The following is a 72,089-nucleotide window of genomic DNA, read 5'->3' as shown; positions in this document are numbered from 1 at the left end:
TGTGTCGTCGATCTGTCGGACAGAATCCAGAACGAGCTGGGGGAGGGTGGGAGGGGGGGAGAGACCACCGCCGCCGCTCCTAGATCTTTCTTTCTCTCTCTCTTTCCCTCCTCCCCTCTCCTCTCCGTTGACTGATCACGCGTGCAACGGTCATGGTGACCTTTCGCACCGATCAGCACACACGCGCGTCAGCTTATCCATGCGTTCGGTATCGCCGTTCGTGATCGCTGCTGCCTTCGGATCGAGAAAAATTCTGTACGTTGAATGACGGAACATTATCCCGCAGATCGATTTAATTTCAATGTCTAGACGTATTTAAAATGTTTATCGGTGACACAAGAAATTTTTCTTTAAAGAAAATCCCGCGCGGTGGAAACGATTTTGGAGTTTTGTGAGATAACAAATCAACCGGTTCATCGCTTTGACGCGTGACGTTCGTCTTGTAATTAGAACGTTACTGTTACGGTATTCCTGCGATACTATTTTTCCTGACGTAAACATTCGAGCTAGCTTATACATATCGAACAAAACATATTTATTCTATCATCCTATGTCGTTGCTAAAAAATAGCGAGGTAAAATTTTTTCCTCTAAAAAGCAAAAATTCGACATCAGTTACAACAGATTGAAAATTATGAATCTCGCTTCAATTTCCGATGCTACAAACATGCGAAAATAAGATCCGTGTTCTTTTCGCAACCACCATCGAAGTAAGATGTATTTCCCTTTAATTTCAGCATCTGAAAATGTCAGAGCTGTCCGAAAATCACCAAATCCCCAATTAGATGAACTAAATCGTCTTGCCATTCTCGTATGATTAATTCGACAGGAACAAACGGCACACGGGCACTGCGAAAACGTATCTATACACACCGCTCAAACATCGTCCGATGAACATGTACCGTACGTATCAGTATAATTGACTGCGTACGTTAATCGCGCCGTCACGGAACAATGCCGGCGAGCCGTTCCTCGAGTCCGCGAGCCGGGAATTATTTTTCAAGCATTACAAGGCGAATCGGCACGGGGAGGAGGGAAAAAGAAACCGGAGCGAACTCGAAGCGGAGCCAAACTAACAAGGTGGAATGCACGCGCGCGCGCAGCGGCGGATGACGCGGGTCACCGTTTTCTTTGCGGTACCGCGAGTAGAAAGGTGGACGCCGCGGCCTTATTTTACAGTGTCGTGCCTCTTCACGGTCACTTGCGATTGTGCGAGCGACCGGCACCCGCGAACGCGCCATGTCCAGCAGTTGAGGAATCCGTCCCTCAGCAGCGCATGAAACGTAGAAATTTTTCAAAATATGTTGCAAGATAGACTGTTACGAGATGTTGCTGTCGATATGCAATAACGGATGTTTCTTATTTCAAACCTGGCAAATCGAAGAATATAAGAAAACAAATAAAACAAAGTTCCTCTTCATGTATATTTCGATATAAGTAAAAGTAGATTTAATAACTAGTGTATTAACTATAATTGATTTTGATATATATAATAATATATTACATTATATAGAAGAATTATCAAGTTTTAGACGTATAATTGGCGATTAATCGTATATAGCGAGAAGAAAGTTGAATCTATCATTAATTTTACATGCTAATTTATAGATACATGTAATAAAACAAAAATTCGATTTGTATTAAATTAATTTTGTAATTACTTTCTTAGATTCAGCGCAAAAGTACATGGAAAAAAATGTAATACTTGACGAGACTTGTATAAAATTTGTAAATTTTTATATACTACGTGTTTGGGATCCGTGCGTCTCTTGATGGTCTCTCTAGAACGGATCGAGATCAGCTTTCTTACCCCAACCGGGCTCCCTCCCCATTGTCTCGCCCTCCCGACTCTTCGCTCGCCCACTCGTTCGAGCTTCCTCTCGCTCCCAACCCTCCTACGATTTCTCTTCGATTCTCCGCAGTACAAGTAGACTCCACCAGCACTGGCTCGCCTTCCTCGCCTGTCCTTTTTCCTTCCATCCTTTAGAGTTTTCCCGACCGATGTTTCTAACCCTGAGATCCCGAAGCCTACCACCCCCATTACAGTCGACTCGTGAAAGGTTTCCCTCTTCCCGTTCCACGCGCTTCGCATTGCTCCCCTCCCACCTGCCCTCTATTCTTCCCCTATCCTTCTTTGTTCTACTCTTGTTCCATCTTTAAAGCCGCGGCTCATTTTTTTCTCTTTTTATGCCATTATTATTTCTTTTTCATCAAGCTTTCTCTTTTTCTCTCTTTCTCTCTCTCTTTCTCTCCCTTCCTTTTTTTCTTTCTTTAAACCGAAAATTACATTACTGTTAAGGCCTTTTGTCTCCGTTTTTCTCTTTTTTGATCGGTGTACAAGATTACAAGAATTATTGGTATAGTCGATAATCTCTTACTTCCCGTCTTGTCTCGATTGCGTTTTCTTTTCTCGCTGACCGAACTACTCTCTTTCTCTCTATTTTACTTCTCATTTCTCGGAAAAGGTAACGCGCTACAAACCTTTCCTTCAGCGTGCTTTTCCATGCTGCGGAGAAGTATACTCACTTTTTATGTTCCCTTGGTCTTTATTCGTTCCTCCCTTCGCAGTTTGCAGGCTCTCCACTTCCCTCTTTCTCTTTTTCTCCATTCGTCCTTCTCTTTTTTTCTCTGGAGCGAACATCCGATGTTTCTCCATTTGCTAGTACAATATGGGACAAGATGATAGCATTCTAATATTCTTGTCCTATTTCTTAAGATTAAGGGAATGTTACAGAACTTGTTTCACGCCAAATGTATTGTATATTATTTTAAAAATAAATATACCGAGAACGTTACTTTCGGGAATTCAAAAAATTTTAAAACAAAATATAAATAGAAACTGAATCTGATGAAACAGGAAAAAATGATATGTTTCATAGAAAGAGAATAAAGTCACAAAAATATAATATATTAGCATTTTCTTTTTGCAAAATATTTCTCAAATTTTGAAAATAATTTATATAATTTTTAAGTATTTTTTGCTTAACTTTATTTTATTTTCAAGAAGTTCAATCTCTTTTAAGTTGCCTCTCGGTTCCGCAAATATCTCTTTTTTATTACAGCCGATTCAAACGGTTTTGATATTTATATTTAGATTTAAAGCTAGCCAGAATGTAAGTTCGTACAAGAATGAAACCACTGCTTAAACTTTCTGTTGCCCTCTCTTGCGACGACTTTGCCTCGCCGTGGCCTGTTGAGTTGCAGGGACAGTTTGTAAATGTGTGTCGAGTGTTTCGAAAGGGCGAGAGATTAGTTCGTACTGTAAATACTTTTTGTAAACACAGGCCTATTTTGTACGCGGTTGCTGAACAGTATAGCATACCTATTATATCACTGGCAACTTGCGACAAGATTTGATCCATTTCAAACGTAAAAATTAAATTAATTTAATTTAATTAATACATAAATATTTTCAAAAATTCTTGTATAGCGTCGCGAGGTCGCTGTTGAAAGAAGCGACGATATTGGCGAGTATGACGTAAAATTGGTGCGTGATGGCGCAATGTAGAATAATGAGCGTTCGCGATTTTGTACCTGCGAGCTCGCCGGTAGGATGGCCACACGCATCTGTGCAAACACTCCGGCACAGACATTATTATCTATATGCCACCCGTTACTCATATGGTAATCAGAGTGTGTTAAGCACTAAATTATCTGCATTAGCGGGGTACTATCGATTTGGCTGCGCGCAGAGCAATCCGATGCAGACAGACTTCACGCATCGAGAGCGAGAGAGAGAGAGAGAGGGGGGGGAGACTATCTGCGTATTTTTATTAAAAATCCCGCCTGCTCGAGTCGTTCGCCGCGATCGTTTTCCGAAATCAAAAACGTGCATTGCCCTCTTAACGAGAACATCAACGATCAAGATCAGTGGGGCGATTATCTTCGTTTCGGTAGATAGGTAGATATTGACATCGATTAGCAAGCATAAAGGAATTCTTCGATTTTATCGTTTTATCGGTGAAAGTATTCGTATATATGCTTACTGGCACAACAATTCCCAGAGATATTTCTCAATATCCCCCTTTCAATTAACATCTTGATCGGCAACGATCGAGAACGCCGCGCGCGCGCGCGGCCCCCACGTGAATCGGCGATATTTCATAATCCATCGCGTTTCCTACTTTGTGTTTTTCACCGCGCCCGAGTAATAATTAGCCGGTACGATTGCTCAAACCGTTGATCGCGCGCGCGTTCTAATATTCAACGTTTTCTCACAAAGAAACCAGTCCTTCGAAAAACGTAACCGTGATTGCCGCGGTTGTCAACGTGGACAATTTATAGCGGTGCGAGTATCACCTTGCGCGTCGTGTGTGGTCTTTGAGAACCCGCAGGTTACTATACGGAGATGAAGCACCAATGCTTTCCGTCAGCGTTATCGATATGAAGCCTTGAGAAAAGGCGAAAAAGACAGTATTGGCGGCATATTTACTATTGACAAAATTACTGGGTGATCTCTCAAAGAGTTATATAAAACAGCATAGATGCGTTCCCGTTATGCTTCTATAAAATTAAAATGTCGCTTACGATAATTGATAAATTTATTGTGTCTCGAGAAAAGAATACGATCAGATTTCGGCGTGTCAAATCAAAGATAATCGACATCGAAAAGACACTGAATATTGCAGTGGTATCGATACTTCGGGTAGAATATCGGTGGCGCACCAGCGCGCAGTTCACATGTTCGGACGATGCCGCGAACGGCGACGGTTCGAACTATTCGCTTTTACGAGTCCGACACTGACCTCTGACACGTCGTAACCGCGGCAGGCGACACCGCGAATGACAACGCGCGTCCGCCCCTTCACCGCCGCGCTTACCTCCGAGGAAACGTAGCTATCTCTCGCCGCCGCCGAAGGTGCATATCCCCGTCGTGCATCGGCATGCGCGTGCGTGCGTGTCCTTCGAAGGTTGGGAAGGCGCGGGTAACCGCGAACACTTCTGCTGCGGTACACGGTACCCGATAATCCAAGGGGAATCAGCTCGGATTAATCAAAGCGGAAAAAAACAAGAAACGCCGATCTTTTCCAATGTCGCATGCGCGCTTAATAAACTCTGAAATCGTTTGTGCCTTCGTGGGTTTATTAAATGTGTCATATCACTCGGCTGCCTTTTGTTTTATTAAAAGAAATTTAATAAATTATTATTATTATTATATAATTCAATTCAAGTGTTATAAGGCCAACGTAAATTAAATTTAATTTGGATTTAACATTCTTTTTATCTTTTTACTTCTAAGAATTAAAAGAAGGTAAAGAGTAAATTAAACCGATAAAGTTAATCTACTAGCAAAAAAAATGGGATTAGATAGTCTATCTTAAATCGAAAGTATGTATTACAAATATAATGTATATTGTGTAATATGTAGATGTATACTATGTGTATCATCTTGTATATATTTTAATATATTATACATACTTGTATTGGTTATAATTAATAGGCACAAATGAAATTGTGATTAACTGTTGATCAATTTCTGTATTTAACCTTGGCACTTCGAAAAGAGAATTCGTGAAAGAGACTTAACTTTTTACTAATCCATTCTATGTAATTCAAACAAAATGATTACACATACAAAAATATGCTTATCTATTTTATCTAGACCACAAGAAAAAACCGCATCACATCCTGTTATTAAAATAAGCAATATGATTACACGTGGTTCGCGGTTACAAGTATTGTTTTTGTAACGATTCGAAGTCTTAAAAATCCGAATTTTGTAAGCTAACATGTAATTGTAAGTTAAAATGTGTAAAATACGTGAAAATGCGTTATATTATTTGTATATATATCTTTTAAAACATATTTATTATATATAAAAAAAATTGCGGAGAAACGGTGAACGCGTACGTGTCTGCCGGTTTATTTCCTTTAAGATTTATGTAACGTGTCAGTCGCGCGTTTCTAATCAACAAGACATATAAAATTGTCAAGTGGGATTGAGTAAAGACGCAAAAAACAATTCCTTGCGATACGCGGTACGTCACCATATAAACGTATCCAATTATATGCGACAGTTAAACTCAATCGTAAAACGGTGGACTTTTCGTATTTTCACTCGAAGGTAATTTTAATAACTTTGACCTTTACACCTCTTTTACTCTCAGATAGACCACATTTAAGTAAAATTCTTCTTTCCAATTGTCGATATAATCACTACGTTTATGTGCGCGGGATACATTCAACGAAATAAATACATGTGGATTGTAACTAATAAGAATATATATTTCAATATATTTAAAAATTAACAATTATGTAGATTTCAAACTAATTTGTAATCAGTGTAGGAGTTACGCGTTAAAAGGAAATATACTTTGTCAAGTAAGGAAATAAAAGTTTTCGTTTGTTTTAGCATATAAATCTTGTTGAAATAAAATGAAGAAGTGTCGTATAAGTCGCGTCGTCCGTATTTCTGTCACCTTGGCCGTTATGCAATTATCGCATAATAGTATTTAATGTTATCTTTATGAATGTTGCACGGACGCTATCGAAACGGCAAACGGGAAAATGGGTAAAGCGATTCGCGTACATGTTGCATACCTGCGCAAATCGGCGTCACGTGATCCACGCCGGCCGACCGATTAGCATTATAAAGCTGCGATAACATTTGTTGCAAATTGAGTTTGCAGGTACGTTTATGCGAGTACGCTTATCAGAGCGCAATAGGAAAATACGCGCACGTTGTCGGCTATCATTTGCGGTTCCATGCTTTTGTAACCCGACGTTTTGTGCAAGCGACGAAAACCACATGCACGCAAATCTTTTTCTTTCTTTTTAATTTGTATTTTGCTTAAAATAAGAGAAATATATTATATAAATAAGTAAGAGAAAAAATAAGAGAACGTATTCGATTAAAGGATTCGTCTTATTAATAAATGATAGTTTAATCAGTTTTAAAAAATTATTAATTGAATTAAATAACTGATTAAATTATTTTTATTATTTTCTAAAGGAGTGCAAGTAAAAGAAATTATATTTAAGAATTATATCTTTGCATCGATAAACCAGAAATATTCCTAAATAGCCTAATTCCTTTATAGCTTTATTTACATAAAGAAGCAAAAATAAAGGGGTCTACGTGTAAAAAAAAAATTGAAAAGATTAAGTCACGATTAAAACTAAAATCAGAGCTAAAGTTAAAAATTAACATTTCAAATAAAAACGAAAAATCGATGTTTTAAACTGCGTTTGAGTGTTAAAGTTAGTTACATACAACTTGAAACATATGATGCGTTTTATCTCGTTAAAAAAAAAGCTAGAACGTGGACAGGTGATAAGGTCCCATCGACAGACAAACGACAATGCTTACATAATTGCTGTTTTTATAGAATACAATAACCAAGACGTTCGAATGCTAGAGAATTTTACGACGTATTCGTCGTAGAATAGACAATTCTTGAGTTGTGTTTTAGAGCTAGAAAATCTGATGAAATATTTAAAAATACATATAATATCATCACGTCTTGATTTATTATCATAATTCACATTATTGACGTTATTTAATAAATATAAAAACATGACTAAAATGCGATTTCGCTAAAATAATTATAATTACGCAGAAAATCTTGAAAGGAAAAAATATTTTGATAGATTTCAGAAGCAGAGTTTCTTGGGTTTTTGAGAAACAATTCGTAATCTTTACTTATACTTGCAAGAAGAACCGTCTATAAAAGGATTCAGAAAATACGTGCTTCGGACACCTCGAAGTCCGAGCTACATATAACACGCGAGGATCGAAAGTGGCATTACTTTATGCGTTTACTTGTGAACTAAAAATGGTCTCTCGGAGAAACCGGCATTTCTTTTATGGACGTAGGAAAACTAAGGAAAATGTATACCGGTGTAACAAGCCTCGAGTATCAAATTGCTGCCAGCGAAGGACCATTTAAGGTCTCGCGACCATAAGCAATAGGCGCGTGGTGATGAAACTCTATCTGCAATCTCGATAGACCGAGACGATTAACGTATTAGAAGGTTTAAAGTCAGCCGGTCGGGACACAATCGCGAGTCGCATTTGCGTTAGTAGGGAAAGATGCCGCATCGCTATATTTGTCATATTACTCGTGACATTTTGAGCTCAGTTAATAACAGAGGAAAAGGACAGAGGGAGAGAGATTTTGAAACATTCGCGATTTTGACCTGTTTAAAATCTATACTGTTAAACAAAACGAATTTTCTTCTGTCGCGTGCGTACGTGACAAGAGGGAAGTTTACGAAGTACATTAAAAAGTTCACTCTGTCGTCATTTCATAAATTCTCATTCGATAAAGCGAATTTACGCGCAAGCGGGTAAACCGCTAACGCGCTCGTGCAGATGCACGTTTCCTTATCTCATATCTCAAATTAGTCGCAATTTGGTCAAATAGTTTTATCGCATAATTGTTGCACTTTCACGACTGCAATGTCGTGTTTTTTTTTGCTGTTATCATTAAGAAAGCAATTTTTATTAATTTTTAACAAAAACGTGTTACCGCATGCACGGGTGATAATCGTATATGTCACTACCAATACAATTAATTTCCAATACAAGTTTCTGTCTCTGCAACGTGCACAGCGACAGTCTCGATTCCTGAAGGAAGCGATACTGAGATTCCGGTGCGCGTGCGTCTTGCGATCAAAGAAATTCTGATTAACCGATCTCGGGATCCTGTAATTTCGTATGCATCAAACGATCGGTTGAATACGCGCGGCCGCGAGATCATCATTACAGTAGTAAGAACTGTATATTTCAATTTGCAAACATCTGATGGACCCTTGATGCGCGTAATTCTTCAATTATTGTATCGATCTCCCTCGTTCGATGCGTACGACCTTGACCATCGCCCAACGGAATTTTACCTGTTTCCTCCTGAGTGGTATTTATGACACGCGATGCGTACCTTATCTCGAATCGTATCATACAGTTTGACAATGACACGTAGTACATGATACTATACCGACAGTTACAATAAAAAAAGAAAATTCGTTGAGAAATTTTGAAAATCTTCGAGAAATAGATTCCACAACTCTGTTTTATGGTTCAGGTAGAAAGAAACATCGAAACCGATAAATTCAAGCGTGCAAAAGTCTTTCTATTTTTTTTGTCCTTTCCGACTTCCGGAAATATTCATCATCAGAGACAGTTGCTTTGTGTTCAGCGAAAATTGTGCATATACACTGTCTTCGGGAAAACCGACGCCGCTACGTTTGAAGGGTTTGTATTTAACTTGAGAATCAAGTAAAATAAAGAAATAACGTATTTTTTTTATAGAAACCTTTCTACTTTCACAGTCGTTCACAGTATCTTTCGGCATCTTCATTGCGTCAACGAAAACTTTGAACATGCCGGTAAAAATTCTTGTTACCGGCGTAACAGCCTCTGAATATCTGCATTTGACGTAATTTATTGGGCCCGACACAGGACAATTGATATATCCGATTCAACGAAATTTTCTTCAAAATTCTTTCTTTCAAGATTCTTGATTCGTGCGCACGATTTATATGCACTGAAGATATACATATCCAACGAGAGTCCAGTTGCGCTGTAAGCATATACAGAGAAGTGATAATCGTGTTAAAAAAAACAGCTATAGATACATTAGATACTAGTTTATAGATGCATGTGTGATAAGTAATAATGCGATATAAAAGGGTCAAGATATCAATATTGAAATCTGTCGATATCCCGTGGTTACGCCATTGTGGTCACCTCGTTGCTCTCGTGAGACCTCGCGCGTGCGTTCGACCTGGGAGCAAGAAGGAACCTTACTTTTCTTTCTCTCTTTCTCTTTTTCCCCTTACCCCCCTCTCTGGTACACAGGTAGAAAAGTGCGAGCGAGAGATACGAAGGGACGAACCTTCTGCGTGTAACAGCGTGAAGGAGAAAGAGAGAAGATAATGACTCGCAGGCACGGATTTAGGCGTGGGACGGAGAAGTGGATGGTAAGGATGAGGGAGACCCTTTCGCTCTCGAGCATGGTGCTTTGAATCAGCGGAGGCTGTGTGTTTGCTTGTAATGGAAAATTTCTGGCCTCTGAATGAGCGCTTCGGGAGCGAAAAGGGGCTGTGTGCGAGGACAGTGTGTTTCTCGGTCAATTCGGACTAATCCAGGGAATACCTTGTTTTCGACGAATATCTTCCAAGGGATATTCATACGAGCAAAAACACGATTTATTTAAACTAAATCACTTAATGCGCTTAGGCGGGTGACAGCATTCATTCGAAATTTATAATCTTTAACACATTTTCGGGACGCAATGATATCGTTGGAGTCTGATCATTATTTTTCAATAACATCCAAATCATTGGCCATCGATTTCATCGATTGACCAATTATTAATTATAATTAATTATTAATTATTAATATAATTATTGATTGTGCTGATAACAAAAATCAATATTTATTTCTTAAGTGTTCTATCTTTATTTCGATCTTAGATTTATCATCGACAGCTACCGATGATTCGCGTTCATGTTGTACGAAGTCTCTCTCTCTCTCTCTCTCTCTTTCTTTTCCTCTCGCGTTCATCACGGTTAATTTTATAAAGCGGATAATGGATACGTTTGTAATCCGCGACGAGGCAACGCCGCGCCACGCTCTTGCTAGGTTGCCGAGGCTGGAAGAAGAGAGACGCTCAAGAGATGAACGTGATTGTCTGAAACGTACACTCTCGTACACGCATACGTACCATTCTAAACATCCGTAACACGTAACGAGGTCTTCGAGGCCTCATATTCATCGGCAAGCATACAGGCGGCTCTCTCGAATGTAACCAGTGTTGTCAGACCTAAGAATTTTCTGTTAGGGGCGCTTGAGCTTTCGTTCGACCTTGAACATCAAATCTCTTCTCGTAAATCCCAAAAATTTAGAGACCTAGTAACGTATTTACGATGTAACATACACTTTCCTTTTCTTATTACGCATTCCGCGTAAATGTAAAATATAAATGATTATTTCTCCATTCCGGTTTATAGCTAGAAATATTTATCTATCTTTTTTTTCAGACGAATTAAAATCTTTAAGAATTATTGACATTTTCCCTATTTGATCCTAATGATCCTTGGCATATAAAAGGGATGAAAGTAATTTCAAGTTGTCTCTTTCTGTTACTTAAATTTAAAAAGTGTTCGGAACTGTCAGAGAGAAACTTGAGATTATCGAATAATTATCGCAGAAAAAATTCTTTCCAATTTCATTTTACCGGCTTCATGAACGTTTCTTACGAGCGTAATCAAGCGTTCTCGCTTAATAGACGCGCACGCGCGGAACATGCGCAGCCTAAACGTGAAATCCCGTTTCGACGTTCTCGATCTACGTCTGCTGGACCGACTGAAAGAGAGAGAGAAAGAGAGAGAGAGAGAGAGAGAGAGAGAGAAAGAGAGAATGCCTTGGGAATATATTAACGGAACGTGCGTGCGCGCCCGTACATGCGGTACATTTTTCTCACTATACGTCAGACAGTATAAATCTGGAATGCCTATTTGTCTCGTCCGCGGTTTTGGCTGCTTCAGGAAAAGCCTCGCGTGTCTATCGTAAAGTGGTGCCAATATGCCGGTTAAAATTAATGATTTTGCAATTGAACGATATATATAAGCGTCTCTAAGCGAAGCGGCTCTATTTTGATGCTTTATGCTAAATTTGTATACGTCGACAGTATTATTGCAGTATTCATTTGATTCAATTATACACGAAATATAAAAGAAATGTGTAAGGAACAAATTATTGTTGCAAAGTCAAAGGTATTATATAGTGAAATATGAAAGAAAAATATGTCGTAAGATTGTTTCAGATTGTATGTTGCAATCTGAAGTGTAAATTAATCTTGACGCTAGACGATTTTGATGATCATAACATTTGCCCTTTTTAAACCAAATAATTTCCTTTCTGATTTTCCGCATTTCTTACACATTTCTTGCACATTTCATTCATGTTTCTTACATTTCTCTCACACATTCTTTACATATTTTTCCGTACCATCTGTAACAGTGGGATATTTTAGAAGGCCATCTCCTGCATATTTTTTATTTATATATATAAAGCTTTTGTGTGTGTGTGTGTGTGTGTGTGTGTGTGTGTGTGTGTGTGTGTGTGTGTGTATCTAATAGAGATAAAATAAGGGTAGTAGTAGACGCAAATTAGAAAGGACCCAAAATTATGTAAAGTTAAAAAGAAATTTCAATTTAATAATTAGTAAAGCTGGTGCGAACTGTTGTTAAAGGACATATTGTCATGATTCGGTAGCTGAACGTAGATTACTGCGAACGCTCCTGTTCGTCTCGGCGTCGTCTGCGACGCGCGAGAAGCCTGTCTCCTACTCGAGACGACGAACCCGCATCTGCATGCCGTACGGGCGATGTGTCATCGGGAGACGACACAGGCCACGCATACCTGCCGGTGCATAAGTTCTCGCCGGCACACGTAGAAACGCTCTGCACGCGGCCAGGGTTTCGGGTAGGGATCCGTGTCCCGGTAGCGACAACACAGGCCGCGGGAGCAGCCGACACAACGGAAGACGGAGGACGAACGCCGTGAGGCGTACAGAAAGAGCGGGCGACGGGATAAAGAAGAACGGATAGCGCGAGGGAGATGCGCGACAGAGACGGGCGACGGACGCCGCCGGTTTTCTCGGATCGAGGCAGCTAGCACGAGGCTGAGAGAGGAGGACAACGGCGCGGCGACGTCGGGTGGATGAGAGGACGAAGAGGAGCGACGGAGAGGGGACCTTTCCCTCTATCGTTGTGGCTCCACCCACACGGCACCATCACCACCACCACCACCACCACCACTACAACTACCATCGGCTACCACGACTACTACCACTACTACTACCACCGTTGGCTGCCGCCGCCGCTACCCCGTCGCCGCTGCCGTCGAGGCGCGCAATCTGGCAACAGTGGCTCGCTATAACCGATATTGTGGCCGTGGATTGAATGGAGGGGAACTAGAGCTCACAGGTCACACACATTCAACGCGCGCACACGTACGCGCACACATACATCGCCCCCACCGGCGGCGACACCCCTCGGTCGCACGGAGGAGAGCGACCCCTCGCTGCTCCAACCCTTGCGCGTCCTGCTCCATCTCGTTCTCGCCGGCGCTCGTCCACCCTTACCACCGCGTCGCGCTCTATCGCTCCTTCCCCTCGTTCGGCGCAGCCGTATCCCCCTCCCACCCCTCTTCCACCCTTTCGTCGCAGATCATGCTTCCCTTCCACCAGATGGCGGCTGAGCGCGCGTCGCCGTGTTCTCCCTTTACCCCTGCGTGTACATGTGTGCGCGCACTCGTGTGTGCACGCGCGCGTGCGTGTATGTGTCAAGCTTCTCCCACCACACCGATATGGGTAAAGCCCATCGCTACACGACGGTACTCATACCGTCCACTCTACCTCTGTCTTCGACAAGGAGTTCACCCACCCAACCAGGGAGAGAAATCGGTGTATATATACGTGTGTCTGTCTGTATGTATGTACATGTACGAGACGCGATCGTGACGGCGAAACGACGCAGAACAAGGACACACGGCCGCGCGCGGCCGCGCGCGACGGAGACAGAGGAGAGCGCGACGGTACGAGCGAGAAGGTGACGCCGGAGCGAGGGAGAGAGATCGGGGGAGAACGTGGCGAGAGGGAGCGAGTGGGAACGACGCCGTCGGGGCCCCAACAGCCTCTCACTAGACAGTATTACTTTCAACCGTTTAGCGCGGGGCCAATGCTACTACCCGGCGCGGAGTAGTCAGTCAGCCGAGTATAGTCGGAATCAGCCGTCCGCGAATACTGAGGAGGACGTTCTCTCTCCTTCCCTCGCCACTCCTGTATCTTTCTTTTTTTTTTCTTTTTCTTTTCTTCGCGCTTCCGACCTCTCTGTCAATTTGTACCCTTGCACCTTTCGTATTCGTCAGCTCCTGAAAAAAGATAGGCGAACGGAAAGAAAGAAAAAGAAAGAAAGAACAATTTTCAACGTGACCGGGGACGGTCACACCATTCACGCCGTCGCGACGATTCAGACGCAGACCGTCGTCGCCGGTCGTCGTGTGTAGAGTCGTCTGTCGATCTCTCGGTATCCAAGACGCTGGTGCAGCGGCCGCGCCGACGCTACGCGCCGTGACAGACTGAGGCGCGCGACTGCCGCGGCCGGTGGATATAAATAAAGTTTCCGCGGACGGGAATCTCGCACGCGCGCGAGAGAAAGAAAGAGGTGAAACGAGCGCGCGCGGCGGTGGCGGTAGCCACCCGATCGGAGGGGAGAAGGAGAAGCAGCAGCAGCAGCGAGCGAGTGAGCGAGCGAGCGAGCGAGCAAGCAAGCAAGCAAGCAAGCAAGCAAGCAGCAACAGCAGCAGCGGAGCAGCCAGCAGAGGGAGAAGGAGAAGGCGGAAGAAGGGAGACCGAAGAGCGCCGGCAACTGGCATGCGGCCGTTGTGCGTTTTCTCGCTTTGAATATTTCTTCCGGTGAGCGCGCGATCCGGAGCCGGAGGAGAGACGACGTGTGCCCGCTCTCCGAATAAAGTGAACGGGAACGTATGTACGACGCGCGTTAAACCACGCGCCGCCGCCACCGCCGCCGCCGGAAAAGCGTACGCGATCGACGCGATAACGATGTCGTCGTCGTCGTAGTTGCGCCGTCACAAGGACTCGACGACGGCCGGTATATCGTGCGGAGCGGAGAAGTCTTACCCCTTCTCTCTCTTTCTCTCTCTCAACGCGCACGAAAGGGAGAAGAGGGTAATAGGGTGGGTGGACGGACGGACGGACCGGCAGGCAGGCAGGCAGGCAGGCGGACGGACGAGCGGACGGGTGTGCGGGAGGGAGGGGGAAGCGGCGCATCGCCGTCGAGTCGCACGCGCGTGGAACACTCCGCCGACCGGTTATCGCCTTCAGTTGGCTCGTGGCTCGTGCGGAGCGTGGTCGTCGTGCTACCTGTGCGCTCCTTTCGGGTCTCCGAACACACATTCCGTGTGTCGTCGTCGTCGTCATTGTCGCCATCGCCATCGCCGTCGTCGTCGTGTCGTCGTCGCGTCGTCTTCGTCGTCGTGTCGTAATGTGCCTATGACGAGGTGATGAACGGCCGGCGTCGCAGTGTCGAGCGTCGTAGTGACAGTGTTCGTCGTCCTGCCGATGGACGATGACGATTAACGAAGCGAACAAGCAACAGCAGCAGCAGCACCACCGTGGTGATCGCTCGTGGTATCGCGCGAGGGAAAACAGTGTGCTCTGTGTGATCTAGTGTACTTCCACTGTATCTGTCTACTACGCGATACATAATATATGTATCGTGAATACGCATATATACGCACGTACGTGTACATACATATTTGCGCGAGCGCGTATGTATATACGCGACGATCACTCTTGGATTACGCCTCGTCGCGAAGGAGGCTCCCTTCGCGGTCGTCTTTAATCAAGGATAATGCGATATTGCAGTCGCCGCAGAGGTGAGTTTTCCCTACTTGGTGTATGTCTCTTAACTTCAACGGGTATATCACTTGTCTCGTCCGGAGCTACTCCGAAGTGTGTGACTCTTCGAGTGCGCGCCTTTTTTTTTTGCCGTTTACGCATCCGGCACAAGCCTTTCTAATGAACTGCAGATGATGAGATTTATGTCTGTACCTGGCAATCTCAGCGTCGCGCCTCTCAATCTTATTTTAGATTATCTGCCTTGACATCTCGCAGTGTTCATTCATAATAATGCAATTTTCGCATTCTAATTCCATTTTTATTAATGCGGTAGATTCATTTTAATCTTAGATTTAATTAATTAACTCTTTTATCTTTTTCGAGTCCGAAAAGGGTAGAAAGGTAAGTCATATCGAGATTAAAGTGACTCCACATTAGTACAAGTGGACGTGAGAACCACCATATGAAACTTTCCAAGCTTACCGAGTGAAGTCAAGTTACACAGCGTTTCTTTTACAAAGTTCACCGCTGGTGGTGCGGAGTTTATACTTGTGAATGTGGTGCTCGTCGTTCGGAAAATGCAATTATTATCTGCTCTCGTACGAAACGTGAGGAAAAAAAAATCGCTCGTTCAAACGAACTCGACTGTCGAGTCTCGCTGCGTCAGTCGAGAATCGAGAATCGAAGACCTCGACTCACACCTCGCCTCCGGATGCGCCTCTTCAACGTTCCACCAACGTTGTTATCGCGTTGACTGTCATTCGCGCGGATGTTGAATTTTACGAGTAAAATCTCTCAATTTCCCCGTCCGCGTATTTCGAAGAGATCGTGTTTTTTTTTTTCGAGTCCGGATCTCCGCAGGATTTTGCAAGCATCGGGAGAGAGAGAGAGAGAGAGAGAGAGAAAAGGAGAAAAAACGTACGTTAAAACACAACAAGTTTTCTCGAGTCCTGCAATTTTCGTGAAACGTGGAGTAGCGCACTGTTACCAGCGGTATGGTAGAACGGTAGCCAATAGCAGCGATAGTGCGGTAGTCGTTAATTATTTATCGGTGTTCACCGCCGGAGTCCTTTCCTCGCGAAGGGCGCCTCGGCATCGACGCGAAATCCCCGCGCGTCGATCGACGGCGGGCTCTCTCGCGGTACCGATCACGGATATATCGATCGCAGGCGGGAAAACGCCCGCGATCTCTCTCTCCCTCTCTGTCCCCGTCTGTTTCGTTTCTCGTGCCGTTTATATTACATCGCGCGGTGCTGTGGATATTCCGACCGGCACGTACTACGGCGCGGCGCGGCGCGGCGGCGGCGGCGATGCGCTTTCACAACGGGCGATTGTTCTTAAAGACGTGTCATCCCGTCCCGCTCGCGCCGCTCGGGGGGCCCCCCCGGTTAGAGCCGAGCAAAAGACACGCGGGCGACGACGCGGCGCGGCAGCGGCGGCAGAGGGACGGACGAGGAGTGCGGGAGGCAAGGAGAAGGAGGAGAAGAAGGAGGTATTTAGAGGCGATCATCCGTCCGTGGACGCGTGCGCGAGAGAGCCGATGAGAAGCAGAAAGTCACGTCCGCTGTAATCTTCGATAGACTGTTCTCTGTAGGTCATAACGCGCCGCGAGACTACGTATTAACACCTCCACCGTCCGCGGGACTTCCGTGGGTCACCGGGGTCGAGACGTCCCCCCGCGGTACGAGGAGGCTTAACGCGGCGAGCATTCCATCCCCGTTGCGGTGCGGTGCGGATCGCGTCTTAGATTGCACCTTGCGAATTCCCTCCTGTGAATGCCACCTGTAGTCTTCCCGTAGCGTTTTACCTGTTTCGCGGTGATGCGCGAGATGGATAAAATGGAGCAACGTGAAGCCCCGCGCGCTATCGCGCGCGTAGGATCTGAAAGATGACATTGAGCAATGATGACGCTGGTTGCTTGAGGGTCACGCGTGATAATAATAATAAAATCGGATAGATACTATTCAAATATCGTTCACGATTGCCGGCCTCGTCTGCAGTTCCTTATATTTTATAGCCGTTGATAATATATACTATTTGGTATACGGCACTTCTTTTCACAACGGGAGAAATACCATCCTGTTTAATGTAGCAATTTACATAATCTTTACAGGTCAAATATTTCTGACTAGTGGACCTATTAACGTCTGCATGAAGGCAACATATTTCGGTGAAATAATTCGGTGTTTCAAGTAGCATTTACTTTTTGTAGTCGTTTATTTCACGTAAATTTGTTTGCAATACAATACGTTGTGGAAAATATATTAGAAGCAATCGTAGAGAGTGTGGTAGACATAAAAATACAATGACATTGAGAAGCGATCGTTTTCCATACGTAAACGCTGCGCGTACGAAACGCTCTGCTATCGAAAAATCGTATAATTATGCGGCTTGCGTTTAGCCGCAGATATTGGAACGTAAATTACACGAGCAGCGGGATTCATATCGTCCTCGCTCTCGATTGTCCGCGATCTTTTTTGGCTTTTCGAAAACAAAAGCCGCGGCGAACGCGTATGTGCGTGCGTACGCGCGCGCGCCTTTTTGTTTGCCGAGCCACGCATCCTCGTGCGGCACGTACGCTTTTATCGATAAGCGTGTTACTCGAACGCCGCCTCGTAATCTCCGACGTGCGACCTTAATTATTCGCGCTCGCTGAGTAATATTGCGACTTATTCCTATTTCGCTGACACCGGCGCGAACGCTCTAATCGCCTTTACATCGCCCTGCCATGTATAATTTAATCTGGTTCCGGTCAATTTTGCTTACAAATTTGCCATTTATATTCCGAGCTTGATTCCGCGAGATATACGTACGTACAGCGATGTTGATAATTGTGTTTTACTTGGTTATTCCAAAAATTTTAATCCTGCATATTTTTGTCATCAAATATACAAGCAATTGATCTATCCAGAAATTTGATTAAACCATTTTTTTTTTCACCGGAAAGAAGGACGTATCGTTAATTCGCTGCCGAACAAATATATCTCAGCCGCGACGAGAATAATGTTGTTATTTATAACCTTTTCAGTCTCTCTCGTTTCCTTTATCGCGCACACATATTTCGTTCACGAATTTATCAAACGGTCGCGCACACATATTTCGTTCACGAATTTATCAAACGGTCGCGTGACTTGGTTATTCGGAGGAAAAGATTCTGTATTTCTTTCGACGATAATAGCGACATTGTCACCGACGCTTGTTATCGGTCGACGTGACACCGAGCGAGCATGGGTGAAAACTCGACGAAATGGGAACGGATACTAAAAAAAAAACATTGATATTATTTCGTGAATATTTCATTACGATGTAACCGACATTACGATGTACGACGAATATGCCTGTAAATACTTTGACGGCGAGCGAGAATTTTCGGAGAGAATCGTTAAACAATTACGTGGATTAAGTCGGAGTAATGAGCGAAATGATTGTTCATCGCCTTCGAAATTGCCCTAGCAGTTCGATATATCGAGCCGTAACTATATACACGAAGAAAACTGCACACGACCGGATTGAACCTGTGCATCAGAACCGGATTTGAATTATTTGTGGATGAACCTCGAGGGGAGGAAAAGTAAAACCGCGCGGTTTTAACGTTCGGGGGGGTAGTAGAGGTAATTTATTGATACTCGTCTCATAAAGTATCTTTGCCGGCTTCGGTATCGCAAAGTGTATCGGAGCAGGCATTCGCGCGCCGAGACCGGGGCGATAATCTCGGCAATATTAAATACGCAGTATTCTCCGTAGCTCGACTATCTAATCGTCCTCGGTATGACTGACAGAGAGTCTTGCGCCGACTCGCCGCACCGTTTGTACCGCGGACGCGCGGATAAATTTCCATACGGATAATTTCCCAAAGTAGACTCGCGCGCAGCGTTCCTCCGCGCGATCGTAAACTTCAAGTATTTATGCCCGTTTGCGGTAGCGCTGTCAATATAGAGGCAGCAGGTTACACTTTATACATTAAAGATTAATTAACGCAACAAATCTTCTCGAAATATTGTTTTCCGAGAAGCGCAGTTACGGGAGGTGTTGATGAATAGCTTTTTAATATATCTCTCGCAGGAGGAGAAAAAAAAGGAGAAAGCGTAAGAATGATAAATTGTTTTCCAAGTGCAGCGGTAATGCCAGATATGAGCGAGATAATTGAAAAGCCGCGTATATTGGTGCGCGATTGCGATCTTTTTGAAGGCCCGCAAAGAGCGCATATGTGTGGCACTAAAGTTAAATAATGTATAACGACTGTATGGAACTCGGTGAAATAAATTGAACGTCGCTCGCCGAATTCTTAAACTATAATGCTATTGAAAATAAAAAGTGAAAAAAAGATTTCGATACAATCTCGCGACGAGATCGGAACGCGAATATGCGTATCCACTCGTTCGTGTGATAAGCGATCGACGAATGCACGGAGGGGAGGACAGGGACGGGGGTGCAGCCGACTCTATCGTTTGCTTTGAGGGAAGCCAAAACTATGTCAGGATCCCTTGACATTTGTGTGTCGCCGCTTCAGCAGCGGCGACCTTGCCCAGGCTTGGCTCTTTTTTCCCCCCCGGTTTTATTATCCGCCCCACATTCGCGCGTAGGCGTTATGGCAACGCAATCGATTCGCAGTAAATTTCGATAACGGCAAGATGGTGTAGCGCGGCCCGTTATCGAGAAATTAGCAACCTCGGTACGGAAAAAAAAGGAGAACGCGACAGAAAGAGGAGCACTATCTAAATCTAATTTCCGATAATTAGAAGCCACTTAATGCGGAGGCGTAGCGTATAGGAAGCGTAGGAAAAAACGCAAAGTGTATATCCTCCATCGACAATCGCATGGTTTATCGACGCGTTTTAATGACGTTGGTCATAAATGTAATATGTGCACCCACTATTAAATCATCTTCGCGTGTAATGTATACTTGGCTAATGGACAATGCCTGTTACCCATGCATTTCCTTCTTTTTTTTTATGAAATTGATTTTTTTTCACCGAAACGATGTTTAATTTTTAATTATCGAAAGGTGCCGTTTTCCATTATTAGATAAATGTCATATAGAAGAAGACAAATGAAATACTCATTAAAATAAAATTCATGTGCGTGGAATGAATTTTTCATTCAAGAAAGTTTTACAGTTAACATATAACTTTCCTTGTCAAAGATTTGTTAGATTTCTGTGTTAATTCGTCATATGTGATCAAGCCGTCTCTTTCGAAATCTTGTAATGAAATTCACATGGGGAATTCTGGGCATTAAAATTCGATACGGTACATGACGTACATGTGCCGCCCAGTATATAATTCATGGGCTGTGCGCATACAATCCCGCTTTTTGCCGCGGCAGCTACCAGCAGCAGCCGCTTCTGCGATCGTCGGCAAGCTTTCACCTAAGGCTGGCGCGTAGACGGATCTACGAGAGCGGGAGGGACATTTACCGCGAATGCCTCGTGTGCGTCGCACGAGCGCATACTACGCGCGGGAAGAAGGAGGAGAGACAAGCGCGGCGAGTCGCGCGCGGGCGCGGTCCGCGCGCATTTATTGCGCGCCGCGGCGCGCCGAAGCGGTTTCGTTTTAAAAGCCTTCTAATCTCGATACACCGAGGCACCACGCCGCCACGCCGCGCACGCACACCAGTATCAGAAATAGGTTTGTTTAAAATAAGCGTACACATTCTCTCTCTCGGCGCGGCGCGTACGGCCGAGCTACCCCAGGGACGTATCGGTTCTCCGCGCGCGAGTTCTGAGGAACGCGCGTTTTCAAACACACGCGTTCGGCGCATTTATCACAACGGAATCGCTTCCCGCGCACCATTTCTCGCCGTAACGCCGCGTGAGATTCGGCACATTCCTGCATTATGTAATTTATTGTCAGCCAACGACGCCGATTCGGTCCGCGAAGAAATCACGCACTCGATTCGCGGAGGGGGAGAGAAGAAATTCACGCGAAATTGTTGAAGCTGGTTTAGAAATCCGATCTCGCATGCACGAGACTCTCTCTGATAAACCAATGACTAAGCGTACCGTGTTCTCCGTTCTATTAAAGCATGCCGCTCGATTGCACGGTTGAAACAATTCCAGTAATGTCGCGCAGTTACATTCCTCTCGCGCGCGAGTGATGTCTATCCGTTTCGCAGGTTACGCTCTATCAATAGATTCTCGTCGATTATCTTATGGCATGGCGCACGCGCGCGCGCGCACTGCGTCGCACAGGTAAATGATTTTAAATCGATCTTGCATGGCGACATAACGATCGCGCACCAGACAAACTGTACATAAACAGATCTCGCGATTAAAACTGCATCGCAGGAATACGCGCGCTGGTCTCTACTCCGGCCTTCTCGTTTTCGTCGCGGTGAATGCGTCTATCGGCGGCGCAAGCTCGTGTGTCGATCTGACGTAATTTCAGAATATAATGCCGTATAGTTTCATGTGGTTTGCACAGGCCGCGAGCAACAACAAGAAGACCATTTCCGCATACGGGAAGGGACGGTGGCAATGAGCGCCGGATGCTGACAGATAATACAGGGCACTTGTGACAATATAGCGATATCGGCTGATACCTAATGGTCCAGAGAGAAAGAAAGACAGAGAAAGAGAGAGGAAACGATGAAGGTCGAGAGAAGGAGGAATTGAGTCATGCGTGTATAAAAATGAAACAAATTCTTTTAGCAGAAGCAAGAAGTTTTTTTAAAACGTTTTTTTAAAGCGAGGACGCGAAGCAAAGACATATCCTTACGGAATAATCCTTTGCCTTCACGAATAATTTTAAAATGTTTTGTAAATAGATACAATAATACTTTTATCATCGACAAAAATGGGAATTGATTAAAAAAATATGTATCGTAATTTTTCGAAATTTTTCAATTTATACATACATCATAGCTTGATTGACTGCCATTCTTGGCATTCAAGATTGAAGATTGCATTAAACAACGTTCGTAACAAAGCGTTTGCTGAGAATTTTGTTGAGGAAGAATCAACTGTAGAAATCCATGTATATAAAAAAATCTGTCGTATCATATCTCGCGATACGCCCGATACGTTTTACTTTGACATCTCCAATCTCTAATTATATCCGCGTGTTTTGTAAGATTATCGTCTAAGACATCTGAATTGCGCGAGGCGAAGCGCCAGAGTTAATGGTCCGCGGCGCTCATAAAAGCGTACGCTAAACAAGCGGGGTGGGACGGAGCTATTTACTAAATTGGCAAATATCATTGAGTCAGGAATATCGTCACCTTTTGATTGCGCACTCCACGCTTGCTCGCGCGCGGGGCGAGTGTACTTATTTGTCAAGGACGAGGCGGCGGAGACGCCTCGGAAACTGACGGAGGAATTATGTCAAAGCGGCCGGCGCGGCGCATGCATTTTACCTTGGCGCGTTGGCACGTAGAAAATCGCGAACGTATTTTTTACTCGCCACTCGTATTCCTGATCGTGACGTCACCTACCGATCGCCAGTCGTCGAGTTACAAGCTTTTTCTCCAAGTCTCGGCGATAATCGAAAAATCAAGCCGATCCTTGATTCTCCCCGCCAATATATGCGCAGTGCAATTTCTCCGCAGAAAATTTCTCTCTCCTCGACTTCAACGACGTGCTCTTTGATCAGCTTAGATTTTTTTTTAATTGATGTCAGCGTTTATGTAATTACATAAAAAATATAAGTAATCGACTAACAGAGAATCTGAATTAATTAGAAGAAATTACTCTTGTAAAATCTTGCCGGAAGGGAATTGTTTTGTGAACAGCAGAAAATATCATCATTTTTGATGACAGATTTTTTTGATGAATAAATAACGCGGTTCGCGAGAAAGAATGTCGTAGCTCACAAGATAAGAGACTTTTTTTTTATATGTATGCTATCAATTAACATAGTCCTTCGAAACTCTCGTGACAAATTTCGCTTCGGCGAAATATCGCCGTAATACGTGAAATGTATAAAGAAATATTTAAAACAAGGTCCATCTCCGGTATAGGAAAAAAAAATTTTGTCATATTTGTCGAGTTTCGATCTTCGTGCTGTTGCGTCGCACGGTCCTCGCAAAGAACTTTGATTCTCTCGGCTATTCGGCTACACTATGATATATTCGAGGTACATAAAATCTTGATGGGGATTGTCACTCATTCCGTAGGTTGCTTGCGCAAACTGTGGACATACGCGATCGTCGAAATTCGCTGGTTCGGCTTGTGAAACGCTTATTTGTCGACTATCGAGAGAGGAGGGCGTCCCGCGGTAAGCAGCCTTCGAACGTTTTATTCTCGCACGCGCGCTCAAGGTGAGGTGTAATTAAACTTTCATAATTGTCCGTTGCATAATGAGGACGAGACTGCCGAGAGAGACTCGTCCACCGTTCGCATCGCACTTTGAATCCGAATCGACAGCTGCCGGCTGGCTGTCGCCGCGGCGGTTGGCAACTTCGCGCTGCGCAAATCCTTTTTTTCGCGTGCTTTTTAGACCTGGAAATAGAAAAACCAGACGTAATAAATAGGAAATGAAATATTGCATTAGCAAATCCTTAAGAAACACGCCAAGACCCGAGAAAACCAATCAGAAAACAGACGCGGTCGAAGCTCGGTCATTCCTTACATTATTAGCGATTTTTTTTCTGGCGGGATAAAATATCGGCATTTTGAAATTCGTTTTATGCGTATTTCATGTGCATTCGTACGCAATCCGATTACTAATAAATTACTGAACTTTTTTTTTCTTAGTTTACGTAGTTTGTATAATTTAATGTGAAAGAGAGCTATATACAAGCAATACGTTAAATAACATCGTTATTTATCACGATTTAAGTTTATTATTAAGCCAAGTATTGTTAATTTTTGTCCCTTAAAATACGTCGTGATACGAGCGGGTGATTTCTACCTCTACAATTGCCTGCAAAGAGAAATTATGGAGTCAAAAACGGATTTGGATACACTATTGATCGTGTACGACCATAAATAACAATTGCACTATTTGTTCGCGTATTCGTTCGATGTTTCACCAGAGTTCGTATTCGATTACCGGCGAAATTGGCCGCCGGTCGATCGTTTATATCAATCGTTATGAAATTAAATCGCTTGCAATTGATACCGCGTGCGTTTTATCGGCCAACAGGTAGCAAATGTTGATCCGCGCGCTCGGTTTGCGTCCTAAAATAAAATCTACACAATCTACACAAACATACGAAATATATCGGGGAGAATGTGTTAATTAATCAGACGGCGATCGCGCATCCGCGCGGCGCCGGTTAACTCTATCGGCTGTCATTCGACGTCGCGTATATATTAAGCGCACGTCGTCCCGCGTGCCCGCGCCGTGTTACAGTTTAAAGCGTCGATCGGCGCGGCGCACGTCGCGTATAAGCCGCGCCGAAGGTAAGATATAAAATTCAGCGCGATAAGAGCTCGGCTGGAAGGTCGACGATTCGACGTTTTTAACAAGCGAAGAATAATATTATCATATGATTTTACACACAATGCTTTGGTAGGTAAGCGTTACCCGCGAGCTCCCAGACTTAAACTTTCATCGTCGAGTCTTATCGACGAGGGTAGAACACATTTGAAAAAAAATGTAATCGAACGCAAGAATTAAATTGAATTACCTAAGAATCTGTAATAAAATTGAATGATAAAAAAAACTTTCATTGATAAATATTTTTCAATTTATGTGTACATTTCGTTTTTTTTGTTTTCAAATTTATTATGTGAAAGTTAAAAAAAACTATGTCATAAAATATTAATGTTATGTATTTGTGTACATTTGAACCAATTTTTTAAAATAATCTTTTATTTGACAATTTTACTTAAAGTTATGATAAAGTCTTTATCGAGCGTTTTAATTAATTTACCTGGAAGTGTTGTACTTATCTATTCACTATTATAAAATTAGAATTGCTATGTTATCTCACATTTTATTGCTGTTAATAACCCAGTTTTATATAAGAGCATTAAAGAAGAACATACATCGGTACAGACGTGATAAATTAATAAATCTAATATCTTTCTAGTGTTGCTTATAAAAAATTATAACATTTTTCAAGAATTATAAAAATACAAACAAGACGAGAGGAAAATACACATTCTGTATATCTGTATCATACGTATATATATAATTTCAAGGATTTTGTTTTTTTCATCAAATACCTTTATAATTTACATTTTACCGAATGACACGAAATTTCTGCAGAAAAATTGGAAAAATTTGCCGAGGTTGGCTACTTTGCGGCAGCGCGCCGAATGCTCGGGGAAAGAGGACCGGAGCGAAAGAGGAGGAGGAGGAGGAAGAGGAGGAGGAGGGAGAAAAAACGCGACAATCGAGAACGGGACGCGTCGATTAGCTCGAGGCGATCGCGCGTGGCAAGGACGCGTCTCACGTTACTACCGCGCGAAGGCTCTAAACCATCGGCTGTCATTCGCGCCTTGTACATTAACCGCTCGTTTCTACGGTGCGCGCGCGCGTGCGCGTGCGTGCGTGCGTACGTACGTACGTCGGTGCGTGCGTGCGCGCCACTGTCGTGCCGCGCGGTAATCGGCCGATTATAACTTGCGCGACCCAACTTTCTATACGATACGGACGGATTCTCGATAGAAATCCACTACGCGTTATACACACTTGCCGTATAGAAATTTCACTGGAGCGCGGCTGAGGGTCGGCTTTACGAGCGCGCTTCGATGTTAATGTTTCGTCGGGGAAGATCACTCCGCGCGGCGATTTGCGGAAACGGCGTGTGTAACGTCACTTTTCTTCTTCCGCTTCTATACGACGCGCGCTCCCGATACGGACTTCGCGTTATACACGCGTCGAATTATATAGCCAATTAGCTCCGTTCGACATAGCCAATTAGATAAGAGAAACACGGCGGATCGGTAACATTTTCCTTTCACTGCGAGGAAAATAATCGTTATCGTGTCACCGGGATGCACTTTCCAAGAGTTCCAGTTAATAAAGTTTAGCGCTTTCTTCTGCATTTTGTTTGTATCGCGCGTATCGCCGCCGTGGAAATAGCAGTGCTATTTCACGGAGATATCGCTGCTGCCGCAATATGCAGTTTTACAAAACAGGAATAGGTAAAATTATATTGTAATATACATATACATACATATTATAAAACTATACCGTAATGATCTCCGTATCTAAAATTAGAAGACTAGTTTCTCCAGCAAGATTCCATTGATAATTTTTAATTTCAAATGTTTTTCCGTATCTATCTGTTTTTGCTACGCCACTGCTCGGAGCTCAGTGCGCAATTGCCAATCACTTTTCATAGGATCCTCGGATCGATCGTGTCTCTGTACGCGTTTAACCGAACGTACGTTCACTTTGTACAAGTTGCACTAAGCACGAGAGTTACTTTTACGGAAACTTCACGTCAAACTTTTATTCCTCGTGCTTTCGCCGCTGAAATCAACAAGAGTACCTTTTTCATTCGTTACTTTCGAAATACGAATTTTAAAAAATTAAAAAGTTTCATGTAAAACATTTTTCCTCAAAGCTTAATTTTGTAGTTTATAATTTATACAAAATTTATTTTACTTATTTTTTAGGAAATTGCAGCGTGGACAACCCATAATTATATCTTTATAAATTCAAATCTTAATCTTCACGAAATTTCTCTTTTTGAAGAGTAAGAGCGCAAGAGAAGTTGTCGATATCGATAATATCTTAATGCTTTAAACTACCAAGGCATTGTACTCGTATATACAATAAGAATCTATTATTCGTTTTACGTACAACGCGTTCCAATAAAGCGAAAAAAAGGAGATACAGCTTCAAGAATTTTTTCCTTTCGAATAAATATGTTAATAAAGTCCGACCTTGCGAGGTCATTTCCTTAACCGCGTTATCCGCGCGCGGCGGTCAGTTTAACCCTGACATAGATAAAATCATCGCGCACGTTACAGCTTCGAACTAGGTATATTAAAAGTTTTCTTGCGCGTTTTATGCCACGTCCTTTTTACCATAACCGTCAGCGGGCTAAACGACGTTATTTCGGTGCCGCCGCGTTAACTTATAGGCTCTAAGCGCACACATTCTCTCTGTCTCTCTCTCTTACTTCCTTGTTTTCCAGACCTCTATATATACACACGATGAAACTATAAATGGACGACGAAGAAAGTATGCGTCTCTCCAGTTGTACTCTCGGGGGGCTTAGTCACCGATCTCGCTCGCTTGATCTCTCTCCGCTAACAAGATCGCCGTACGTTGAGATCACCGTCTCGCCGATTTCTATATATGCGGCCGATTTTTCGACGATATATTCCCACCGGCCTTCGTCAGATATATTTATATCTCGCGCGTTAACTTTTTGCCGTCTGATATATAAATTCTGATAATACGAAAACAATCGCATTTTTTCGCTAATGTTCTTTTTTTACAGAACGCGCGTAAATCACCTTGACCAAATTTGTTATTATTATTCTTTAACTTATTATTTTAAAAATTAAATTATTATTAATCTTTAACTTATTACTTTTGATATTTCTCGCCGAGAGTTACCTCACAATTTTTCTTAGCTCGCATAACGAAGAGAGATTCGCGACATGCATCAGTCCACGATTTCTTTTTTTCACAATTCGTGACATGGCAAAATTACAGTATCTACTTTTGTAAAAAAAAAAGGAAAAGAAAGAGTTTTACGTTTTACGATTGAATAAATAAAAAAGGATAAGATGTGAATGGGAAGAATTTTACGAAATTTACCTTTGAAGAAGCTCTTCATAAACTCCTTAAGAGTAAGATTTAAGAGAAACCGAAAGTCGCATTCGACATCGTTTTCGCAACAATCTACAATGTTGCGAGCCGCGTTACGTGGGAGAGCGCGCGCGACAGATCGCCGGGGCCCGGCGATCTCCAGGGGCCATCGTCTTTATCTCATCGTCCAGGATACCACACGGCGGTGTATAGCGCAGCCGCGGCTGCGGATCGGGTGATATTTATGTAACGGTCAAAGGGGTTAAGCGTTCTGGGAAAGTTTCCAGAGCAACGATTGGCCGGCGGCTTCCGTGATTTCGTCACCCGCCAATCAACGCCCTGAAACAACTTTCTCCGAATCCTGACAGGACAGACCTTCTCCGCGGCGCTCCATTATTTGCATAAATGCAACCGGCGCGCTCTGTGTGTTGGTCGCGCCGAATGCGAGCGTGCCGGCAAAGAGATGCCTTCTGTCTCGGTGTCGCGTCGCCGTGCCGATCTACCATCTCTCGGTCGAAAGATCGACCGTTCGGTCTTTCGAGGATGCATTTCAATTTCTAATTGTCGCACGTGGGATGTCCGTCCTTCAAACGCCGCTGTCAGCCACCGATCCTTCAACGAGACCTATTTTTCTTTTCAGCGAAAGCTTGACAGATTATTATTATTGTTGTAACTTTCTAATTTTCCATATCGGCCGTTTCTTCAATTAAATCGCGGACTTTACATGCGTCTTAGAACGAGCTCCGTCCTATACTGATTGAGAAATGCGACTCTGATAATCTACGCTTTAATTACAAAATTCTCTTTCTATTTCGGTCCTTATTGAATTGAAAGGTTTACTTTAAAAAATTATGCGTTGATCTCGAAGTTCGAATTGTCGTGTTTAATTTCTTCGGATACGAATATTTTTGATATTGCAGATTAATTGCGTCAGAGACACGTGAATTAATTATCGGTGAAGTCTTTTTCTTTCTCGCGCTCGATGCCGTGCGTGCGCAATTCCACGCGCAACGACAGTTTCAACCTTGAGGCGGATTTCGACATATTCATACATATTCGTACATATGCAAGCAAACAAAAGACAGAGGTTTCGGGCGCGGATGTTACGCCACGATTGAATCACTGATAAAAACTTCTTCGTCTTACTCGATATTTGACGATAAAAGTAGCGTGGAATGAAAAACAGTGTAAAAATATTTCGCGCGAACATACGCACGCTTATTGACGTAGTGCCGAAGCTGTTGTCGAGGAAGATACATATCGTATTCACGTCAAAATATTTCTTTCTGAACGCGAGCCCGCAGGATCACGGTGAGATTTTAGTGATAAGCTCTGGCGCCTTTCCTAAAGTGAGTTATGAGTTCGCGCTGTCGTATTTTGACTCACGAATCGGCGCAAAACTCACGAAACGATTTTTCGAGAACTTCAACCGGGCCTTCCGCGAACTCGCGAGGACACGTTCTCTCGTGATGCCGGAAGTTTTTCATGCGACTTTCGGCGTAAAATCGCCGCGAGGTTTCGTTAATGAAACGAAACGCTCGTTTTTTCTCGGTCTCACAATCAGATGCAGATAAAGCACGCGAGTGTATTTTCCGATCTTCCCGATATCACGTATCCGAAAGGACGTGGCGACGTGTCATGTAAATATACAGTGTTCGCGTTATGAATAGTAACGTGATATTTTTCGTCGATGAATGTATGGGATACGATTTGTTTCTTTAATGCTTTAAAACACTTCGGTGTTAAAAATCGACGATTTCCTTGCGATTTAATCGATGATAAAGAAAAATTTGTTCTAATTTAATTTGCGTCGTAAAACACCGTGCGCCGAGAACATGACAGACAATCGCGCTACGCGTGCAACGCAACGCCGGTCGATGTTTTACCGCATCATCGTGTCTGCTAGTCATAATTATTGGATACTGATAGTAGTATTGTTGCAGAATCGGACTGTGATCCTTATATAAGGTTGACATGATGTATACCGCGTCGTTGTATAATCTGTTTGTTCCCCCATTCGCTTCATTATGAATAACCAGCACCAGTTTTGTTTGGAACGAAGACATTTCAAAGCGTTGTAATATTTTTCCCGCCGGCGATTTTATCACGTATCCTGTTGTACGCTGGATTATAATTCGCTAAAACGAATACAGAAAAAATTATTATTGTAAGCAAAGTGCAGTCGCTAATTCAGTTACTTACGTATAATTGTAGTTATTAAAATTTTAGATAACAGATAATGATTAATATTATTTAATTAAAAAATTGGATAATTAAGTATATTTATTAAGTATAATATTTATAGATGTCTATTAAATAATAACTTTTACACACACACACACACACACACACACACACACACACACACACACACACACACACACACACACACACACAATAATATATATTTTTTATACACGTGTAAAAGTTACGGTCTTGCTTTTCCTTCTTGTGGAATGGAAAGGAAGGAAGTAACTGTACGTTTTACGTCTGCGGTTGCGTTTGGTAAGTTTTTGGCTTCTCCTATCTGTTACGAGCAGATGTTATTTCCGCTTTTACACGGGTATGGCCTTATGGGTCGCACGTGTTACCGTGAAGAATTTCGATCGTGTCAAAGCAGGGAAAGATATAGGGAAAGGTATTTCGTTTGCGGTAATAAAGTAATGAAATTCGAGTTCCTATCCGTGCAACTCTCAGTCTCTCCGTGCAGTCGCGTGAATTTAAACGTGCACGATAATTTTATTAAATTAATAAGCTAATAAAATATAATTAAAACGATATAAGTGTGAAAACCTCTTCAAGTGGCTTGCGATATTAGCGCTAATTCTGATTAATATCTATAATTAAATTGTATTTAAAGATATGAAAGATATAAAACTAAGTAAGGAAGTCATAAAATTGCGAATTATGAACTTATACTTACGTTGAAAGTTTGCAACATCGATTCTTTTCCATTTCTCAGAGGAGTATATCAGTTTTACTCCATAATGACAGTACAAGATTATTAATTCCATGGAATTCTAATCAACAGTCTTACGACGAAAATTTGCGAAATGAATAAGATGTGCGTATTCCATTAACGATGCGTTGATTATTTATTGAAGAACTAACGTCCTGCGTTTTGATTATTTATTGACAAAGCAACGCATCGCGCGCACACGTCGCGTTATGCACTATCACGTAGGTTGTAACATCCTGCAAAAATCTCTTGCGACTTTCCGCTTGGCATAAATTTTCTCGTGATGCGTGATGGAAAGCGCATAGCGATTAAAGGCCACCGATTGTGCCATCGATGCAGCAGCCACTGCGTATACCGACCTGACGGCTGATCCACGCGATTGAAACGATAAATTAATTATGCGAAGACGCTGTTCCGTCACTGATACACACCTGGCAATCCGAGAGATCCGCGTATTTTTATATGACAAATGTGCAAATAAGGCGTGCACGTACGCACATACACACGCACACGCGCGCGCGCGAGTGCACGCGATGACGATGTAGGAGACTTACATTCAAGGCGCTCTGTCGTGCGACCTTTTCGAGCGAGTCAGCGGGAAAAATCCATCCTCGCCACCTCGAAATGCCACGAGTATTTGTTGCGAATGACAGAATCTTCTCATAGCGCGAGGTTCGGCGAAGTATATAGAGAAATTACTCGTCGCGCGCGCGTCACCGATCGAGAATCGGGGGATAGAGGCTAGGCAATATATTGCGATATACTACTACGAGGACAATCTATATGTTATACGTATATCGATCTCCGCAGTTGTGCGCTAACAGCACATAGACGTCGCGTTGCGGGGCGCGCATTCGTTGAACTTAAGCTCCTACTTGGATTAACGATTAACTCTCGGATAACGATTTTCGATACGATGTAGTCCGAAGATATCGCGTCTCCCGATGTTCGGATATTCCGAAAGCGCTATTCGCTTCTGCACGACCGCGCGCCTGCTGCTAAGATATCCCCGATATGACATTCCGAGCAGAAGTTACTGCCATCAAAAATAGCCGCAGATATAGTTACATAAAATAGCATCTCTTTCCAGATTGCACAACTTAAAAAGCGTCGGTGCTCTAAGTCCTTGGAGCAACCCACGAAAGTGGAATATTACTTACTTTCGAAATCCTTCGTTATTTCTCTCTTCGTTATTCGTGATTATCTCCGCGATTATCTCTGCGATTATTATCCTTTGTTATTCGAATCTTTAATCAAACGTCATTATTTTTATCATTGTTTTAAAAAAATAATTTTCTTAGAACAAAGAGATAGATGTACTTCACATTTTCGGATATACTTTGATCTTGAGCGCCGAATCTTAGATAATTAGCGCGATTAGTCATCGAAATCCATTACGTCTGACTTATAATAAGAATTGCGACACTGCACTCAAGAAAAGGCGGCGGTATTTACCAATTTTCCTCATTTAGTTCGCTCCGCGTGTTTACGTTCGCGCGCACGTTCGATCGATATAGGAACGGCGCTGAAATCAAAGTTCCACCAATTTTCATTATGTCGTCCCGTACCGGCACACGCCGGTCTCGCACCAGATGCGCCGCTAACCCGATTACGAGTTTCGCGCTTCTCTCACGTAATGCTTCGAAGGTTTTGACCTACCTAGGACGATCGAAAAGCTGCATCGATCGCCGACGATCCGTTCGGATCGTCGAGAAAAAAATATTTACAGTAATAATAACCAGAGCTCATTCGATAATATTCGCGGTATACGCGGTGACTCGAACTCTTGGAGTTAAGAGTCTCTCTTCCTCTGTGCCGATGTTTTACAACTCCTGACTTGGAAGCGTCTCTCCGACACATCGATTAAAAGCGGCCACGTGACACTCAATCAACTTACCCGAGTACCTAAATACCTTAGGTACTTGTTTGTATCTAATATTTTGGGAGCGACCAACATGGATTGTTTGCGGCTTAGAAATCGAATAAAGGACGCAAGAGGCGGACTGATGGCATTGGTCGATTTAGTTGCGATATATTAAATGGTGACCTGCAGAATCAATCTCAATAAGTTGTATATAAAGTAGCCAACCAATTTTTTAAAATTAGGTACACTTGATATAGCGACACGTATCCGCACGCTATATATGTAGCTTCGAGGATGATAAATGCTCTATCGAGGTCGTTTAAAGCCACGGCCTATTAAGTCCACCTCAATGCACCTACACACGCGTAACGATCTGTGTCCACATCGCATCGCGATTTTCACGCCTAGTTTCACGATGCACAGGATGATATTTCTCTTTTCCGATCGCTATTTCGAAGTACGGGTCTATACAGTCCCCCTTGTATTCATATAATGATGTTTCTACATTCCTGAGGTTCCAGGCATTCTACATACAGAATTCTTTCCTCCTCCTTATTTACGTATTGATGTATAAATATCTTTTATATATTATGGCATTAATATATGTAAAGAATAATATAAGTAAATACTATTTAAATAAAATTTTATTGTAGTTTAGATTACATATTTCTCAATATTGGGATGTTTATCATTAATTATTACAATTTTGACAAAAAAAATGGGGCACATATTATTTTGCGAAATGGAAGTGAAATATGTTATATATAGGTAATTTTAACAATTGAATATGTTTAATAATATAAACGTTTCGCAAAAAGCTATAATTATTGGAAATTTTATGATGGAAACGTATCGGTTTTTCCAATAATGAAGATCCAAAAGAATTCTTTCTATTTGAGGGTTTCAATCCGCGCGGCCTATATCGCGACACCGCCGCGCCGCGGCCGCGATCTCGTCGGCGGAGAGCCTAAATGGGAAATGCGGCACCGCGAGACGCATCCCGGGAGATGAGAGAGATACGTCGATGTGTTCAGGTAAAACGTCGTCGGCCCACAAAGGAGATAGGCGTCCCGCAAAAATGTTTTTTGTCTCGGCGCGATCCGCCCGAAAATAACGATGCGATGCAGCAGCTGCCGAGATCAAAGCCCTCTCCCACCCGTTGTCCACCCCTCACTCTACAGCGTCCCCGTCTCTCTAATCCCACCCACACTACGGACAGACAGGGAGAAAAGGGAAAAAAAAGAAAAGAAGAGAGAGAGAGAGAGAGAGAGAGAGAAAGAGAGAAACGAAGGGAATCCTCCCACGATTCTCGCCGTGAGTCGACCTCGGGCGCTCGCTCCTGTTTACGTGTCGCGGGCTCGATCAGCTCGATGTCTCAACGGTCTCGTCTCGCGTCTCCCGTCTCCGTCTTTCTCTCGGAACCCCGTTTCTCATCCTCCTCCTCCGCCTTCCTCCACCTCCTCGTCGTTGTCCTGATTTTAGCAAAGTGTTGCGATCGGCATCCGCCGTTCGTTTGTAGTACTCTCCCCTCCCCCCGTTACCCCTCGTTCCGACCCGACCTCTCTCTCCTTGAGTGCTCAGTAACGTCTTTCAGCGCGAGCAAAACCGTGCGAAGAGGGCCCCGGGGCCTCTGGATCCTCCTCCGGGACTCTCCGTCCACGTGAAAGTCGCTTTCGCGCGACAGTGCTTTCTTTGTACCACCTCGTAAAACTGCCTATGTCCGCGTCGAGCAGTTATATATACTTCTTGGAAATATGGCTGCAGTGCACAAAACAGAGGCATCAGGCAGAGATTATGCTTGTTTGATGAACGATCTTGATTATCCTATAATCAACATATTGATCGAGCTAATATTCGATAATCGCTATACATCAATTACCATATTTGTTCATTCCCAATTAGTATTAAACCTAATGCACTCATGATGCACACACATCATGCATACCGTTTTTCAGGCGCGTATTTTTATCCTTACAGGATATAGGATTTTCTGCACCGTTTTAAACCACTAAATCGAATGAGAAAATTTATTTATTATTTATACATTGCAGACGTACCCCACGCTTCTAAAATGATCCTTGACACATACGTACCTATCTCGTACGAAATTATCAGTGTCAAACGATATATTCTATCGCTTTTCGATACCTCAGGCCCCCGATGTTCCAAAGACGATGTTGGCTCGCACTCGCTCACCTTAAAGCCGAGTTCATACGCGAGCGCGGCCGAGGAGAACGCGGCTATTATGTGTTGGCGGCGACCGTGAGAGAGAGAGAAAGAGAGGGGCCCGTTTTATTTATCTCGTACAAGGATTCCCCCGGCGCACGATATTACCCGCCGTGTCAAAGGCTCGTCACGCGTCGGTCGGGATGCGCGCACTCGAGAACGCGCGTCCCGATTGGTAGACTAAAATTCGAGACACTTTGAGCCGGTCTGGAAACCAGGAAAACTCCAGGCCGACATCGGGATGACAATGTATGCGCTAGAGAAATCGATCGCTCAGAAATCCAGCGGCATGGAAACGCCGTGATTTCTCGGAATCGATCGTACTCGACGCGCGCGAACAGAACGGTTTCGACTGTGCGAATCGGAAAATGTCAAAATTCCATTCCGCGATTCGAAGTAGTGCAGCTCGCACAACGTCAAAAGCGTAGAGGACTTTATCGTTAAGAATGCAATCGATCGGAGCCGGAAAATCCGCGAGCGAAATGTCCGTTCCGTTGAATCGCGACTGGTCTACTTCGTTACATAGATGGTTTCTATACTTTTGTTCTCGTCCTTTTTTCCCGTGCATTTTTTTTTATCCAGCAGAATTCGGAGGTATCTCTTGAAAGCTCCGACAAAATTACGCCGCGATCACGTACGCCGAAATGCCTCGCCCTTTGCGCAATCCCGGCACTCGGATCCCCATGGCTTGCGCGCGCGCGCGCGCGCTTCCTCCGCTCGACGTGTGCATCCTCTTATAAAACGCATACGCGTACGTTCCTCGTTCTTTCTCACACGCCACAGCAACGGCTGTACCCGGCGGAGTCTTTTGTTGCGCGGCGAGTGGGCTCTAGTTGACGAAATATTGACATCCGAGAATAGAAACCCGTTGCGGGATCTACAGAGGGGTCCCCTCCACCCCTTCTCTCTCTCTCTCTCTCTCTCTCTCTCTCTCACTCGCTTACTCACTCACTCACTCCTACCATTGAATGACGGGGCGGTGGCGAGCGGAGAGAACGGAACGCAGCGACGGGAAGGGAAAAGAGAAACGAAGGGAAAAGGCAGAGGCTGGGTCGGTCGGTCGGTCGTAGTCGCATTCAGCATGAATTTAAAGGGGGTGGGACGTCGATGACGTCAACCTTCCGAATCGCTCCCTCTCTGCGCGCGCTATATCTGGATGATTGTGTGTGTGTTTGTATGCACACGCGTGCGTGTGCGTGGGTATATGCATTATACGCATAAAAAAAAACACGTGCGCTGCGCGCTGCGCGCCCCGCGCGTTTGGTCGGCAGATTGGGGAGGATAAACGTCGAACATGCTCGGGTGACAAACGGAATATTATACAGTAGACACGATTGGATGGAAATTATTTCGTAATCGAAAACGCTAAACGTAGATACGGGAGAATGATGCGCGATAATGTAATATGCTTGTTGAGTCACGTAAAATTTCAATAATTTAAACGATTTAGTCGATTAAACATAATTAAACATAATTATAAGTAAAACTCAATTCATATCAATGAAGAATTAGGAGGCGAAAATCTAACGCTCTAACATAATTTTATTGATTTTTTGAAAAAAGATTGTTTCTAATTTAATTTCTAGATCTTTATAAATTATTTTTTATCTGATTAACGTCATTGTAAAATTTGAGATTTCTTTTTGTATACATTAAGCATTATAGAAGATGATCTCCGATTGTCAAAGTTGACTATCAGCGTTAACAAGCAGCAAAACAATACATCAAAATTATTTCCGTTTGATTTTATACGAATCTATCCTCGTTAGTGCAACACAGGCTGCTGTAATCATCGAGGCTACGATCGCTTTTGTAGCTCCCAAACATTTAAAGCGCGCACGTGTTAATCGATCGGATCGGTCTCCCCAACATTTTCCTGGGCTGTTGAACGTCCCCGATTCTCGCCCCTCGTAGATCAGACGGCGCATACGCGCGCGTATTCGTGCTCCCGTACCCGCCGTATTGAATACAAACGGAAAGGCTATTAAATTTGTTTTTGTCCGAGCGTCATAATCGCGTCTCGAGGACAACGCGTGTGCAGAAGACCTTCTCTACCAATCTATAATGAAAGAGAGGGAGGGCGGGAGGGAGAGAGAGAGAGAGAGAGATCTCTTAAGTTTACGAGCGAACGATGAAAAAAAATTGCTTTGCGAACGATCGACAGATGTGATCTGGATGTATTGCTTCGTCCGCATCGATCTCGTTCATTTTCTTCAACTCTACGCGTCTCATTGCGCATGGATTATTTACTGTCCACGCTCGAACGCGGACGTAAAATAAATTGCCGGGGCTGTGTTACCTGTAAAACGTGCCGATAGCGGACCTGTCCGGGGCACTTGATTTGCGGCGCTCGTAAAATTTGATGAAATAGATGCGATTAGATCTGTCGGCGAGATCGACAACACGAACCCATTAGGTGCGCGAACACCCGAAAGATTCGATTAGGTGTACTTGAGATACCGATTCCTTGTTAGGCACTCCACTAACGGTCATCAAATGCAGATAAAATTCTGTCCTGACCTACGAGATAAGCACTCATCTGTTCGGGATCTCGAAAGAATGAGGTGAATTTCATTCATTTAAGTATATTCGAACGAATTTATTTAGATGATTTATTGTTGCATCAAGAATTCAAAAAATGCACGAAGTTTAAACTTATCGAGTCAATCGATTATTTCGAGAAAATTATTGTTCTCGTACTTAATTCTCTTGCACTCCGTATATTTATTTAAAATATCACTTGACACTATCGAAATATAATTAGGACTTTCAACTATAAATGCCTTTGATTGATTTTGAAGCTCCGAATCACAGAAAAAAATTTGTTTTGATTTAATTAATCAAGAGAGCGTATTAAATGGATTGCTCATGTGCAGCAGATATGTTAAGTTAAAATTAAAAACTGCACTACAGAGAAAGTATAATGACTAAGAAAATTGCTTTCGGGCAGCTAACAGCGTTAGTGCACCAGTTTCATCAAGTTTAAGCGAAATGGAAACGCGTGTTCGTAAGTGAGATCTTGATTTAAAATCCGGCTTGCTTTCCAATCCTATTCAACATTGTTATGTAGATGAAAACAAGAAACCTGTGAACTCTAATGTAACATATGTATACATAAATACATAAATAAAATTATATAATATCTATCGGATATTTTCAGTGGTGCCAACATATTTATTACAGATTAAATAATAATTAAATAATAATTAAAAAAAAATTGCTATTATAAAATCTAATGTAATAATACATACGAAGGCATTTCAAATTCCGAATTTCATTTCGTCACTTATCAGTTTTTATGACGTATTTAGTTTTAGTAGCGAAAAGCAAAAATTTTCAAGGGAATCTTTTTATCGCTTATGAATAATTTTTTATTTTTAACAACATTTAACAATTAGAGACTTGGGGATTTTTTTAGAAATAAGATTCAGCTCGCACAACTAACGCTGAAAAACAATGCCAAGATTTTTTCTATTTATTTACAGACATGTATCTTCGCGCGAGAGTTATTCATCACATCCATTTTTTTTTTCGAACAGCGTCGCGCGATTAAAACAACATGTCATTTTTCTCAGCTCGTTTTCGAATGCCTGCGGTCGAGAGGACGTTATTTCGATGGTTTTTTGGATGTTTTGCACAAACAACGGTGCGCGCGCGTAACGCGCTGTGATCGACGTCTCGTAAACCACATAAAAGTTTACGCAACGGAAAATCGGGGGTAACGTCAGATAAGGACCCGTGACGCGTTTCTGCTTTTGCGCAAAGCCGGTATTACGGGCGGCCGTGCCTGCGAGCACGCGCAAAACTCACCGTACGCACGTGGTAATCCGATATCGGCGAGGACACGCTACACGCCGCACGCGTGCTCCTTCACGTGCTCGCCTCGACTGGCAACATTCGTGATCGCCACCGTGCAGACTGTTACACTTGGGGATTTCTGGTACGGCCAGTAATTCCTGTCGCAACTCGACAAGTATAGCCTGCAGCAATAAGAAGACTCGCGTTTGGCCTTCGTATTCGCGAAGCTGCGTTTAAGTTTTCGATGCATTTTCGTTTTCTTTTCTGAAGATAGGTTTGATAACATGTCTGGAGAAAGGCCCCATAAAAACTTGTATCCGCTCGACATGCAACCTGCATGACTTATGTTATTGATCCAAACCCTTCAATTGGATGGAGGGTTCGCTAGGCAGGTTTTTCTAAGCGGAATGTCCTAGAGAGAGGTTTCACAAAGTGAAACAGACAGCGAATATTTTTTAATTTTTTTTCCCTTCAATTTTACTTTTTAAAATTACAAACTGTTGATGCAAAATGAATTTTTGTAAAAATTATTTGTACGTTGTCTCGTGAAAAAAAATATATTAAAAAAGCAATTTGACATATTTAGTTATTACGAAAACGATAGAATATTTGTCTTATTTTTCAGGAATTGTTTCACTCTTCTAGAACTCATTTGTTAACATTAACAAAAAACGGATGCCCGCGGTTGATAGAAACAGGATTAGATTTCTGTAAAATTCTACGATTCCTCGAATACGCCTCACGTTGAATACAAAGGTCTTATTCGTGTCCTCAGCTTCGTCACGCGGTTGTGAAAAATTCCCTTGCGGGAGTGTCCTGCGGCGTGTATAACGTTCGGGGGCCCATCAGAAATCGTGCATCGGCGGAAGAGCACCGCTTCCCGCCGGGTTTCTCGCACGGCCGTCCGTGCGTTCTGCGGCAACGCGCGCGCGGGGGTAAGGCACGTATTATGAACGCGCGCTACTCGGCCCGGCGTGGCGCGGCGCGGTGTGTGAATAGCGAGCACGTGCATTTCCCACAGAAAAGCAATGGGGGCTACGCGCCGCGGCGTCGCGGCCAGCTGGGAATACGGCCGGGGTTCGGCAAACCGCTCGCCTCGCTCTCTTTCGGGGCACGCACTTCGGAGACGGCCACCTTCGAGGATACACTATATTGACAGTCTTGTTCATTTCAAAAATAAATTATCGTCGATATACCGACGCCGCGATGAATGAGAAGATGTTAGGCTTGTCGCTTCGACAGTCTTGTTCAATTCAAAAATAAATTATCGTCGATATACCGACGCCGCGATGAATGAGAAGATGTTAGGCTTGTCGCTAGACAACCGATGGACACTTGTCGTCGGTCGAGTAGAAGCGAAAAAATAAAAGTAAAAACAAAATAAATATTTTTTTACCGCTCGTTGTACAAGTGAGGAAAGCTTGTTTTGTTATTTTAGGATTGATTGAATCCTTTAAAAAGAATCTTTGTAGTGGCATTTACAAGTGTTTTTCTGAATATAAGTATAAAGAAAGGTCTATACTCCTTATGTGTATATGTCTATATAAAATTACTTATTGAATTTTGAAAAATCAATCATATCTTCTATTTATCTCACTCTCGTATTTCAGAAACGTTGTAAAATAAGTCTTCAGTATCATACTTGAATATTATTATTAAATTGTCCGTTGCGATTTAAATAGAAGGATAATCGCGGAGATATTTCGTTTTGTTTCCTCGAAAATCTTCAATTCTTATTGTACAACTGTCACTGGCTTAAATTTATTTGCGCGGGGCCATGCCAAGTAGAAAATGTGACCTTCTCAAATTATTCAAGTATCGTGAATGATTCCAGCGTATGTTATTACTACGTCGTAGAGATTATGAAATAAAGATCCGTTGCAATGCGCCAAACACAGACTATATCGATTGGCATAAATCTATTCGTTCCTAGTGGGAATCGATTGCACGAGTATGATCTTGACTTGGCGAGTGGTAACCACTTTTCTGTCGCAAATGCAAAAGTTCACACTGCCATTTAAACCGAATTAACTCTTGCCAGTATGATTGACGACGTATTATCGTCCGTTGCGCATTATACCGTTGTTAAGCCCTTGTTTCAAATAATCCCAAGAGACGATATACTATAACTATCGGTCCCGCAAGTTATTGCAATTAATATTGGACAGACTGATCGACAGCTTTTTTTCTTGTTAACACGCGATTAAACGCATCGAGGTACGAAGTTTGTAATGCCATTCTTATTCATTATTCCGAATGTTTTGTCCCCTTCTTTCGCGTATAGTATATTATGTAAGAGACTGATATAGTCTCTTACGTAAGAGACATATGGAAAAGAGATATAAATCTTTGGCTTGTGCCAAAAATTTACTTTACATCTTACAAAGGAAGTGTCTATTTCTCTTGGAATTCTGATGACTTATTCCAATATGACATACGCATATCTGGAGTCATTATATCAAATTGAAAATTTGTATTATCATGGTATTATCATTGGCTATGGTGATTTTATCAATTAAATTTTTCTAAAAAAAAAAACTTGATAAGTGAAAATTCAACGTTTATCTTTGACGTTAAGATGATTAGCTTTAAAATGTACATACGTTTATCTTTGACATTAAGATGATTAGCTTTAATAATATACACACACATAGTCTCTCTCTTTCTCTCTCTCTCTCTCTCTCTCTCCTGTTATAATTATTTATACGTCAAGTTTACATAATTGAAATAACCGCATTTGTTGCTATTAACCGTTCCGAAAAGGACTCAAATAGAGTCGAATCGCGTACGCTTGCGTCACACTTCGCCACCCGTCCGATACGCCAACTCCGCAGTTTCTCTAACGCACAGTTATTTCTATAACGATCACCGCGAGCACACATCACCGCGCGCGCCACGATTCTCCAAAAAGATAATTTTATCTCACGGAGGGTTAAGATGAGTCACGCTCTCTGTTTTCAGTGCGCCAATAAGCCGCGCGTTCGCATCTACCTCGTGAAGGCTGATCGTAAAGTGAGCAGCTCTCTCTTCCTCCCGGGGGGAACGGCGGTGGTGGTGCAACGCTATCAGCAACGGCGGCGATCGGCGTCGGGGTCCAGCCGTTATCATCCGGCTATCATAGCACAGTGCCACCCCAGAACGGAAGGGGTGGTTCGCCACTTCGTGTCGCGGCGATGGTAGCAGCTGCCACCGCTACGGCCACCGCCACTGCCAGCGTGGTGGCCATGCAGGACCGCCAGGACATCCCCTCGCAATTCAATCAGGTAAATGTTTGGCTAGCTCTCACGACGTTATCAATGGCGCGCGACTAGGGGGAATTTCTGATTCATACGTTACACAGACCGCTATCGGAGTTACTATCCGGAGCAGTTAAGTAAGCCGATGCGAATTGGTAAAATGATACGATCCCTGACGTAGACGTTTTTTGTCGCTGTCCTCTTTTTTTTTCGTAGTCATAGTGAGACGTCAAAAGGTAGAATCAAAAGGTATAGTCAGAAGTCAGAAGAGGACCAATTTGCATTTATTGATAATTAAAAAATTTGAAAGATGACGATAAACTTTTTTATTTTAACGTTCATATCATGGTTAATTTATTGCATTTTGTATGACGCGAGAAACATAGTTTACGAATAAGTATTCTATTGTATCGATCGTTAATGTCAATTTATAATCTTTTCGATTGTTTTATTATATGAGCGTATATAATATAATTAAAAAAGAAACAAATTTTTGATTATAGTAGTCGATGTGTTCAATTATTGAGCGAGGGAAGACTACTCGAAAAAGAATCTCTTATAATTCCGTAACAAAAAAAATCTCAGAATTCGCGTACCGCGCGGTGTCTCTCGTAAATTATTTTTACTTCTTTGGAACTTTATGAACTTCTAAATGAGGACTCACACACGTCAATCGTTATTATTAGATGCAGAGCCAACATGGAATACCCCACCAAACGTACAATGCGGGGTCGTACGGCCAAAGAGGACCAATGGCAGGAATGGGGCCAGTCGGGATGAACAACTTTAACGGCATGGGCACGATGAGCCCGATGCACACTATGAATTCCATGAATTCGATGAACAGTATGAATGGCATGAACTCGATGAATCCTATGACAATGGGAGGCATGAACGGTATGAACGGTATGAGCGGTATGAGTGCTATGAACGGAATGACACCCATGAACTCCATGAGCAACATGGGTAACGTAGCCATGAACAACATGATGGGACCCAACAATATGCAAATGAACAAGATGCAGGTATTTATCCAACGCCCAACGTGGCGATTTAAATGTATTTAACTGCGCGTCTCTCGATTCTGTCGTGATAATTCATGAACAAAATTTATCTGTCTCACGTAAAATATTTTATGCCGATCTTTTCTTGCACTACGATTATTTCTAGTCACAGTGTATCTCGGCTATGACGGATGACGCGTCTCTCTGTTGTTCCCGATAGTAGCGTTTTATACCTTTTGTGCTTCTAGGCTCAGCCACATCAAGGCTATCCACGGAGATTAGCGCCTTATCCGAACCCAGCCATGCATATGGCGCAAAAGCGACAGCAGGTTCCGTACGCTACTCAAAATCCAGCGGCTATGCAGCAGGGTTTTAACGGCATGCAGCAGGGTTTGACGGCGGCCACGAATTATCCGAACACCTATCCCACCGCGGCGCGGCCGAACTTTCAGCAGCAGTATCAGTCTATGCAGAACATGAATCCCGCTACGGCGGCCGGTTTCGGGCCCAACGCGATGATACGAGGGACGAATATGAGGCAAACGGCGCCGGCTTACAATACCCCGTCGCAGACGGCCGCCGCGAGCCAGTACGGCTACGGTAGTAACGGCGTCCCCGGTGTCTGCATGGTCCCACCTACCGCGGTTGGTCATCAGCCGACTCAGTTCGTCGGTCATCAGCCGAACGCGGGATACGGCGGTGGCAACGCGTCGTACGGCGCGCCCGCCGTAGCGACCAGCCAATACCAGCAGGACGTAGTATCGATGAGATCGACGAACGGGGGTAACGTGAATTACCAGCACAGTCCCATCCCCGGCAATCCGACGCCACCGTTGACACCCGCCACCAGCATGCCGCCTTACATCAGTCCGAATCCGGACATCAAGCCTAATTTCAACGAGATGAAATCGCCCGTTAGCATTCAAAGTGAGTGATATTCCGTGGTAGGATTCACAACTCTTTGACATAAATTACAACGGTGTCTTGAGTTCAGAAATTATATTAACGGAAGAGATATTATCAGATGCACAATATCCATTTTTCTAGTTCCAAATCACAGAATAACGTCTATTATATATAAAATTAGAAAATAAACAAATAGATATTCTTCCAATATTTACATGCTTGCGAAGTTAACGCTTGCATTATACAGATACCAATTCTCTAAAACAGCTGTAGTGAGATTTTGCTGTTTATTTCAGATGACGAATTGAGACTAACATTCCCCGTAAGAGACGGCATAATTCTTCCACCTTTCCGCTTAGAGCACAATTTGGCTGTTAGCAATCATGTGTTTCAACTGAAGTCGACGGTACATCAAACGTTAGTGTGGCGGTCAGATCTCGAGCTGCAGCTCAAATGTTTCCACCACGAAGACAGACAGATGAACACGAATTGGCCGGCGAGTGTGCAAGTTTCGGTTAACGCGACCCCCCTCGTCATCGACCGCGGGGACAACAAAGCTTCCCACAAGCCTCTCTACTTGAAGGACGTCTGTCAAGCAGGAAGGAACACAATACAGATTACCGTATCCGCATGCTGTTGTGTAAGTTTGAGGATAATAATTAAACGATAGCACGCTTACATAATTCGAAGATAAGATATCCTTTGCAATGCGAATCGTACATTCAAAAACGAGTTTTCATTTCATGCAGACAGTTTTTACATATTTAATCGGGTATATCTTCGCATGATGTGTGCATCTATTTATTAATTATAAATTTAAAATAATTTTCTTGATTCTTTTTCTATAATTTTGTTTAGTTTTTTTTTAAATCACAATTTTTTTTTACTACAATTCTTTAGACTATTCCTTAAACGCCATAATATTCACTTACAGTCACATCTATTCGTGCTACAATTGGTTCACCGACCAACTGTACGAAGCGTACTTCATGGATTACTACGTAAAAGGCTGTTGGCGGCAGACCATTGCATAGCGAAAATCAAACGAAATTTCAGCAATACGATGTCGAACAATGGCATACAATCGGAGAAAGACGTGGTGGAGCAAACAGCACTAAAGGTAAAATTCACGAAAGCATTGTATATGCTGTCTTTTAATTCTACAGTTCTGTAGCGCAAAGTACCGATAATATTTTAATTCATGCGCATCTTATTCCGTGCAGGTACACTTAAAATGTCCTATCACCCATAAACGCATAACACTGCCAGCTAGAGGACACGAGTGCAAGCATATACAGTGTTTCGATTTGGAGTCGTATTTGCAAATGAATTGCGAACGGGGTAACTGGAGATGTCCAGTATGCTCGTAAGTATACAATTAAATCTTGACGCATTTATTGGAATCGAAGAAATAAAACAAGACAGACAGGAAGAAATAAAACAAATTGTCGCGTATTTTACAGGAAATCTGCACAGCTGGAAGGCCTGGAGGTCGATCAGTATATGTGGGGTATTTTGAATACATTAAATACGACGGAAGTTGACGAAGTGACGATAGACTCGCTCGCTAACTGGAAGCCCGCGAAGAACTTAACTAACATTAAGTCCGAAAACGAAGAAAATGATTGTAAGAGGACAACCAAGGCTATGTCGCCGGGCAGTATGAATATGCCAACTATGAACAATTGGGATATGAACCAAGCTATGAGCCCCTACATACCGCCCGATATGAACAGCATCGTGAGCGGCTCGATGATGAACAACACATCGTCCACGTATCCGAATAACAGCATAAACCACCGGAACACGTCCGGCGGAACGTACGAGATAAACTCCGGGACGAATACTATCGGCAATAATGATTATGTCAGCGGAACGGGTCCGCTTTCGCACTTAAACGAATCCGTCAATTCGTTAGATCCTCTCAACGCTATGGAGAAATCACTCAACGACCAGGTACGTTTTGCCGTGACGCTCGATTAAGCTCGAATAATATATTAACTTGGAAACTACTTGAAGATGAAGGCGCGAAATGTTAAGTGTGACAAATATAATTACAATCGATAAATATTTAAATGTGACGTTGTATACGTTACAGATGCCTCATACCCCTCATACGCCGCACACACCGCAATCTACCCCTCACACGCCGGCTGGCGGTGCCAGTGGGCCACCGAGCGTTCCGCCCGCGTCGCAAGAATCCACGGGAAACCTCAACACCTCCGGCAATACGAGTACATCTATAAATAACGACACCGCTTCGGACATACCGTCGGACTTAAATTTCGATCCTGCTGCAGTTATAGACGGGGAAGGCACCGGTCAGGAGGCGTTAAATGTATGTACATCGCGTCGTGTCAAATTACCGCGTCGTATCTTTTGCAGCAAACCGGAATATATGTTTGAATCTAAACGTTTTACATGTTTTGTTCAACAATATGTTATTTTGTCACCACAGCTCTTGCCGGACAATGTGGATGCAATGGAACTTCTCTCGTATCTCGATCCACCGGACCTAAACACTCCACCTAGTAGCGGCGCTAGCAGTGGTAATCCTTCCTCTAACGACGACATATTGGCGCTCTTCGAGTAAGGAAAAAGAAAACGAATAAGAAAAGAAAACAAAAGGCGAGTGACTATTTCGTAAAGATGTAATCAAACTGTGACCCTCTAACTTTGTAATAAAGTGACAAACGAGCGAACATCTTGCGGCAAACGTTCTTCCGACTACAGTACACTTTCGCGCAAATTTCTTAGAATCCTGGAGAACGAACGAAGTTGAACAAGATGTTCAATTTTTGTCTCGGATAGGAGAATAAATCCGTAAGTTTACTGTATGAGCGTTTGCTGTAAAAAAAAAGAGAAATCTTACGGGGGTCACTGTGGGTGCTCTCACCTAATCAATGGTACAAATAATCTTAGTTATAATTATAATATTCCTATTAAAATTACAGTTAAAAGGCTAGGGTTAAAGAAATGATTTTTAATAATAATACTGCAAGAAAGAAAACACCATACTATTTGTAAAGACGTTATTGCATGGACAGCGATATTGTATATACATTATTGGAAGTATGTTTTTTTTTTTAAATAGAGCGCGTTAAACAGCACGCCAGGCAAATATTCCAGAAACGATTTTAAAACAGCATAACGCTATATTTAAATATAAATGATATTGTAATAGATATTTAGCTGTTATCAAATTGTGATTATCAAGATAATTATTAAAAAATTATTAGTTTGTTATGAGTCTGTATTATAAAGCTGCATTTCTATATATTTATGTGTTCATTTTATCGAAATAAATTATAATGGATAAAATTTTGTTCCGTTTTGAATCGTTTTCGAATATTTGCTTGGAAGAAAAATTATGCTGTGTTAAATTATATACATCGTTTTGGAATATTTTAGAATTGTTCCTGCAATAAGATCTTTATACTCGAAAACCGGTCTATTCGCATTCAAGGCTATGATAGACCTACGCAGCAGAGAGATACGTGTACAGACCTACTTTTGTAAATAAATTTGAATCGCGATAAGAGTAAGATATTCATCGGTTGGGGAATTCCCCGCCTATTGATGGATATTGTGCATATAGTGTTCCTTTCCTTTAGATTGTAGCAACCGATGGAAACAGATGAATAAACTAGGGGATATCGGGCTTCACACTGGAAACTAAGAACATGTGATGTATCTCCCGAGATAGAAATTACAGATATGAGAGAAAAGAGAACATATATATATATATATATACATATATATATATGTATAAAAAAGTTATATTGATCTAAATAACGTCTTTAAAAATCTAATAATTTTATTGTTTTCAAGAGACCTTAGTTAGCTCCATGCGAGAACATCTCTGTATGCACATATGTTTTGACTGTTGTAAATAAGTGATAAAGATGCATGTGCATATGTATTTAACATTTCAGAAACTTTATACCTAAAACGTGTTATTTGTTAAATTTCTTTTTCGCTACTAGTTTTCATTACAATGTTCAGGTTACAATTTTAGAATCATTGATCTTCTATTTTAGACGAAATTTATATATACATTTATTTATATCTATATTTATGTTCACATAAATATACATATATATAAATATATACATATTTCGTATATATATGTATACATATATATACGTACAACAATACATAAGTTGTGTACGTTATGTATGAGAATGTGTATGTGTACATGTACACATATATACATATACAAATTTTAAAATAGAAAATGTTTTTTACGTCTTCTGATGATGTTTGTAACCTCTGAAGATACATCAGAATTTACACATATAGAATTTATTTTCACATTTTGATATGTCAATATATATGTGTATTTTGAGTCGTCTTGCTATAAATGATTAAATGTTTGTGTGATACATACTTCTGAATTATTACTATTTCGGATTGACAAGTTTTTGTGCATTACAATTAGACTTTTCTTTATTATCGGATTGCGGTGTGAACTGCTTTAATCATTGCCGTCAATTAAACTTTTCATTGCGCGATATTCAATAAAGTAATTTTCAGAAAATGTGTCAGCTGAATAACGAAAGATATAAATTATGCATGAAATTAATAGCAATATTTACACAAGGCCTTAAGGAAATCGTGTACCGTATGATCCGTATTGTAATCAAATTTTATATGAGGAAGAATCAAAATTTTTTTGTGAGAGAAATATATATATTGCAGAATAATTACATAAACAGGGCTTTATTACACACAGAAATAATTATATACTTGAACTTATTATTTACACAATGGTTGCGTTCGCAACAATTCAGCATGCGAAAATAAATTCTGTATATCTTCTTGCACAATCTAGCGGTCAACTGATTTGTCGTTTCGTAAGAATGTAAATCAGGTATCCGCGTATGTAAGAAAAAAAAAAGATACTGCCAGAGTGATACCGCCCAAGACCCCCCTGCTTGTGTAGTGGTTATAAACATTTGTATCTTTTGTGATTAAAAAGAGAAGATATACTTAAAGCGACTCGTGTAGATTATACAGATTTTATATAAAAACCGTGTGTGTGTGTATACATGTACACATACACGCACATACACACACACCAGTGTGCAACGCTAGCGCACAGCGAATGATAGACACAGTCAAGTTTCTATGCATATAACTACTATAATTATTGAGATTTAGATTTTAATATTACTTGTATTAAGCCGCGACTATTGTATATTATTTGTATATATGGTAAATAGAATAATAATATAAGAAAAGTGGCAGATACTTATTGGCCAGTTATAATAGTAAAATGATTATCCTAATTATTTCTCAGAACCAAAACGTACACGAGATGTATGAGGATACTTTAAACTAGGGAATGTAACATGTAAATGGCTGATGAAAACGACGATAACAGGTACAGTTGAATATTGTACTGTTATTTCTCTAATAGAATTATTACTTACTTATTAAAAAAAAAAACATAATTACCTAAAGAAGTTTATTCAAACTGTAAGCTTTACTTAGGATTGCCAAGAAGTAGTATGCGCAACCCCCCCGTTGCGATTGTACATAGGCAATGTTTACCTATACCTAGCTAATAATACCCCTAAAATATTATACACGATACACCGTCTTAGTTTATGAGAGTCTTGGAGATTTATAGATATTTCGTGAGAAATCACATCTGAAGAACGTGAAAAGCGATATTTGTATTACGGTGCGTTGAAAGATGATAATAAATTGAACATAATGACAAAATTTCTCAGTTCTACAATAATTTGCAAAATATGTAGTTGTTACTTGTTAAGAAATTAGTATGCAATATTGTATATTAAAAGACAATTTTCACATCATTTTCTTTCTTTTTTTTTAGCAGATCGTCGGCTAATGCTACTTTGTACGAATTTTCGTTGCAATAATATAAGCTGATTCATTGCTGTCTAACGAGACTTCTACAAATCTCTGTGGCTCTAAATTACAATACCTATTTATCTATCGTTAGGAGGCCTATAATTTGATTTTGCTCTACGAACAAAACAGATAATTTCGCGACTGCGAATTACGAATGTCGTCCGAGGCCTGGAAAAGTTACGAAACAAAGATATTCTCACGTAAACCGTATCGAGACTCATGGTGTATCGGCTGCGCATCGATCGCAAGCTCTATTATCGAATAACATATGGAATATCGATATATCCACGTGATTACGCATTGCATTTACATGATTTATGATGGTGTATCGGATTGTTTATTCGCGTGTACGCGCCACCGCAGAGTTTTTTTTTACCAAATCATATCAGAGGATCCACGTTTCAACTTGCAGTTGATATCTCTTGACAAAGATATTTGCTCAGCAAATACATCATGAGTGTTGACATCGGCTCGTGTCGCAGGGTCTGTCCGTTTCGGATGCGCTTCTTGCGCTTACAAGCGAGCTATGAAGTGTACATTCAGATCTGGGAACAAACTAGAGGAAAGAAGTTAAGATGCAGCAAGCCGCAACTTGACGAACAGACCTGCAGTTTCGCTCTCCGTAAGACGCGGAAGTGCGCATTATAAATTGAAAAAAAAAAAGAAAGAAAACACTGATATCATTGATTACGTTCACATAAAAAATTTTAATAAAAACCAGTTTTTAAACATGTACGACAGACACAACATTGTTTCTTGATAACGGTTAGAATCATTCAATAAAAAAGTCATAAAACATAAACGTGAATCGTGAATCATTTATTCCTGACGGTCGAATAATCGCCGAGAAACTATTACGAAACGATGCATGGGAAGCTGGCGATGTCATAAAAGGATGTTTAAGAAGAAGAGAATGTTCCTACTAATTGTCGTTTAATTACGAGACCCGTAATTGCATCTATAATAGCATGTTTTACTTTGTGTTGCCGACATCGCAAGAATTACCGCGTTTATTGTTTGTCTTGAGAGAGATACTCAAAGAATGTTTTTTGATCGGATTATTGATTGGATTATTAGAGAATATCAAAAAGAGCAGATATATAAAATTAAAGACACTATTCCGTGCATTGAGAAATGTGATTTTTTTCTTTGATTTATTTATCTTTTAAAAAGTAACGATAAAAAAATGCAAAATTATTACTATGACTCAATTTTGGCTTGTTTTCTTGAGAATTATGGCGTTGTAGAATAATCAGTGGGACATGGTGTTCCGGAGACGTGGCTCTGAAGATTTCTTCTATGAAAGAGAAAAGGTTTTTGTTTCAGGCACCGACGAATTGACGAACACAAGTTGGTATTATATAACATCGTTTTATTAGATTTAAATTGAAATTGATTATAAATTATGGTGATGAATTCGAATACTAGGACTAGGACAGATGGTTTTTCGCTGCTTTGCTCGGTATACTCAATTTTATATTGCATATTATGGTTGTCGAAGAATGAACGCCGTTGCTGAAATTTCTCTCCCGCTTTCTACCTTCTCTCTTTCTCTCTTTTTCGTTCTCAATACATACGCGCGCACACACATACGCACACGCATATTTCAGACACGCGCATCTCTCTCTCTCTCTTTCTCTCTCTGTCTTTCTCTCGCTCTCGATTCGATAGAAACAATATTAATCGTTTGTATTAAGCATTTTACGCGCGTAATATAGAACTAACTTCTCGCCGGCGCGATCTCTCCTTTTTCTCTCGATTCCGCATAATCGACGAACTCCAGTGCACTCGGAGTCGTCGTGAACGCGACGCGCGTTCGGCAGTGCTACGCAAGGAAATCGGCGTTTCGCGCCGGGCGATCGGATTCCACGGATCGTCGATTCACGAATCTCTCGGTGCAGAGCTCTTGCAACGCATCTCTGGATTCGCGCGTTTAATGGAATTTCGATCTATCTCGCCTCGGGTACATCCGAGTTCATCCCCCATCGTTTCCACGAGTCCAGAAACAGTTCTTTCTTACAGGTTTTTTCCCCACCCCGCTTCCGCCGCGCCTAACACGTTTGATTTGAACGGTCGCTTCGATAATCTCGATCGATCGTACTCATTTTACAATTGTACGCCGTGTCTCGTTTTTCAAGAAACATACATATACTCGTATTCACGAAACGCAAACGAGAATGTCGAAGTGAAAACGATGCTGAAACCGGCGTAGATGACATCCTTTGTTTTACAGCGCGATTATGAGTGCTTTCGTAATTCCGTTTTCATTCCGAAGTGACATACGAGAGTTCCTCCGCCAAACTTCCGTTAGCAATACGATCCTGCCGTGACAATTAATGTTGGTTGTTAATTTGTAAATGTTTATGCAGAAAATTCACGCATGTACGCGTAAGCGCGTAATCTAGGCTTATATAGTAGTCGAATTGTTGTGTGAACTCAAAAGGCGGACAATAAGAAGCCAACCTTAGCCGTTTATTTTTCTTATATAATATTATATCATTTTTGTATCAAATGAAAATTAAATTTCTTTTGATATTTTTGGAGAGTTTTATATACATATGTATAAATTATATATAATTTTATATATACATATAAATTATAAATAAAATTGTATACAGTATACATATATACACTCCATTCCAAATTTTGAATAGCAACAATTAAAGAACTGTTTCAATGGCGGAAGAGTCTCATATTCTCTCTTACACAATTGTGAATCAGTCGTTTTATGAAATAAAAAAACAGTTTGACGATTTTGGGGCGGCCACTTCGCGAAAGTCTCGAAGGCCGGTTCTGTCTCCATCGGGGCAATCGATGGAGATCTGATAATAACTTTATTGATATAATGGCAGTGCGTACGTAACATTAAACCCTTTAATTTGCCGTTAACCGCGCTGCAGATAATATGTTAACCCTTTATGTCAAAAGTACGAATGCCCGCAAGTCAACACGCTTAATCTTCATGTTGTTTCGCGTTCAATACAGATGTATTATCTATAAAATGATTAAAAAAGACTAAAAAAAAAAGATTTTATTTCTCACGACGAGTAAATTGCTCCAACAAAAGTCAATGACAAAGTTGCCAATCATGTCACGTGGGCATGCACTTGGTTCATCTATAACGTTCTGATGACTCAATATTTAATATTTTTATTTTAATATTTTAATACGAGTTTAATATGATACAAATAAAAATGTCAATATTATATCATACGTTTCAATCGAGCTAAAAATTTCTTTTTTTTTCCGTTTCTCTCTCCACTGCACTTTCTTCGCTGAACAGATGTCGAAACGGAGAAAACGTTGATCGATCTCGATTATCCAAGCGAACTTTTCGCGCCTTCTCGCGCTTTTGGCGCGCGGCGCGATCGGGCCAGTATTCGCCGTATAACACTAATTAACTAGCGTTAAAATTCCGCAATTAAACTATGGCAGTGTATCTTAAATCGTGCGTTCCACCGCGACTCGACGTCCGTTCGGAACCTTCGGCCGCTTCGCCCAGGTCTAGAAAACGTATTTTTTTTTTCTCTCTAAGTTTCGAGTTAACTCTTTGCTAGATAAAAATGCGGTCGTAACCGTCCTTACGTTACGTGTCGCTCCTCCAACGCATTTTACTATACGCTATGTAATTAGATTAATTTAATCTTATACGTGTCGCGCGTGCTTGTATCGCGCGTGAATACCGTGACACGTTCTCCTCGCGCTCCCCTCTCTCCTGCGTCCTCTCTCTACGGCGCTCGAGTTTTATAGAAAAGTCGGTACTGAGATTCGGCATAAAAAAGCTATCGTTCTGGAAAAGCTTAAGAAAACACTGAACTACGCTCCCACGTGTCGCATATCGTACGTCGCCCTTGCATTCTCTATAAGACAAAAGTCGCAAGTGGTATCTTGCTGTGACGGTGCTTTGTGACGATGTGATGCCTCGAAGTGAATCGAGTTCGGTACAAAAAACGAGCGGATGCTGAGTAATGTACAGTATGATCGAATCCTCGAATTCGCGCGCACGCACTCTGAAACCTCCAACGCTCTCCACAACTTGAAACTCGTGATGTCGCAGAAGTTGCTACTGCGAGTTCTGTGATGTCCGAACTTCTTCTCTCTCACTCTCCTCTTTCCTCTAAAATCTGAGTATAATTTACTTACAAAGCTTCGAAAAAAAAAAGAAACACATTCCTGTAGCGTTTTATGTTTTCAACAATATTTATTTGTAGCAATATTAATAATATATTACCATATGCAAACAATATAATATCAAATATCAATTACAACATAATGTATTATATAATTATGACATAGCTGTTATGTGTGTAACACATTATAGTAATATATTGTTAATATTACGAGGCGCTCGCAAAAAAAAATTATGGACCATTAAACTGTACAGGATTATTTCACCTTCGCGTAACTTACGATTGATTTCTCGGAAACTTGGCGCAATCGACCTTACGTTTTACACGCCAGATATAGAAATTCATCAGTTATCCTTGATTTTTTTTCTACGACTTCCTTCGTAATTATCGGCCTAGATATTTTTATAAACGATTTGTCTACGCATTTTATAATGTTACGCAGGCCACAAGAGGGAGAATTGCGCTCGATTCTTTCGGTAAAAAAAATGCTCGCCAAGGAAAAATCGAGTAAAAATTATCTTAAGAACGATTCCTACTAGACGGCGTTCTACATGTACAAATCTTTTTTTTTCTGCACGGATAAGCACGATGAATTTTTGGTTATTACTACTTAGCAAATGTGCGCTTAAATCGTACAAAAAGACGCATTTCGGACGGTTACAAGTATATTTCCTATATGATTCCGTGTGTGTTAACTTAAACAATTACGTTTAATGTTTTATCCAATGCGCGATTCGATCGTTACTTCCTGCGATTACGAGGTCTCGTCTAGACTCTAGAGCGAACGATGTCGTTAACGGGGCTAATTAGCCTGTTTTCGAACAACTCTTAACAGTGAGACCACGTGAGAAAGAATTCACGTCAAATTTGGGCGTAATTCGAACGTTTTACAGTTTGGATAGACGTAACGAGAAGAAGCGTAAAAATCATATTACAGCCGCAATTTAATATCTACTATCCTTTTTGTTGTGCCTGGAGTATCACACTATACATTTTTACCTACAGTTTTTCCTATCAAATATCCAATATATCAAACCGTTAAAAAACAGGTTATATATGACAAAAAAGGTTTTATACTCGATTCGACCTGAAAATAGGTCAATCGATCGCAGTAGCAACTTTCGCCCCCCGCCCCGCTCTCCCCCGCATGATCTAATGGTAATGCCGGGCTCGCAAAATCGGTGTATATATATCGTTTGTATACATATAATTATATTTATATATATATATGTATATATATAACATATTGCCATTATAACAATTACACAGCACAGCCAGCAACTCCGTTTATTTACATTTTCCTCTCCGTCTCTATCACCTTTGTTATTGATATTACTCAATCGTTTCCCGTCTCGTCGCTCATACACGCTCAAGGAAGAACTACGTTATATAAATCTTTACGGTTAACAGGCTCCTTGATTTTTAACGATCACGATAAACGCGCGAAGCGGACATCCCGTGTATATGCAACGACGCCGCTTTTAATTAATATATATACGAACGATCGCGTACACTCTGATCTTGCCTTATTTCCTGCTCGGAAACGCCACGTGAATCCGTATCGGTATCGCCTGCAAGAGATTCATGGGTTTTATCGCGTAGGCCAACAATCGAAATGTACCAGGATTGTTAAAGGTTGCGTTTGCGATCGTTTTTCAGATGGCCACTTACCGATTAAAATCAGACCCGATACGAAAAACTTTCACGTGGCTGTAGTTAAATTTCGAAAAATTGAACGTGACACACATTTTCGACTGATTGTGAGAGCTATTCTCACGTGTCAAATTATTTCCAATCGTGTGAAAATCGCTCGGCTCTCGCTCAAGGAAAGATTGATCAGAGGCGTAAAAAACCGTGCATGTATGCTTTTCACCGTTCGAAACTACGTTTGATTCTCGTTTCATTCCCTCTCCTACTCGTCTCGGGTTTCAAACCGAGTGGTATCGCGTACAAGATCAATTTGTACTCGATGGTATGGTAACGTTTGCTTTGAGCAGAAGGCTGTCCATGAAAGCCGCATAATGCCCCGCTTGATTCTTTTTAACCGAGAGATGTGCGAAACACGAGATGGATATCCCTACTTCATAACATAATTGGAAGATAAAAACAAATTTGCGTGAGCCAGTATATTATCTTAAATAAATTTTGCTATTTTTTAATTTGGCATTTTTTTTTAGAAAAGACTGTATTTTCTATTCACTTTCTTAATAGATCGTATTTGTTGAATAATCACGCTTTTTTTATCTATTAACGTTTATTCATTTCCACGCTTGAAATAAAAATATAGCGATTATCACAGCAAACAAATATTTTAGCGGTCGTTATAATGGTGACCAAAGTAAAGTGCCTTTATCTTTTGAATAAAATTAATATTGCACTATTATAAATTAACATTTTTCTTGGAAGAAGAAAATTTGTTCTATTTTTGCTTCACAAAAAGAAACAAAATGTAGCTAAACAAACAATGTGTAAAATCCTTGCAATAATTTGAAACAAATTTGATTATTATCAAAAGTCAATTTGATATCGAAACGAATTTACGTGATATTGTATGTACCGCGGACAATGAAACGCCTCTCTTGTCGTACTTCAAATTATGTCACGGCTGGTAATTGGGACATCCACCTTGACATCCATGAGATAAATTGGCTACCCGACGGTCTCTCACATTACCGAGGCACGCATTACGTGTCGTCAACATACACGCGCACGCATCCAAAAGTACTGCGTAGGGATGGGGGGGGGGGGGAGAAGAGATATGAGGAAAGGCGGTAACTACATTCGGCATTTATTAAGCTGCAAATAAAGATCCGCACTCAGAACATAACCGCGATAACGAAAGCATGTAATTGTAATAAACGTAAAATATTGTCCATAAAGATACGAGATAATCTATAATCTCTGTAATTAAAATGCAAATGTGAGTTTTTCACTTAGTTTCTGCTGATCCTTCAGTTACGTTATGGTTATATCTGCGAATGTACTTCTCAATGTTATGAGATTTTGTACGATTTCACGTCTCATTTTGTAGCGAAAATGAATATCACGCTGGTATAATTTTACAGCAAAAAAAAATGTTGAATTACGAAGAAACGTATATATTCTCAATTTTTACAGAGAGAAACAAGATAGGAACTTTGAAACGATCCTCAGAACGGCCGAAATATTCTGAATACGGAACTCCCCACGTTTCATATAATGCGTATATATTAAATTCGAGAAATATATGAAAACGAGATCAAGTAGTGACGAAAACTATTAAAAAAAAAAAAATAGTCCGCACTTCAGAAAGTATGAAAAGTACGCGAAGAGGTATTAAATTTATCGCTCAATATGTGCCTCTTAGCAATGTGTCGCTCTTAACGCGGATTTCTGAAAACGCAGTGCATCTATGATACATCATTTAGCTGGAAAGTATGTTTTTAAAATATCCTCTTCGTCGTTTAGAACACACGTGCAGCTATCGCGTTGCTATATGTACAATGATTTTGTCGCGATCGTACCTCACGGTTTATAAAAAGCTACAAAGAATCTCTTTTATGTAATTTGCAATTCTTTGACATCTGACGTCGATAGTTTCCCGTGCCGCGTTTCTAAAATGCGTTGGCAAAAATTTAATGAGCAACGTTACCGAAAATAAATAAAATATTTCTTAAATTTGCTCACTACTTGCTTCCTGATCTTAAAAACAAAACAGAAAAGAGGAATTTTGATACATGTATTATCCTCTTCTATTATCATTACACTGCAAATTTCTTTAAATGGGACAAATTAAAAATCGCAATCAAAGAATAAGACGAATTAAAGTTGAAGAAGCGTAACAGAATATCGAATAGATTTTTTTCTTAGAAATGGCTTAAAATTAACGCCAAAAGAAGCTAATAATTTTTTCAAGTTGTGCCAAATATGGCACATAAGTCGATAGCGTGCACTTGTTTCGAGAGTAATATAGTTTCGTATTATCCAAATATGATAATAGAGTATCAATGGTGATATCGATGACAACGACGTATGATGATAGTGGAGATGTTGCTGATAACGACAATAATAATTAATTAATAGATAATTAATACTAATAATAATAGTAATTAATAGCAATAGTTAGAGTAATAGTTGGAGCAATAACCGCAATAATAATCATTACAATATAATAATAATAATGTCATAATAAAAAATTATTTTTAATAATAGCAATAGTAATAATAAAGTAGCATTAGTTATTAATAATATAATTAGTAATAATAATTCTTATTATTACTATAATAATAGTTGATATTAACGTTTTCTTGGTAAAAATAAAAATAACTAGATAACGTGCTATCTTCTAGGGTAATAATGCGGATCGACCGTATGTCTAACTATTCGGGCAACAGGAATAATACTATCAGTTAATTTAACGTAATTTCTATAAAGAGAAAATAATAAGGTTTCTTCTGTTAGTGTATTAACGTTACATTATACATATGTATTTGCGTGTATGTATATATGTACACGGGGATAGAGTTATACATCTGGTTTGCGTCGTGAGGGTAAATAATATGGAGTATATAATTGTACGTGTATGCAAATATATACTCGGTGTGCAATATCGTGTCGGATGTTAACACGTTTATTAACGAGCACCATAAAAAAGAATGGTGCTTTCATTTGTTCACATATATATATTTTTTTTTTCATATATATATATTTTTATATATATATATATATATATAGATTTATATATGTGTACAACCGTAATTAAAATTATATATTAAACTTCTTTAGCACATTTACATTACTTGTGTGTTTCCGTCGTTCTATATAATAAGATTACTATAATCGGGGATCCACGGCGGCATTGAATTAATCGAACACTTTTGGCATTTCTTTTTAGTCCCGGTATTTCTCGTAAGTTTTGTAAAATGAGGACATTCCTCGACAAATTGTATGGGCGTGCGTTTGTACGTGCGTTGCGTGCGCACTCATGCTGCATGTACGTGCGTGCGCACGAAAATGTCTCGGCTTTATTTTCAATCCGCGCTCGTCAGAAAAGTCCTTGCTCGTACCTTCGTCCGTCCGCCAAAAGTTTTTTGCCTATGTCGCGCGGCGATATCCTTCCTGACAAGAGTTTAAGTCCGTTTTCGCGTGTGTGACTTTTCGTATGCTGATTCTCAGTCTTCCATTAACAACCTCGCATCGCACACTTTGCTCGCATTCTAGTCTACATTCTCTCCTCCTCCCCTCCCTCCCTCCTCTCTCTCTCTCTGTCTCTCTTTTCCTATCTCTTACCCATTTCTCTCTTTCCCTCTCCCTCTCGCTCTTTCTCTGTTTCCAGTCTGTACACTGGCAGTGTGTCTTACAGATCCTTTGGATTTGACTTGGCACAAACAACAGAGTCTTTGTAAAAAAGGCACTATTTTTGTAAAGCGAAATAGTCTTGCTCGAGACATCCTAATTTTATTTTCCGCGAAACACACACAGATCTTTATCGGGTGGAAAGTATCGATGAGAATGTAAGTTCGGCGCGCGACCATCAGTTTTCACTTTTTACTCGTAGAGTGATTTTGATCTATTTGTCGAAATTCAATAAACGGTGTATTATCGAAGCCGAAATTACACATCGTGCCTTTGTAGAAAAGTTTGGCTGTGTGATTAGTTGAAATTTAAATTTCTTTCTCTATACGTCGGGAAGGAAATGATTAACCGTCGAAATCTACAATTTCATTTAGCTCATCACACGGTCTTACACGTACAAACATGTAAATGCAATTTAATTTGGGAATCTTTATCCTGCCATTTATTATATTCATATAAAAACATCAGTCGTCAGTCTTATAAAGTTTTAGTGCAAAAGCATGTACATTTTTTTCTTGCATATTCCAAAGTCTGAATTGTGCGAGTTATTCGCGGCGAGGAGGATGAGAAATATGCGTGAATGTCATGTTAAGGTGAGAACGTGATTATATCGCATTATAAAATGAGAAAGTTTCGCGGAAAAAAATAGTTGCTTTACTATAAATCACGATCAGTTCCATTACACATTATACAGCTATCAGTAATATCCAAATTCGCCGATCTGGCGAATAAATCGAAAGTGCTTCCTCGTGCTTTTTACTTTCGTAATATTTCATTATATAAACGAGTATACAGATGTTCTAAAGAATGTATAACAGTAGCGCCACTTTTTCATAAATTCATAAATTATAATTTTATAAATTATATTAAACTTTCACTTTACTAAATAATAAAATGTTCTATCTTAATCAAAATCGAAAAAAAAAAATTTGTTTTATTGAATAAGTTTAGCTCATAAAACTCAAGTATTTGAATACAATTATTTGCAAACCAATTTCAACAAAATGTCTTAATTCTATTAAATTCTAATCATTAAGAAAAGAATAATGTGTCATTAATTTTTTTTTTTAATTAAATTTTTGTTACGGAAGAATAGTCTCACTTTCTAATCTAATTGCCGCTATTGTGTGTACACTTTTCTGAACAGCTATATAGAAGTCGACCATTAGGTTGCCTTTTGCAATTATCTATTCTGGTCCGCGTGAAAAAACGATGGTGCACCAATGTGCACATGTTAATTTCCGATCGATTTAAACACGCTCGTCTCGAATCGTAGTCGCGTTTATTAACGAGACGAAGCATTTTTTTTCCTCGTCCAACTTTTGCGGCATCCAGCAGAAAATGTGAGTCGTGCAGTTTACGGTTTCCAAGTGTGAATAATCGATCACACAGTCCGAGCTCGCTGCTAAAGTTGTAAAACGCATACAAATGTCCAGTCGCGCGGGTTTTATTAACAGTCAGTGGTGTATATTGTATAGTAATTGTATATATATGGATATCAAAATTTTGAAAAGACGTCTACATGAGTCAAAAAGTGCGTTTTCCTGCGTATGATAGAATTAGCGTCGGAGGCGGTAAAGAAAAAAGTCCACGTTTTTTTTTGCACCCACGATGCACGTCTGCATCCTCGCGGGGAGAATATCCGTAGAGAGAATGATCGTTTTATAACCGCTTGCAAAAGCGGGGTGCAGTTATATTCGTTCGTTATATTCGCTCGATTTTTGTTCGCGTTTGTTCACAGATTTTTTACCATTCGGGGACATAGAGATAAAATAAGTTACTTCGATTCGTCGGCAATCGAAAATGGGCGTGTAGAGCTGTATATGTATATCACACCTACTCTCTTCGCTCGATCAGTGAACGACGTACGGCTCCGAAACAGCCTTTTTTTCCTTCGCTTCAACATTCAAACTCATTTCATCACAAATTTAACGTGAAATGCGGTCACATTTTTTGTTTATACGGAACGAGCTTGTGTTATTCGTTATGCGATTCCTCGAGATTTAACGCATCATTCGACGTTAAATGTGCGATAAAGATGAGTACTTTTCCGCATACTCTCTCGCTCTTTTATTCTGTTTCTTTCGCACACCTTATCTCTCTTTCTTAATTCACTCGCGGCACATCTCACTCTATCTTGAATTTTACTCTCGCGCTCTTCCTTTCACTTTCCTTATTTTTCATCAAGACGTTAAAAATTTAAAACAAGAAACGACAGAGAAATCAACAGACGTTATAACGTTGACACAGCCAAATCTTTGTTTATACATTTGCTTCATCATTGCTGCCCCTCTCGGATACGCGAGATATTATTTGTCGCCAGAGCCAGTTTAAGACTACCGTGATCATTGCAATTAGTCTCGCTTGACCTTTCGGTTAAGCGATGAGTCTTTGAATGTAAAAACTAATTGAAGAAAAAAAAAATTTGATCTGTAGTTCAAGAAATGAAAAAAACGTGTGGTCCGAGAAACGCTTTCTACTGAGTCGCGTCTATATTCTCCTCATGATTTTCTACATTTACGGCCAATTGTCTAATATATACAGCGGCCCCGAATCGTGCTTTGCATAAAATCCGAGAACGTCTTAAACCTCGGCTCGATTCATCTCGGTATTACACGGTGACGTTGCACTCTCTTGCGGCTTTTTCTTCCTCCTCTTCTTTTTGTTCTTCTTCTTCGTTTTCTTCTTTGTTTCTTACAGTCCTCTTTCAGCCTCAACATAATTAGGAAGCAATGATCCTTCCGTACCCGAATCCCTCTCTTCCCGCTCTCTCTCTCTCTCTTTCTCTCTCTGCCCTCTTCTCGCCTCGTTTACCAAACTCAATGAACACTTGGTGGATATTGCGTTTATCGGTGTACTGGACGATTCTCCGTGATCGCGACTCGCGGAATCGAGATTCCTTCGACGAATGCGGCGGAATTCCAAACGTTCATTCCTGACTAACTAATTTTTGTTAAGGAGATTGGCGATACCGGGTAATAAAAGCGAAAGCGAGCTATCGATCGTAACAGCAACGAGATTGTAGACAACGCGCGTTCGTACGCGCGCGCGCGCGGAGATATGCATCAATCATATTTCGTCTCTCTTTAACTTCGTTAAAAATCAGAGATTCACCATACTTTGCGGCGATCCTACTTGGCCACTGGAGTCGTCCAGTTCACTGTCCTTACAATATTATTACTCGCTGATTGGCTGACATGCGTTTACAATTCGCAGACGGATACACGTCCTCCGCATGTATATAACTGCAATAACCTAATCTAATTAATCTTATTTATAACAAACACTGGCTTTCCGTGACTGTGTAACTCGGGAGAGGAAAGGAGTATAACAACACGCTACGATATCAGTGTTAACGAAATGGATTCACGCGAATTATATATAATAATCTTAATGCGACTCCAGCGTAATATATCCTTTTTCGCGTGTGCATGTACAAAAAAATACAGCGCGTCTCGTTCAGTCCGTTGAAAATGTACACGCGGGAATAATTAATAATATAATAATAATAGCAATAATAAAAATTAAAATAATTAGAGTAAAATCGTTACGCAATAATAATAGTAATAATAATTGGAATAATAATACTTAGCGTCGTTATTATTACTATCATTATCATTATGTATACGCATATATAAGTGCCTAAGGGTATGTATGTATATAAGAATGAAATGCGTCTTTCATCCATATATACATAAGCGGTATCGCTCTCTCGCTTCCTCTCTCTTACATACAACACACGCAGCATACACACACATTCTCTATGTACAAAGAGTAAACAATGAAATATTACACCGCTTATTAATTTTGGATCCCCATTCTCGTAACGAGTAATATCACGGAGATTACATCGGAGAAACCAACAAATTCGATAATCGACGGAAAAATTTCCTTTTCGTCGCCGCGCCACGTTCGTCGCGAATCGTGGCGCGTGCAAACTCTTCGAAAGTGTATCGCGCGAGTCACATACGCGCGTTCATGCACTGTTGCGAACAAGATACTATCAACCTTTTCGGTACGGTAAAATGCATTGGAAAAGCATTCCCACTAGTTGCCGTAATAAAATGTTTAATAATACCAGCTATTAAATCAGAGGAATTTTGCACATTTTTGGATGTAAGGATGTAAGAATGATTCTTCTTTCATGTATTCTTCGGCTTATTCCAGTTAGCGTTCCACAGCGGATGATTATAATCATCCTTCATATCAAAAGAGTTAAAAATCGACAACTTTTGGAAATTCGTATGATTGCCAAAATGTAGACGGTTATAGTTTATAATATAATATTAATTTTGTATGTTATTATTATTATATCTTGATGTTTCACAATAATGGAAAAAATGCATTACGGCTATATGTGATGTAGACAGACATTATTTATGAAGCGTCTGTATAATAAATTGTACATTTAATATTACATTATAAACTATAATATATTGTTCACATATTTATGTCGATAAATTTATACCTACAGTCTGTAATGTCAAAATTCTTTTTTATCACTTTCGGATTTTCGGATCTCGATCACGGTTGCCACCAATTTAAATTAATAAATTAATATTTGCCCAAGTTAAATTAATATTTCGTTGGAGGTCGATTTTTAAAAGGAAAAAAGAAAACTAGTGAAAATACTCGACACAAGTTTATTTTCTTAAAAAAAAAAAAAAATTATAAAAATTAAAAATGCTGCATATTCCTCTTTTCACAATTGGAAGAAATTCCAATTAAATGCCATTTTCTCACGTTATTTACTGTGCGTGTCATCAATAAGGCGCCATAAAATTCTTATCACATCATCTTTTACACTATTTTTTTTAAAACAAAGTCGTCAAAATGCATCGCCAGCGTACAAATTTTCAGTCAGTATCGGCGACACCGCGCCAAATTTTTTCACTATTATACTCTTCTTGCCGCAAACAATGAAAAAACAACGATCCCGTTCGCGCTATTGACATCATTTCTGAACATGCGCTGGCACGTCTCTTTCGCATTACATCAACCGGAAATTTTTTTCTGTCTGCCGGAGATTTATTCAAAAAGCCGGAGTCTCCGGCCGAAAACCGAAGAGGTGGCAACTGTGATCTCCATTGACAGTTACAAAAATTTTCCCATGGTCGATAGTGTTTAATAGTATCTTGTTGGTGGAACACAATATATCGATATATATATATATAATTTATATATATAACACGATATACATACAGATTTATTTCCTCCACCCTGTCAACTTTAGAATTAGCAGCATAATCTTTCATCTATCTCTTAATTACAACGTCTCGATAGTAAAAAGGTAGTAAGTAATGATAGAAACAGTAGCAGTATTCCTACCGGTATCAACAAATATTAGCGATTGTGGCGGTAATAAAAGTAAAAAAAAAAGAGATAAAACGTGATGGATCAGTTACAAATACGTTTAAGGATCTAAACCTATCGTCCGCGTGTATGCGCTTATGTATATTTATATTTATATATATATATATATGTATATCTCTCTATGTATGTATAAAGGTTCATCGCCATCGTACAAATTTTCAGTCAGTTTCGGCGACACCGCGTCAAATTTTCCTACTATTATACCCTTCTTGCCGCAAACAATGAGAAAACAACGATGTCCCGTTCGCGCTATCGACATTTATGAACACGCGCTGGCACATCTCTTTCGCATTACATTACGCGCTCCTTACGTGTGTAAAGTTTCTTCAACATTTACTAGATGTACAATATATACATGCATACACATACATACATATATATATATATGGTATATATAAAATATGTATATGTGTATATGCTTGTACATACAGAGTTCTCGCCAAGTCTGTTGCAGTCTCGCATTTTATGTCGCATTGCTCGATACGTGGCGCCGGGAAAAGTGAAAACGCTCGCACTCGCGTGATAAACCGTTCGCGCCGCTCCCCCGTGTTTTCAAGCTGGATAGAAAAACTTTACAGACGTTCGACAGCTCTCGACGGGAGAGAATTCTCCCGGGGGACGACGTCGAAGCGTGCGCGGCCGTTTTATTATTTTTTTTCTCTTTTTTTTTTTTCATTCACCGACACACAAGAGGCGAGACACGCGACAGCGACGACAGCGCGCGACGACGGTTGCTATAATACTCTATGTAGTAACAAAACTGAAGATCCGCGAGAGTCGTGTCGAGAATTTGCGTGCTACTTGCGTGTCTCCCAAACACGCTCATTTTGGTACACGGTAATAACGCAGAACGAGGTAGCCCAGGGTCCGGAAAACGATTAAGAACGCCAGTAGCACCGCCGTGTTCCCCCACAAACCCCACAATGGTAGACCAGAACCCTTGACCCCGCCTTGACTTTCCAGAATCGCGGAAATGGGTATCGTCGTGCTGTTTCTGCACTCGGCGAACTTACTCGGCTGCGAGCATCTGTCGTGACAGAAGATTATTCCCTCGATCAATATAGCGTTGCTCAAGAGAGAATTTTTCATCTTTACTTATACGTCATTAGAATTCAATAATTTGATTTGTCAGTCGCGATCCAAGATTAAAACTTCAATTGCGTGCGTAATTTTACATATTTAATTTAATGTATCTAACATTTTTATTTTTCGTGAACTATGCTTTGAAAAACATTTCTCTAATTTAAATGTTCTTATTTGAAAGAACAATCACTTTCTTGTAAATTCCATGCGTTATCGTTAAATTAATATTTTCGAAATTTGCCAATCACAGCCGCGTTTGCATCCGATCTATTCAATTTCTTTCCTGATCTTTTTTTCCTCGAAAGTGAATCTTTAATTTTTTAACAACTGTTCGTTCGCCCAAGATAAAATTTTGGCTACAACCACAATATATAAAAAAAATAAATATGGCAATAAACAAAAGATATATTCTTACGCAATTGGTTCGCCGTAGTCGAACTCCAGAATCTGCATGTTCTGATAGGCATAATGCATCATGCTGATGTATCTGGCCCACGCTAGCCATGGCGGGACCGACGTCGCCAAATAGCCGCCCAGAAGCTGCGTCGAGAGTGTGTAGAGCGCGGACACGGTGATGCCCACCTGCAGATCTTCGCAGCAAGCGCCCACGAAAAATCCGACACTCTGTAAAGCATCATGAAATTGAGGTGCCGGACGCAATAAAGCCGACTTATGTCGAACGGTTGAATAACCGGTCGCCTCTCTCCACCTGGTCGATAGCTTTCAAGAGCGGCCGTTAGGAATATGCCCTCGTATATTTTGGGGCAAATTCCCAATTTCGACTTGAGATAAACCGAGAGCGCTTGAAAGTTTATATGTTTAATATTTTCCAATAACGTAAAAATAGTAATAAAATACGGTGTGATTATCGATTATATACATTGCACACGGTTGCAATTATTGACTACATGCATTACTATTGACAAAAAATATCTAATGGATATTTCATATTGTGTGAAGAATAGATATTGCTTATACTACATTCACAGAGGTTCAAATTAGAATAATTCTTGCGTTTATATTGAATTTCGATATCTGCAAAATGCTATGTTAAACATTTTGACAAATAGTTTGATTAATTGTTTCTAGTTATTAAATTTTTAAGAGCAACTATTAAATATTAACTTTTTAAAAGCAAAATAGCTATATCTTTTCGTCTAATTTAGTTTGACATCTTTTTTTTCACGCGTATCAAAATATATAATAAAGGTAAAATAAAATTATCATTTATTCTCCTTCTTCTCCGCGACATAGTGGGTTTTGAAACTAACACATGTCTTATATTTTGATAAAAAGCTAATGTTAGACTATTTTATAATCCAAAGCAAATATGAAAACTTTGATTTAAAATAATAGAATCTTGATTTTGATAATTATATGTCATATACTCTGTTTGTGTTGTCCAAAATTTTTCTCATTTTAATAAATATTTTTGTACTTTTCCAGAATCTTCAGGAATAAAATCTAATTTTTCATCACTTTTTCATGAGCAATAATTGAAAGAATTATTTAATAGACCGATATTATGATGAGAATATTATATACACTGTACAATTTTATCGAAGAGATGATCGATATGCATTTGTAAATTTGAATCCGATATCCGAGAGTTACTCGAATCGATATCGTTATATTAGTACGTGTCAGTAAAAGTAAAAATTCGACATTCACCAATCCTTGTGCATAATTATCTTGCATATAGATAATTATCAGATTTTCCATTATGCTTCGATACACTTTAGCTATCGCATATTTGCGAATTTCGATTCAGTTCAACGTTTCAATAACGTAACCGAATGGAATATTTTAGTAACGTGAATCAATCAAGAGCAAAATTCTATTATGCCAAATCAAAATTTTTGTTTCACTGAAATGACATAGAACGGCCATTTGTCCGAATATATCTAACCAGCAGAAAATTGCGTACCTGCGCGACTATCGTATTGATCAGCAGAAATATGAGCAGCGTGATGAAGACCGATACATTATGGAAGCCCAACATCGAGTAACTAATTATATGGTAGACCGCGGGCAGCATCACCGTCAGCGGTAGCTCGCCCGCCATCTTCGCCAGGTAGTAGGCCGAGAGCCGATAGGATCCTGACAGGCGTTCCTTGTTGATCACCTCGCGCTCCGGGGGAACTGGAAAAACGTCATTTTCAGAATCATCCCCGCGCCGGATTCTCGTGTAGGGTGCAGAACACGTCGCGCGCGTCGCTTTATAACAGGCCGGGGGTGATGCTGGAATCGGTTTCGCAGCGCTCCCATCAGACGCGTCCCTCTCGCGTTTAACGCTTCGCTTCGGGCTGTTTCGCTGCCCGCGAGATAGGAGACTGTGAAACGACCGGATCTCAATCCCCAGTAGGGATTTTTCGTGAATCTACTTCTGAATTACCCGATAAGATAATCAAAGCATTTTTCCATCTATTCTTTTTTTCCTCTTAACTCTGGGTTTACGAATCTCAGAATCGCGAAATCAGGTTTGTCGAAAATCTAATTAGATTTGGTACAGATTATAATGGGTACGTTCTATCTAATGTCTCAGTTCATCATTTGATTGTACATCTCGGCACTTTCCTCGATTTTATGTTACTTTGTGAAAGAAAAAGGATGTACATCTGTTACTTTATACACATGTATGTCTGCTCGCTAGTTATCGGAGAAACATGAATTTAAGGACCTCCATTACCGATCACGTATTAGGTCATGGCATGCCACACGTGCCAACTCTTGATTGAACATTCTTCGGTCCTTTGATAAAAAGTGAGCCTTATTAAATGGCTGATTGAGCAATTTAAAGCACGGTTACGATAAAGTCCAATTACTCAATCAGTTTCGTCTGCACTTCCAAGCATTTTGAAATAAAGTTGAAATTAATTAAAAGGCTGTGAGGGTACAAATTTCATTAATCAAAAAAGAGCCTTTATGATCGTACGCGCGCTTCGGGCTTAATTCGCAAATAAACGCTTTAATTGTCAATTTAGAAAATCCACATAATTACATTCCCGCGTAACTAAAATTTATTTTGTTGGTTCCCCGCAAATTTGATATACGATAACTTTGTTTCGTCCAAGTGTCTAATTAATGCAGGTATTGTCGAGATAATCAGTCTAGCCTCGGCACAATGGGATATCAGCCCTTTGTGCCGGGATTTCGGTTACAAGAGCGCGAATGAGAATTAAATTCAACTCACAGCTAGTGAGCGCTCCAAAATGTGCAAAAAGCATCCAGTACGTGTTGCTGAAGAACATCCACCCCTGGATATCGTGAATGGCCGCTTCAGTTCTGGGAAGACTCAGCCATAAAAGCCCAGTTAGAAGCCCGAGAGCTATCGTTTGCAGCCAGTGAAGACGCGACCACATCCGCGGTCGTGCCTCTCGAAAATTTCTTGCCACTAATACCTGAAATCAAAGGAGAGCATTTCGTTTGTACAAATGTGGACGCAGGTTCCTGGTAAAACCTCGTTACAAATTAAGTTACTAACAAACGTAAATTAAAGATTTTATTTAATTTTTCTCATTATGTGATCGTGTAAGATAGAAAATTTGCTAGTTTTCAGATAAGCTCTTCATGAAAACATCAAGATGATGTTCGAATGTTGGGCTACTGTTCTAATATAGATATTTTTTCTTGACGTTAAAAATTATATATATATGTATATATATATATATATATATATATATATATAATTTTTCTAGTAAAAAATTAAAAAAGATTGCTATCAATGCTTCTTCTTGAGGATTTGACGCATTTTTTTGGTTACACGGATTACTTCACGATACATCGATTTGATAATGATACACGTCAGATTAATACCTTCGATACGATTCGATTATATCAGCGTCCGTGAGAAAATAGAACGCAAAGTTTCACAATGGTTTCGAAGGTCTTTTTAAACAATAACTATAATACATACAGAGTGTCTCGGGCATCGCGTGAAAGGCTGGTTTTCGGATCGGTATCATTCGTTGTTTTACGATGTCCAGGTCAACGAACAAAGGGAACAAAATTTATGTTCCGTGTCTCCTAGTTCAATAAATATCGCTGATATATAGAATATTGGACCTTGAAACGCTCTGTGTCTTTTTTTTCTCTCTCTCTCTCTCTCTCTCTTTCTCACGCGAAGAACAAGAGGTGGCGGAGAGCCGCTACTGTAGGCCGCGAAGAACGCGTGGTTCTGCCGAGTAAAAGTGATGCAAGTGACGCGCGGCGGCGTTCGTATTCGTACGCAAAGCGCGATTATACGAACGGGCATACCGGTCGCGCGGTAATTATCCGGATATGGCAAATCGTGCAAACGCGTCCCAGTTCTCTCCTCTCTATGCCCCGGCCGGCTTCTTCTTCTCTCCCGCGACGTTTATACACGCGCGCGCGCCTCCCCTTTTTACCCTCCCTCGCGTGTATACGTGCGATTCTCCGTGATGTCGCGATCCACCTACGATCGACGATGACGCGTCCTCCGCGAATAGGTAGAACCGGTACACATTAGTCTAGATGCATTCGTTAATCGGCGCCCGCCGATGAATAACACACACAGGGCATGCCGCATTCTCGCTTCTTTCTCTCTCTCTCTCGCGCACGCGACGGACGGTGCGTCATATCTGACTCGAAGAATTGGTCTGACTACATAGCGGCTACACTTTCATCCGTCGCGAAGGATACGCTTTGGAAATTATCAACAATTGGCGTCGGGACGGTCGCTTGGAACGTCCAAGACCTACTACGCCAGTTTCCAGATATTAAGGTTCGAAATAAAAATAAGCAGTTTCAAGAATCAAACATTGATTTACGTCAAATGTATATAAATTCAAAATGAAAGGATTTCGATAAGTTTAAATTCAAAATATGTATGAATAGAATGTAATATGAATATTAAAAAAGAAAATACATCGTTTTCTAATTTTTTTTCTGTGAAATGGCTTTTTGATTCTGTCTCTTCATATAGTTCATATTAATATATTTTTATATTGATGTCTATTATTTATGTTATATAATGACGATGATAATGTGTTTATTTTTTGCCTTTTATTTTTTAATTTAAACACAGGATCGTGTATCAATCGTAGACAGAGAAATGTGTGCTTAAGCGAATAGAATGGCATTGTATTCGGTAATTACAAACATTCGTAAGGCCTACTCACTCTGAACTGCGACCAGAAACTGGTGGGCCACTGCCAGGAATAGTCGTCATCGGCAGAACTCGCACTGCTGCTGGCGTGGCTTTGTGTGTCCAGCCACAGCGTGCGGCCTTCGTCTTCCTTTACTGTAAAGCATCGGGAAAACGGGTGTTTAGAGTAGCTTTGTGAGAATTGCATCGTCGATAAATACGCAAGTAGGTAGAGATAACACAAAGTTCAAAAGAGAACATAAGAGAAAAAAAAAGATGATAACTATCTCACCATTTCGTTCCGCTCGCTTTTCTATTACGTATATTCATTGCAGTTTATTTTATCGTGACATTCCTAAGTGAATTTGTCAAGATAACAAGTCCATATTATATATGCAATTATTTACATAAATTTTTGTAATTTTATTATAATTTCGTTTTTCAGGAATTTTCTTCGTAGAAATTTCTTTTCTTTATTTAATGGTCTTTGATATAGTTAAAATAGAAAATATTTAAATATGAAAAAGTAGATAAATAAATGCCAGTTATAGTATAAATTGGCTCTTTTTGTGATGAGAAATAAAAAAATTAATTTGTCCTACAGTGAGTTTTGTAAGCTATTATATTTATTTCGATAACTTCGACAATTTTTTAAAATATTTGATATTAAATACAGCTGAAAAAGAATACTTTGCTTATTCCAATTTAGACTAGTCAAAAATTTTTAATGTTATTCGTTAAAAAAAATAGCGATTTCAAAACATTTCATGTTTTATTTGTTCTCATTTATTACTTGCTGTCGAAAATTGAAGCGAGAAAATTTTGGATTATTTCGAGGGGAACCGACCATGGATTATATACGTATTTATACCATCAAGGAACGGAAAGATAAATAACTCTTGGGAATCGGTACGCCCGCCGCGCCGTAGCGTTTCGCGAGTTAAAGGCACTAAACATTCAACGGACAGGTTCAGTCAAGTTGCCTATCTTAGCAGTTCATAAAGCGGCCCTTCCAGCGTTTGCCGTAGGTCGGAGATACGCGAGATACACTCGATCTTTGAGCAAGTGCGCGCTTTAAATGGGCACATCGGAGCCCGTAACGGTTCGCCTGCGGTCCGGGGGAAAGTCTAGGTGTGCATACATTTAAATACGTATATCGC

The 72,089-nt window shown here is 40.8% G+C and overlaps 3 protein-coding genes across 3 annotated transcripts in view; 1 reads left to right on the top strand and 2 right to left on the bottom strand.

Moving 5' to 3' along the window:
* Positions 1 to 14,869: 14,869 nt before the first annotated feature.
* Positions 14,870 to 50,704, top strand: LOC105458279 (zinc finger MIZ domain-containing protein 1). Its single transcript, XM_011703452.1, has 10 exons — positions 14,870 to 15,405; positions 41,835 to 42,136; positions 42,796 to 43,134; positions 43,362 to 44,040; positions 44,316 to 44,659; positions 44,954 to 45,139; positions 45,243 to 45,385; positions 45,483 to 45,975; positions 46,118 to 46,357; positions 46,478 to 50,704. Exons 2-10 carry the CDS (start codon positions 42,047 to 42,049, stop codon positions 46,610 to 46,612), a joined length of 2,649 nt encoding a protein of 882 aa, XP_011701754.1. The 5' UTR covers positions 14,870 to 15,405; positions 41,835 to 42,046; the 3' UTR covers positions 46,613 to 50,704.
* Positions 28,889 to 31,485, bottom strand: LOC105458266. Its single transcript, XM_011703442.1, has 2 exons — positions 30,950 to 31,485; positions 28,889 to 30,164 (listed from the first exon to the last, which is right to left on the bottom strand). Exons 1-2 carry the CDS (start codon positions 30,965 to 30,967, stop codon positions 29,769 to 29,771), a joined length of 414 nt encoding a protein of 137 aa, XP_011701744.1. The 5' UTR covers positions 30,968 to 31,485; the 3' UTR covers positions 28,889 to 29,768.
* A 9,293-nt stretch (positions 50,705 to 59,997) lies between the features above and the next one.
* LOC105461222 (ABC transporter G family member 9) overlaps positions 59,998 to 72,089 on the bottom strand; it is a 30,984-nt gene continuing 18,892 nt past the window's right edge. The window contains exons 9-13 of the mRNA XM_011707727.1: positions 70,964 to 71,085; positions 69,016 to 69,223; positions 67,750 to 67,964; positions 66,238 to 66,446; positions 59,998 to 65,766 (exon numbers count right to left, since the gene is read on the bottom strand). Of these exons, the coding sequence (XP_011706029.1) occupies positions 65,562 to 65,766; positions 66,238 to 66,446; positions 67,750 to 67,964; positions 69,016 to 69,223; positions 70,964 to 71,085 (959 nt within the window). The 3' untranslated portion in view covers positions 59,998 to 65,561. The remainder of the gene's footprint in view (positions 65,767 to 66,237; positions 66,447 to 67,749; positions 67,965 to 69,015; positions 69,224 to 70,963; positions 71,086 to 72,089) is intronic.

The sequence above is a fragment of the Wasmannia auropunctata genome, unplaced genomic scaffold (assembly GCF_000956235.1).
Source record: "Wasmannia auropunctata unplaced genomic scaffold, wasmannia.A_1.0 LD336101.1, whole genome shotgun sequence".
NCBI classification, from domain to species: domain Eukaryota; kingdom Metazoa; phylum Arthropoda; class Insecta; order Hymenoptera; family Formicidae; genus Wasmannia; species Wasmannia auropunctata.
This window is presented reverse-complemented; position numbering and strand designations above follow the sequence as displayed.

Bases quoted from the DNA above. Each gene is read 5' to 3' on its own strand.
- LOC105458279 (XM_011703452.1), top strand. From the start codon at position 42,047: ATGGTAGCAGCTGCCACCGCTACGGCCACCGCCACTGCCAGCGTGGTG. The intron at 45,386-45,482 runs GTAAGTATACAA...CGTATTTTACAG, and splicing joins TGGAGATGTCCAGTATGCTC to GAAATCTGCACAGCTGGAAG. The intron at 45,976-46,117 runs GTACGTTTTGCC...TATACGTTACAG, and splicing joins AGAAATCACTCAACGACCAG to ATGCCTCATACCCCTCATAC.